The sequence below is a fragment of the Sceloporus occidentalis genome, unplaced genomic scaffold (assembly GCF_023333645.1).
Source record: "Sceloporus occidentalis isolate IW3139 unplaced genomic scaffold, rSceOcc1.0.p SCAF_44, whole genome shotgun sequence".
Lineage (NCBI taxonomy): Eukaryota > Metazoa > Chordata > Lepidosauria > Squamata > Phrynosomatidae > Sceloporus > Sceloporus occidentalis.
Window position 1 is genome coordinate 3,789,532 of NW_028317024.1, and position 72,089 is coordinate 3,861,620.

General features: G+C 39.2%; 1 non-coding gene across 1 annotated transcript; it reads left to right on the forward strand.

Annotated features, from left to right (window-relative positions):
- Positions 1-21,764: 21,764 nt before the first annotated feature.
- LOC149289604 (small nucleolar RNA SNORA35) lies at positions 21,765-21,894 on the forward strand. The gene has a single exon (XR_016277332.1). It is a non-coding gene; the product is annotated as a small nucleolar RNA SNORA35 (small nucleolar RNA).
- Positions 21,895-72,089: the final 50,195 nt, after the last annotated feature.

Sequence of the window (72,089 nt, forward strand, 5' to 3'; positions counted from 1 at the left end):
TAAAGTCGCTCGTACGGCCATTTAACTAATTGAACAGGGAGGGAGACCAGTGGGATGTGCCAGGTAAGTTGCAGCATTGAGGTTTTAAAACCCCAATGCTGCAACTTACCCTGCAGATGCCACTGGTCTTTAACTAATTGAACAGGGAGGGAGACCAGTGGGATGTGCCGGGTAAGTTTCAGCATTGAGGTTTTATTCAATTAGTTAAATGTCCGTACGAGCGACTTTATTGGTCACTTGTACGGACATTTAACCCGGCACAGACTAACTAATTGAACAGGGAGGGAGACCAGTGGGATGTGCCGGGTAAGTTACGGCACCAGGAGTTTAACAGTTTGTACGAGCGACCCTATTGGCCGCCAGCAGGGGGCTCGTCTGCCATCAACCAATGGCAGACGAGCCCCCTGCTGACGACCAATAGAGTTGCTCATACGGACATTTAAACTCCTGGCGCCAGAGCTGTTGCGGTACGCGTTAACCCCGTATTAACCCCTTAACTGGCAAAAACGAAGAAAAACCGAACGCGAAGAATGTCCACGAATATTCGCTCGAAGAGAAGACAGGAACGGGCGAATATTTGCGGAATACGAAGATTTTTTCCCCCCCGAAGTCGAGCACGAAGACGAACATGAAGAGCCCCCTGGTGCCAAAGTCTAATTTATACTTTGCGAAGTGGAAACACAAACCAGCTGCTTTTCATGTTAATTCCTATTAAAGCACAAGAGGAATGCACATAATAAAATCACCAGATCTACTCAGATGGAATATATGTTTCATATTGCATGAACTATTGCTCATGAACAAGTACATATTTGAGGGTTATTGCAGTATTTTGTTTTCATTACCAAGCAGTCATAGAAATTGTTACCATCAAATAAATCAACAGATAAAGTATCAAGAGCTTTGCAAGCTTGGGAGGTCCTCATAACAATTTAAAAGTGACATCAATAATCATGAATAACCAAATAAAAAATAATGCAAACCTTCCAAAATGGTAAGACAGCTTCCTATACAGTCATACACACAAAAACGTACAAAACGTAGACCAAAATCAGATACGGCAAGAAGGTCTGTAAACATTCACTCAAGACCAAAATCAGAGATAACCTGAAAATCAGAGATAATCCTAATCGATCAAGAGAACTTTCAAAATGAAAGACAAACAAACTGTATCATATATTGTTATTTGTTATAACTTTTATTGCTATTGTGCTGGGGGATCATTTTTCCCAAGATGTATTTTGTCGTCCTAGTCATTGAAAGGCATTCTTGCCATATTTGTTTCTGGTTTAAAAAATAATAAAAATATTTCTACATTAATTTTTTTTAATAAAAAATAATATTAATGATAAATATATACCAGTGCACTGCCGCGTTCCAGATTTGCTGTATGTTGCAAGATCTTTGTGATGTCCCATGCATGCTGAGGTCAGACAGATTTGTGGAGAGACAGTGATGCATGTGAGGTTTTAAATTAATCCTGTAAACTTGTCACTAAAAAGAACCAGATCTGACCTTATATGACCATGCTAACAATCTGTACTGGTGTTATTTTAATCATTTGTGCTGAAAACATTCACTTTTGATAAATGGATGGCAGAATTTAAAAGTAATACTCTCTCCAGGCACCTTATTCTACAGTTCCTGGGAGTTGATCTTCAAACTTAGTTAATGGGTTCAGGATACAGTGTAGGATATCCATCTGGAGGAACCTTTTGGTTATTGCTAGTATATATATATATATATATATATATATATATATATATATATATATATATATAGTATATATACAGTATATATATATATATATGATGGCTGTGAGCTCTAATTATTACAGTTACTGTGTTTATAGTACAGAAATACAGTAATGTATGCTATAATTAGGTTCATATCAATTTGGGCCTTGGGAGATACATTATTTTTCTGCATGCAAAACATTTTGACTACATTTCAATATTCATTTAATTTGAAGATTATAGGTTCATACAATCTGTGAATCCTGCTCTGTGAATCCCATCCTTATGTTGTAATTCATACATGTGACCTCTCTGTTGCATTTCTACAACTCAAACCCACTTTGGAATTGATTTTAAAGTGGAGAACACTCATGTACGGGATATATAGAAGGCATTTAAATATTTCTGTAGTTATTTTATTATGTTCTTTACCACCATGTTTGGTTACAAGATCATGGTTTCCTTATAAGTAACTATTACACAAAGTAACTACTCTGCTATTCACCCTTTTCTCCATACATCTCAAATACTATTAATGCATTGTCTGCAATTATATTAATATACTACCTTATTTTGAGAGGTACGTAAAACATTATGGAGTCAACAAGCATACATTTTATTTTTTTAATGTGGAAATGGATAAATGTTTAGTTTTAGAAACTAGCAAATTGTATACAATTAATGAGGAATCTAAAAGTATTAGCCTTTTGGGTGTGTGCATATATATATATATATATATATATATATATATATATATATATATATATATATATATATATATAATGTATTTATACCTGTTACAGAGCAATGCCTGTTGATAATTTGATAATTTGAAGATTATAGGTTCATACCATCTGTTAATCTTAGTTGTGATTAAAGAGCTAATCCTAATGCCCATTATTCCTAATGACAAGACCAAGCAGGCTTAACGCATTAGCTGTCGGAGTCCAAAGAGAAGAAGCTATGAAAGATATCAGCAATCTTAGCCACAATTGAGGAATTGGCCCGTCCTCCACACAACAAAAGTGATACAAAAGAATTACACCCTCACTAAAGTCTATTTCCTCGTATAATCACACAAAATGATTTTTCTTAAATATGATAATAAATCACAGCAAAAAATCAATGTGGCAGGGCCCAACTGCTCTGCCTGATAACGCATCAATCAATATTTAGTATTTAGATTTTAATTAATACATAGGAGAGCAGAGGCCTTTTAAGAGAGAAATATTATCTCAGATAAAAATATCCTGCACCTTTGGCATGCAAAAGTTGTTCCTTATATCTGTCATTGATCAATCTGCTAGCGTTGTGATTAAAAACCCTTGAAAATATCTGAGAAGAGCACAAACAAATTGAGCCAAATAGTGTGTTTCAGACAAGGCTGTCTGATCAGCAACTACTACAAATCTTTTTACATTCTTAATAAAATGTGTTCGAAATCTCTGTGTTTTCCAAATGTGTTTTTCAAATAAAAATTAACCCATTATGCAGTGTGGCGCATCATGGAAAACTATTTAAGTCTTAACGCTTGGAATGCCAGAAGATTATTTGCCATACAGAAGCACAAGTCAGTTAAAAATAGATATCGATGCCATTCTTTCTATATTCCATCTTGCATTAGTACATTTTTTCAAAATGTATTTTATCTTCTCTATGTTGCTTTTGAAAGGAAATATTGTGTTTTCAGTGAATAAAGATTAAAGGGGTACTCCAATGGTTGCATCCAAAGTAATCGCTGCAGCGTTCCAAGCGCCAAGAGACTATCAGGTCATAAGTGAAAAGGCTGGAGATCTGTGCCATCTGGAGAGGATCATGGGTAAGGGAGTATTTGTGTTAACATTCCAGATCAGAGTAATTTAACTTTTAAAATTGGGCACCACCTATTAGAGGAACCTAAATTGTTCTTGTTTTCTATTTAGCTCACTAATTAGGGCCAATGAAGCATGTCTACTACCTACCCCTTTTACAAACCTACCTCTTTGCTGTTGTGTAGGTAACTCTCTCCATCACTTCTCATCCTTAGGTTGTAATTAATACATGTGACCCCTCTGTTGTATTTCTACATTCAATATTGTACTTAAAGCATACAGTCAAAATAATTGAGTAGAATTTCTGTAGTTATTTTTTTATGTTCTTTACTACCATGTTTGGTCACATGATCACAGTTTCGTTATGAGTATTATTCTCATCACCTTTTTCTTCATACATCCCTAATATTTTTGATGCATTGTCTGCAATTATATATATATATATATATTTACTACCTTATTGTGAGAGGCAAGTGAAAGGCTATGAAGTCAACCAGTATAAAAAGTGACATCTCTGTACTGACAGATTATAAAAACACTATTCACTGGAAAATACTAATACATGCAATATTTCTGGATTAAACTACATGGCCCCCCCAATCCTTCTAGCTTCTTTTCTATCTTTATTCAGAGACCAAGTAGGTGCGCTACTATAAGAAAGGTATGTCCTTTTGTCTTCACTCAGTGAACAGCATGCATTCGCCTCTCATGGGACTGACAGGACCTCCGTAAGCTTTAATCCAATTATTGTGGATACTAAGCCCTAAACAAATGCTTTGGGATTTTGATGGCTATCTGCCTCTGTACCCATTACTGTGCAGCGTTTGGTTCTAATACATTAACTCTACACATCCCTACACAGCAACTCCTAAAGAGATAAACAAGAAATACAAGATGGGACGCACACCCTAAAAAGCATTTAAATTTAGATTTTAGTGGGCAGCTCAAATGACCACTATGTTTGTACAACAAAGCAAGGAATCAGTGCATAGCCAACAAATGCTATTTAAAAGCACCTACCTGAGTTATAAATGTTGGTATTCTGTCACAATATATGCCCACTATATGAAAGTACCCCAATCTAATCCTATCCTATCTAATTCTAACATGGCTGTGTTGCTTACCATGGAGCTGAATGAGTGGGAATGCACTCTCTAGACATCATTAATGATGGAACCTGTGTGGCAGTTGGGGTCCTTAGTCTTAGATGTTTGGGAGGTACACACATGTCCCAACATTTGTAAATTATATAAGATTCAAATTATACACTGATACAATGTTTTTTCTTGCAATATGAATTTGGGGGTTTGGAGTAATGTTTCCCAAACGCTCCTAGTGTTCATCTTACTCAGCCAAAAAAATGACACTTTGTGAACATGTATAAAGCCAGCATGCTACATGAAGGAGAGAGAAAGGGATGGTTTACCTTGACACGTGGCAGCTACAACTAGACTGTGGGGACACTGTGGTGGGTGATGATCAGTAGGGGAGGCTTGCTCATGGTTCTTCTCCTAAAATGTTTTTTTTTTCATGGCGAAACAGATGCACAAAAAGTCTTGTGTATCATTTCGAGGAGAATATTGATTTAGACATACCTTCTGCTTAAATATATTTTTTTTAAGTATATAACCTTATTGTGCAATTATAAGGAATTTGTTGATGCTATATAAAATACGATTATAATAATGAAAGTAACAAAGACCGTTGTGGTTAGATTGATGGACTTTGTTTAATCCCAAAGGACATCTTTGCAATTGTTTTTTGGATCACACATGTGCTATATAGATAGATGTTGTCTTAAATTTCAAGGAAGATATCTGAGAGTCCTTATATCAGGGACAGACAAACAGGAGACAGCCTAAGAAGCAGTTGAGAAGTCTGGGAGCTGGTTATTACCGACAGCTGAATGATAAGCATAATAAAAATAGGATACGAATAGGCATCTATTCATTAAAGGTTATGTTGGTGATACACCTCAATGATCACCAGGAGATCCCTATTGGATGTATGTTTGAATCTCAAATATAATATAAGGATCTATGTAATAATGTTGAAATTCCTTTTACAATGATAGCTCATATAATAGTATTATTATTGTCATCATCGTCGTTATTGCACAGTTGTGGAAACCAACAACCAAGAATTCTACTGATTTACTGTACCATTGGGTAAATGCCTTTTCCTGCGGGAAGAAGGAATAGAATCTGACACGTTCCACCAGCTTTCCACTAATACATGCCTCAAATCTAATTTTTGGATTAATTATAGCAACTTTCAGGTTTGATTTCCATCAGGGTCATGCCCAGTTGAACCTGATCCCTTGCAGAGACATCCTGGCGAGGGTTACAGTTGACGTCTATCTGTGACTTTCCTTGCAACCAGCTGTGACTTGACCTGAGCTCCAGGGCATGTATAAGACCTTTAATGCTGGTCATTATTGTGCAAGCAGGGAACCTATGTCTACACAATGCTCAGAGGCAGCTCAAAACTTGGTGACGTGCTACCATTTGTTTAAGGAAATCAGTCTGTGTATTACATGACCCCTTTGACAATTTTATCGAGGAGAAGACACCTTTGCCGAGACAACCACGCCACTAGTTAATACCACCAGCTATAACATTTTTCCTTAAGAAAAAATACAAAACAACAGGTATACAAAACATAAATGACTCAGAACACAGGATTGAATAAGATTGTTACATTGCAGTTGCATTTAGAAAACTGAATTGTTTTTGTCACTGCATTGTTTATGTCACAAACAAACATACACTGTAATCACACATTTGGTCCAAATACATGCCTATATGCCTAAGACGCTAACTAGAAATCACATATATTGGTTCTTAGATAAGGACTGAAAGCTAACGGGATGACAGGCAGTGTGCAGACAGGATTGTTAGTTTATACAGCCTATACCCAGAATTGACTGGAAAATTTTGATCACTCTAATTTACCATATCCAGCATGCCTGCTGTACTGGTCCAGCGCCTTTATCAAGCTTGTGAGGTCGTATTGATTTTTTTATTTTCTATGTAGGATAAGAAGACAGAGAGTTAGGAGCAAGAGTGAATGAAGAACTTTCCTCAGATTACTGCTATTCACAAGCTTATTGCATCCTGTCGTTTGTAGTTTCAGATGATGTCCAGTATGTCAGGGTTGTTTGAAGCAATAAACAGGGTGAATAACAATAGGAAGGCAAGGTGGCAAAAGGGTGGGGGTTTGAAACACAGAAAACCAAAAAAAATGGGACGATAAAAAAAAGTCCACAAAGAAAAGGAGAATGTATAAAAAGCCGAAAAAGGGAAAACTTAAGGAAAAAGGACATATGATATAGGCATTTAGTGTGCATTGCTACAACCGGCTATAAATGGCAGTGACAGAATTCACTTGGTAGCTGCTTTCCCCGAAGCATCGGCAACATTTCTGTCAGTCGGCTAGGAGGTAGAACAAGATGCAACAAAATAAAATATAAGCATCAGCTCTTGTGGAAAATGGCAGTTCTATATAAGATGGGGAAAAAAAAACTTTCCGTAGCAAGTACATTTTCCTTGCATTGTCCGGAAAAGTACATTTGTTTCCTTGCATGTCATCACAGCAAAACAGCAATAAATATACAAATTAGAATTAAAGTAAATAGCAAGATAGGAGAACCTGTTTTGATAACTTTCTTAATATAAAAAATGTACCATCTTGATGGGTATATGGAATATTTTTTTGTGTGTATATATATATTCATTTATATATATATATATATATATATATATATATAACATATATTAGAGATTTGCTAGCTAATTATTCCCATGTGTTTCTAGGCTGATTATTGATGTATTCTAATGTCGGACATTGTCAATATTCACAATAATGGCACATCTGCTCACAATCAATATGCAGATTTGTAGATCTAGCATATTATAATTTAAATATGTATATATAATATTGTATTTAAAAAAAAAAAGCAAACATACACACACACATATATATATATATATATTTAAAACATAATACAAATAATTCTTTATTTTCTTTAGGTATCCATTAAATAACAGTTGAGATATACACATCACACACATGTGCATATTATGGCCTAGCCCAGGATACCCGGTCGAGGTTTGCCTTATGTAGCTGTGAAGTAAACCTAGGGGGCAGAGTTGCATATGTACTATGGAGCCTATGACAAAAACAAGTCACCATGTCATCTGTAATGTATACTTTTCTGAGCATCTGCACAGTTTTACTCATTTACACGTGTTCCTCATCAAACAGCATGTAGCTGATGCATATATCATTCTATTGGTAGACTGTCACCCAGGACTGTTGTAAAGATAGTCTTATTACAAATGAAATTAATGGGTTAATTCAACTTTATAGGGAATTCTTTTGACATATGGCGCTTGAGCAGCTGAATCAATAGCACTGGCTGAAACAAAACATATGAAGATGCGATCAAACAAAATTGAATTTCATACAAAAGTTAGCAAATCTATATCAGATTATCACAGCAAAACTTAATTGTCATTGATCTATCATGTATTATTATTGTTTGGACAAAATTGTCATGGACAGGCATTTAGCAGCTTGTAAGAGCCTTCGGGGTGAATAAAGGAGATTACATTGAAGTTTCTGGGTTATAAAAGTGTGAACGGCCATCAAACCTGATGCTTTTTTTTTTATACATTTGTATTCTTTTATATTGTAATATTCATTAATGTAATTACTGTGAATTACTCTGCCTTCCTTTCATTTCAGTTCAATCGCAATCATCAGTAAATCTAATTTCCAGTTCTTTATTGGCTCTAGCATTTCTGAGAATAATATAAAAGGATAGCTATTCTTTGCATTTTTTGATAGATCTAGAAATCACTGCAAAAACATTACATTTTAATGTACTTTATTAAAAAAGCGGTACTTTAATAATGTTTTAAATAGGCATCTGACTAAAATGAAAGGTTTGAGTGGAATTGGAATGCTTATCACTTTTAACAAACCTGGTGGTTTAATTTATTGCTTCATAAAGGGAAAACATAGTTGTCTTTTCTGACCTACTGTAACCTTGGTGCATGAATTGTATCACTGTAACACAATGCATTCAACTCAGCTGTGTTATTTCCCAGCAAGATATCTTATAAAAACATTATGAGAATCTATTCTTCATCACCATTGAAATTTACTATTTTAAGCTACTTGACAGTGGGAGGGTCACAGGGCCATAATTCAAAGGGCTAACTGTATACTTTTGGACTGAAATCGGTAAATTTAAATATATACAGTCATGTGAGAAAGTACACTCTCTTTGAATTCTATGGTTTTACACATCAGGACATAATAGCAATCATCTGTTCCTTAGCAGGGCCAAAAACAACACATTACATATTACAATGTGTTATGATTTATTCAACAAAAAACAAAGCCAAAATGGAGAAACTATGTGTGAAATCTAAGTACACCTTTATTGCTTCCATAGGAATTAAGATGCTAAGTAGCAGACAGGTGCTGCTAATCAAATGCCCTTGATTAATTGATGATCATCAAGTGAGATCACCCCTATAAAAGCCAAAGTTTTAGCAGTTTGCTGATCTGGAGCAACCTGTTCTCAACCTGTCTCTTTTAGCCATATGTGTAAAGCTAAAAAAGAACCTGGACCATTAGTATTAAAAGGTACAGGACATAAACTGTATAGTCAATTAATGATCATTTCAATGTTTGATATCAAAGAACCATAAATCACCCTACACAATAATAACTGGTTATGATTTTGGCTGGTTATGTGCATACTTTTAGTTTAACCCATATGATTATTTAATAGATATATTACACCATTTCACCATTACACCATTGAAAACAATTTCTAAAATCTAACAGCATTGTGATCGTTTCATACCCAGTGCCCAAAGATGTCTCAACTATGTTGCCATACCTAGAAACTCACTGGATATTTCCCGGAGTCTACGGGAAGAGCACTAAGATCCTAGAACTCTGGCTAATCTCCTCTTTCTGTAAGGAAGAGGAGTGTGGTTTAGCCTTGTCCACTTTCCACCCAATATCCCTCCCACTACCAACCCATGCAATTCTCTATGGAGCTATCACCACCTTTATTGTGGTTAGCCCAGACCCTTGCATGTATAACCATACCCCTAACACAGCTAAATGCTCTTTTGTGTATGTTAACCCTGCCTTTCCATGAAGCAACTTCCCCAGAAAAAAGAGAGCTCTGACTAACCAACCCTGGGAAGTTACCAGGTATGCGGTTAGCGTCGGTAGATTCAGATTGTTTACAAAGGTCTTAGATTCTGATGTAACATTCCTGCTTTTTACATTCCTGTTTTTTTTCTTTTATTTCTCTGAAATTTACTTTCTTTTAATGGGATTGAGCATGGGTATCATACATCACTTCAGAAAAAATATAGCTCCAAAAGAAATCATATGTACATTTATCTAATACATTGAACGTACAGACACATAGACATTTCATAGGCTGTGTAGTACATAATATCGTGAAACCCTCTTCAACATGTGCAAAGAAGAAAAAAAAAAAAAAAGAAACAGGAGAAAAAAACCTTTAATCACTTGAGTATTAAACCACAGCTTTATCCAACAGTGACATTAATATTGGCAACTAGACATACAAAAGAGTCTCTTTATGGGCACAGAACAGCTCTCTCATGCCAGCACTGCTTCTGTAAAGAATACTGTTCTGATATCAATCAACGGAAGAAATTCAGAAAACATAATAATACTGGAGCCCATTTTCTTGCTGTGCATAAATACAAACTGTAGCTTATCTTCTATAATAATATCTCATATGACATCACTTCCTTTAAAGTAGAAAATAATCTTAGCCTATGTATATCCCATGGAAATGTAACAAGAAATTCTTTGTAACTGTTCCCAAAGATATCTTTTTTTAACTGCTGTAAAATAAACCAGACCTGAATTTTAAGGGGAAATAGCATGTTTACTGTCAAAGGAAGTGATGTCAAGATCTGCTTATCCTGTGGAGAGACAGTCAGATGTTCTTGCAATATATCCATAATATGGCTTATTATTTAACATATACCCCCAACAGCTGCCCTGATGGCCAATAACATTATTTACACAGCAAAGAGACACCTGGTATTTCACTATTTTACGTGTTTAGAACTATTTTGTTAAACAGCACACTGTTCTTCTGCAGCTAATATTACAACCAATTTAAATTATTTCCAGAATTTTAAGTGACTTGGTATTCCTATTATATTTTTCACTTTAGTGTGGAATACGTGGAACAGAGGGATGTCATAATGTTTGCTCGGAGGACATTTTTCTAATACATTCCCTGGCTGATCACTAATGTCTTTCCTCAAGATTGTTTACTCTTGCATAGTAAACACTATGGGAAATACTAATAAAGAGATTTATAGAGAGCAATTATGTAGTTAATGCTAAAGAAATACAATGGAACCCAGTAGAGTGTTCCTAACAATGGATATGGCGAGCAAAATCACAATTTTTGTTGTGGTTTTGCTGCATTGATTGTGGGCAACAAATTTAGTTTCCTGGCCATTTGGCTTGGAAGAAATTTGGTGGCCTTTTTTAATTTGGAATGACATTCGGGGGGCATTCCCAAAGATGGAAGGTTCCTTACACCTTCTGGACTCACCTTTCATTATAGAAATAAAAAAAATGTTTCCAAAGAGTTAGGACGGTCAAAGCAGCAGTAGTAGATCACTGGGCCTGGTCAGGCAGACTCTAGCAGATGATAGGCACATGCATCCCTGTGGAGCAGGACTGAATTTCTCCAATATTATCAAACTTTTTTAAAAAAAAAAAAAGGTTTTCCCAGAGTAAGGACAGTCAAAGAGGTGCAGCAGCAGCAGTAGTAGTAGGGCACTGGGCCTGGACAGGCAGACATTGGCAGATAGTAGGAACATGCAGCCCATTGGAGCCCAGGTGATCAAATCAACGGACATACAAATGGGGCTTGTTGTCAAAGTTACAAAAACGGATCTCAAGTTACATCATAGTTAGCGCTATTACTGTATTTTTAATAAATCCTAGTCATTTATAATAGGTTGCTTTCCTTAGTGCCTGAAAAGAAAGGCACACTCCTTTGCTACTGTTGGTGTACTCGAGATCTCAGTAAAATTCTATAACAACAAACACACAATACCAGATTTCACTGTGGGGTGTGTTCTCCAATAGACCTTACACTGTGTGTAAGGGAGTGAGTGAGAAAGCATTAGTAAGTGCAGGGCCGGCCCGACAATGGAGCCGAGTGGGGCAACCGCTCCAGGCGGCACTTTTGAAGGGGCCGCCCCAAGCCCTTTTTTTTTTTTTTTAAAAAAAGCGAAAGAGAGAGAAAGGGGCGCCGAGTGGTTTTCGCTTACCAAGCTGTCAGTACCCGCTCCGCGCCCCTCGCTCTCTCCTCTGCGGCGAGACTTCCTGTTCGGTCTCGGTGCCAGCTTGTAATGCTGAGTGCCGGAAGATTTCCGGCGCTCAGCATTACAAGCCGGCACCGAGACCGAACAGGGAGACTCGCCGCAGGACTGCTGAAAGGTAAGTACAAGGCGGGGGGGGGGTGGCAGGGACGGAGGGAGAGGAAGGGTAGATAATGGGGGGGGCGGCAGGGACGGAGGGAGAGGAAGGGTAGATAAGGGGGGGGGGGGTGGCATTTTAAAATTCGCCCCAGGCGGCATTTTGCCTTGGGCCGGCCCTGAGTAAGTGTGTGAGAATGATGGGAGTTATGCTGTACTACCACCAGTGCTTGGCTCAGTATATAGTGATGGGAGTTATACTCTAAAGTAGATCATAACTCCCATCACTATATACTGAGCCAGACATTACATTATATGAATGTATATAGCGCCAGCACATTCCATAGCTCTGTTAGAATCTGTCAGTAAATCTGTCAGTAAAATAAAAAATCACTTAACAAACCAACACAAAAGGAGAAGAGGGCTTTCAGTCTAGCTGACGGTGGTACGGGAGTCTTCTTTTTCTCCCTAATTTTTAAGAATAAAACCGGGTTAAACAGAGTTAAGTCATGTTGTGACTATACATTAAGCTAGATACAGACAGTGGTACAGCATAACTCCCATCACTATATACTGAGACAGAATTTGGCAGTTGTATGCTTATACTCAGCCAGGCACTGATTGTGGTATACCTTAATTTCCATCACTTTCTACTGAGTCAGTCACTGATGTATTTACAAAATAACTTCCATCACACGCTCACTCACATACTTACTTATGCTTTCTCACACTCTCACAATGTCTTCATTCCTTAACTGCGTCCTGTCCTGCAGCTCCTCTTCTTCCTCCTCCTGCTCTCGTCCTCTTCTTCTTCTGCCTCACCTTCTGCATTCTAGCATCTCAGCATCAGTAGCTGGCCCACATCGCAAGGGACCAGGATACAGAATTTTCACTCCCCTGATTTTGGGCTGGTCAGAGGGAGATCTCCCCAACAGGCTGCCTGACCCTTGCGGGCCCTCGTCCGTGCTCAAGTGCCTGATGGGTCAGTCCGCCCACCCAGTAGTGGGTTTGTTTTGTTTGTTTTTAACCCCTTCGTGACAATTGCCGGTCCGGGCACGTCACTGAAAATCGTGACGATTATGACAATTGACGTGCCAGGACCGGCACGTCTTTAAACGGGTGAAAAAATCGATCCGTGATCGATTTTTTCACTCAAACGGTGTTGCTCTAATGCCTCGACATCGAGGCATTGAGCAACACCAAAAAAAACATTCCCGCCCCCCCCCGATCGCTCCTAGGAGCAAAAAAAAAACATGTTTGAAAGACTGCACGTCTTTCAAACATGGCGGCGCCCGCCGCCGAAAAACGGGTTTAGGAAGCGATCGCGAGTCGCTTCCTTTGCTTAGCTGGTGTTGCTAAGATGCCTCAGTATCGAGGCATCTTTGCAACACCTGTTTAGCAAAGGAAGCGACTCGCGATCGCTTCCTAAATGCTCAACTTACCTTCCCGGTGCCGGTGTCTTCGAAACACACGCGGTGTTTCAAGATGGCGGCGCCCATCAAGCCGGGGGGCGGAGCCTGCTGACATCATCGGGGGGGTGTTGCTGGATGTCATGGACATCCAGTGAATAACACCCCTAGTGGTCAGATCACTCATAAGAGTGATCATGATTTGATAAATCAAAGGCAATGTTTTCTAAACATTGCCTTTGATCAGTATTGGATCTGCCCCCCTCCTTCACTTGCTTCTAGTGAGGGAGAGAGACAGATCGGTGTGTTCTGGTATTTCAGGTATTCCCTAATAAAAATATATATATATTGATCCAAAGGCTCTTATAAGAGCCACCCATATAATATTAACCCCTTCATTGCCATTGATCACTGCATAAACAGTGATCTTGCATAGTGGCAATTGTTTTTGGGTTTTTTTTTTTTTACATGTTTTTTTACTTTTTTTAGTTTTTTTTTACTTTTTTTAGGTTTTTTTTTTATTTTTTATTATAGCCATTAACCCTTTCCTTCCCCACTATTTTTGCTGCAATTCTTACCATGCAGCGGTATACGGCTGAGGAGGCGTATGCCTTTTTGGCCACAGATTCTGAGGCCACTGATACAGCGTCAGATTTTGACGTTGGTCAGTTCACAGATACATCTAGTGATGTATCTGTGGCTGTTAGGACGCCTACCACACGTAGTCGTGGCAGTGCACCAGAGGCATGGGTAGCGCCTAATAGGTACAAGCCAGCTATCCCTCCTTTTTCTGGAATTCCTGGCATCAATATTGATGTCACAGGATTCACTCCACTGCAATTTGTGCAGGTTTTTTTGGGAGACGATGTCTTGGGAGACATTGTCACACAAACAAACATTTATGCCCAGCAGCACCGTGCTGCTAGCCCTAATTCTTTTTGGGCAAAACAGCCATGGACTCCCATTGACGTGCCAGAATTTCTTAAATTCTGGGCACTCACAATGTTAATGGGCATTATAAAAAAGCCCTCCATCCGCTCCTACTGGAGCACCAGCCCCATCTTTAGTACCCCCATTTTTGCCCAAACTATAACTAGGCAAAGGTATGAAATGATTCTTCGTTTCATGCATTTTAGCGACAACAGCCTGTGCCCCCCTAAGGAGGACCCCCAGTTTGATAGGCTGTACAAAATCCGCCCCCTGATTACCCATCTCGCTGCCAGGTTTCCAGAGGTTTATACACCTGGAAAAAATATCTGCGTGGATGAATCCCTAATGAAATATAAAGGAAGGTTGGGATTCAAGCAGTATATTCCTTTCAAGCGCTCCAGGTATGGAGTGAAGGTGTATAAGCTCTGCGAGAGCGAGACTGTCAGGACCCTACCGGTAATCGGCGGGGGTCCTCACCCGGCGGCGACACCGCCGGGCGCCCGCGTCCTTGGCCACGTTCCGGTCGGGTCCCAACCCGTCGGCGGCGGAGGTCCTTACCCGGCGGCGTCCCCGCCGAGCAACCACGTCCTCGGCCTCACGGCACGGCATCTCCGTGCCGCAGGCCGCGTCCCCGGTCTCCGTTGCGGCGGCAGCCGCACGCGGCAGACGCAGGGAATAGCAGTATGGCGGGGGGGCGTGTCCTGCGGTCCCAGACCGCTGCTAGCAGCCAGGGGGGGCGTGTCCTGCGGTCCCAAACCACCACTGGCAGCCAGGGGGGCGTGTCCTGCGGTCCCAAACCTCACTGACAGCCAGGGGAGGGGATAGGGACTAATTGACAGCCACAGAGAGAGGAGGAGTATCAATTAGGCGGGCTATTTAAACCTGCAACCCTGTAACTTCATTACTTGGTTGTTCAAGTTCCCTACCGGATTCCTATACCCTGTAGCTGTTATTTCTCTATTTGGATTATATGGACTTTTGACCCTCGGCTTGATTCCTGGACTTTGTTTTTGGATTACCCCTTGTACTGCGAACCTTCTGATCGATTTACGGACTTTGACCCTCGGCTGGATGTATGGACTTTGTCTTTGGATTACCCTTGTTGTACTGTGCACCTTCTATTTGATTACACGGTCTTTTGACCCTTGGCTAAGATACTGGACTTTGTGTGTTGGATTGCCCTTACTTCACTCCCTTGCACCCGGTGTCTCTCTGCGCTGCGCTCCGAACCCCACTCAGCCTTGACATAACAACCAAGTCATATGGAGCCTGCAGGAGTCACCGATGCCTTCATGGCGCTCACGCAGCAGATTGCAACTTTGGCTCACACCATGCAAGGGCTGCAGGATAATCAACAGACCTTGCAAGCCCAGGTGCAAGCCCTACAAGCAGCTCCCATAGCAGCGGCTCCACCTGCACCTCCTGTCCCTCCTCCTATTGCCGACGCTATGGCCGCACAGGCACCTGACCCTCACGTACCGCTCCCTGACCGGTTCTCCGGGGACCGCTCCAAGTATAAAGCGTTTATTACCACCTGTGAATTGCTGTTTGCCCTTAAACCCAGGGCCTATGCCACGGATTTCGTAAAAGTGAGAACCGTCATTTCTTTGCTCATTGGAGCCCCTATGTCTTGGGCTCACCACCTTCTGCAGGCGGATCACCCGTCCTTGAATAACTGGGAGGACTTCCGACGCTCCTTGGATGCCTTATATGACGACCCTCACAGAACCACCACAGCGGAGACCGGTCTGAGAGTCCTCAAGCAAGGAAGGAGGCATGTGGAGGAATACGTAGCGGAATTCCGTGGGTTGGCTGTGGAAACTCAATGGAATGAACCAGCCCTTGTGCATCAGTTTCGCTTGGGCCTTTCTGAACAATTGAAAGACGAGTTAGCCAGGGTAGGCATACCAGGGACCCTGGAGGATCTGACTCAACTGGTGATACAGATGGACAGGCGCTTTCGGGAACGGCGTTCGGAACGGTCCGCCACTATTGGTCCTCTCCGTCCTATACCGTTTTTTCATACAACTCCTGCCTCTGCTCCAGCAACGACAGAGGAACCTATGATGATAGGTATGGCTCGTGGGCCGTTACCCGAAGCAGAAAAAGAAAGACGAAAGAAAGCCAACCTCTGCCTCTATTGCGGAGGCCCGGGCCACACTTCCTACCAGTGCCCTGCCTTAGCCTCCAGAGGTAAGCGTTCTCCACCTGTGTATCCTGTATTGTTTGGGGGCTTGTCTAGCCACTTATCCATCCCTGTCTCATTACAGTGGGACGGAAAAAGGATCCAGCAGAAGGCCACCATTGACTCCGGAGCCAGCGAATGCTTCATGGACCTTGCGCTGGCACGTGCTTCAGGTCTCCCAACCCAATCCAAGGCACAACCACTCACGATCCATCTGGTGGATGGCACCCCTATGAAATCAGGCCCAGTAACCAACGAAACCATACCGGTCTCCCTCACCGTTGGGACCGGACACCAAGAGACTCTATGTTTCAACCTGGCACCGTCTCCTTTGTTTCCCATAATTCTGGGGTTACCGTGGCTTCGCCGTCACAACCCCTGTATTGACTGGACTGCTGGTGCGCTGACATTCTCCTCTCCTCACTGTAACAGGCACTGTCTTCTCGATGCACGTTCACCTACACCCCACTTTGTTTCATCCACCGTGTCCACCCCGTCAACCAAGATACCCATACCCTACCAGGACTACGCTAAGGTCTTTGATAAAAAGGAAGCGGAACAATTACCACCTCATAGGGCGTATGACTGTCCGATTGATTTGATACCGGGTGCCGCTATCCCCTTCGGGAGGATATTCCCCCTGTCTGAACCGGAACTCAAGGTTTTGAAGGACTATATTGAAAGTAGTGTACGCAAGGGCTTCATTAGGCCTTCAACGTCACCTGCGGGTGCTGGTATTTTTTTTGTGGGTAAGAAGGATGGTGGAGTTAGACCATGTGTGGATTACCGTGCACTAAATAAAATCACCATTAAAAACAAATACCCGCTTCCTCTCATACCTGAGCTGATGGATAGGCTACGTGGGGCGTGCATCTACAGCAAGATCGACCTGTTAGGGGCTTACAATTTAGTACGTATAAGGAGGGGGGATGAATGGAAAACGGCCTTTCGTTCCCGCTATGGTCATTACGAATACAGGGTCATGCCATTCGGCCTTTGTAACGCGCCCGCCACGTTCCAGCATTTCCTCCATGACATATTTCGGGATTTATTGGACACCTGCGTAATAATATACCTAGACGACATCCTTGTGTACTCCTCGTCATTGATGGAACACCGGAAACACGTGCGACAGGTCTTGAACCGTCTACAGGAGAACCAACTGTACGCAAAGATTGAAAAATGCACCTTTGAAACAACAAGGATAGAATACCTCGGCTTCATCATAACCCCAGGTCACATCGAAATGGACCCCAAAAAAGTAGAAGCCATATTACAGTGGCCCACGCCAACATCGGTCAAAGCCGTACAGAGGTTTGTGGGTTTCGCCAACTATTACAGGCGGTTCATCAACAGTTTCTCCCGAATCATCCGTCCTATCACACAGTTGACCACCAAACAGAACCGTTTCCAGTGGACACCACAAGCCCAACATGCCTTTGAACTCTTGAAACAAAAGTTCACAACTGCACCCATACTCGTTTTGCCTGATCCAGAAAAACCTTATTTCTTGGAGGTAGACGCCTCTGAAACCGCAGTAGGCGCGGTGTTGTCACAAAGACACGGAGAGAAGGACTCCTTGCATCCTGTCTCCTTTTATTCCAAGCGCCTCAACCCTGCCGAACGCAATTATGGTGTAGGTGATCGCGAGCTATTGGCCATCAAGATGGCTTTGGAAGAATGGCGCCACCTGTTGGAGGGCGCTCAACATCCTGTCACAGTGTTCACGGATCACAGGAACCTCGAATACCTCCAGACAGCACGCAGACTCTGTCCTAGACAGGCTCGTTGGGCACTGTTTTTCACTAGATTTCCCCTACACATAACATACAGACCAGGCGCCCGCAATGGAAAAGCGGACGCTTTATCCCGGTTATATGATGAACAAGAAAAGACCACAGAGGCCGAAAACACCATCCTCCCTGCTGGCATCTTTCTTGCCTTCCGGACGTCTCTACTTCAGAAACTCCGAACCCACAGCACCCCTCAACCATCTCCGGTGTGTGACGTTCCTCTCCACTCTACTGACGGTCTCCTATACAGAGGCAGCCAGCTTTACGTGCCGGATCAAGTCAAACCCGACATCCTCAACGCCGTGCATGATCATCCTCTAGCTGGACATGGGGGTGTTCGGAAAACCTATGAATTGGCTAAGAGGTCCTTTTGGTGGCCTGAGATGAAACGGGACATCAGAACATATATCAAATCATGCGATACATGTGCCCGAGCCAAACAACAACCAGTCAAGGCTACTGGTCTCTTGCAACCACTACCTATACCTAAACGACCATGGGAAGAAGTGGCGGTGGATTTCATAGTGGACCTACCGGTATCCCAACAACATACTACTATCATGGTAGTGGTCGATAGGCTCACAAAAATGGCACACTTCATTCCTGTTCACCGATTGCCAACCGCCGCACAAACCGCTGACCTGTTTATCCGTCACGTTTTTCGTCTCCACGGCATCCCTAAGACAGTACTATCCGACAGAGGGGTGCAATTCACATCTCGGTTTTGGGCTGCATTCTGTAAAGGGTTACGTCTCAAGAGACTTCTTTCATCTGCATATCACCCCCAGACCAACGGGCAAACTGAAAGAATAAACCAGATTCTGGAACAGTACCTTCGTTGCTATGTGTCACACCTCCAAGACGACTGGTGCCCTCTGTTACCAGTGGCTGAATTTGTATACAACAACCAGGTACAGAGTTCAATTCGGATGACGCCCTTTCGGGCTAATTACGGGTATGACCCGCAGTTCCATGTGGACATACCTCCTACTGCCACCGTTCCACCAGCTGTTGATCGACTACAACTCCTACTACAGGGGTTTCAGACCCTACAGACCCACTTACACAAGGCACAACTGGATCAGAAAAGGCATGCTGATAAACGAAGACAAGCAGCACCCCTTTATCAAGTCGGAGACAAAGTGTGGCTATCCTCTGCCCACATCAAATTACCAGGACCATCAAAGAAACTAAGTCCAAAATACCTAGGACCTTTCACCGTTACCGCCATTTATGGTCCTTCGGCCGTTCGCCTTGATCTCCCTACCACATGGCGCGTACACCCCACGTTTCATGTATCCCTCATCAAGAAATGGTTCCCCGATACGCACCAAAGAAAACCACAAGCTCCTCCACCTCCCCCGGTCTCGGTGTCGGGTGCAGACGAGTACGAAGTGGACAGCATCTTGGATTCCCGTCATCGGTATGGACGCATAGAATACCTGGTTCATTGGAAGGGCTATGGCCAAGAAGAACGTACATGGGAACCTGCCTCCAACTTCCATGCTCCAGTGAAGATTCGTGCTTTCCATCTGGCACATCCTTCCAAGCCTGCACCTGCTCGCCCCCTGAGGTGGCGTCTCCGGGGGGGATCCTGTCAGGACCCTACCGGTAATCGGCGGGGGTCCTCACCCGGCGGCGACACCGCCGGGCGCCCGCGTCCTTGGCCACGTTCCGGTCGGGTCCCAACCCGTCGGCGGCGGAGGTCCTTACCCGGCGGCGTCCCCGCCGAGCAACCACGTCCTCGGCCTCACGGCACGGCATCTCCGTGCCGCAGGCCGCGTCCCCGGTCTCCGTTGCGGCGGCAGCCGCACGCGGCAGACGCAGGGAATAGCAGTATGGCGGGGGGGCGTGTCCTGCGGTCCCAGACCGCTGCTAGCAGCCAGGGGGGGCGTGTCCTGCGGTCCCAAACCACCACTGGCAGCCAGGGGGGCGTGTCCTGCGGTCCCAAACCTCACTGACAGCCAGGGGAGGGGTTAGGGACTAATTGACAGCCACAGAGAGAGGAGGAGTATCAATTAGGCGGGCTATTTAAACCTGCAACCCTGTAACTTCATTACTTGGTTGTTCAAGTTCCCTACCGGATTCCTATACCCTGTAGCTGTTATTTCTCTATTTGGATTATATGGACTTTTGACCCTCGGCTTGATTCCTGGACTTTGTTTTTGGATTACCCCTTGTACTGCGAACCTTCTGATCGATTTACGGACTTTGACCCTCGGCTGGATGTATGGACTTTGTCTTTGGATTACCCTTGTTGTACTGCGCACCTTCTATTTGATTACACGGTCTTTTGACCCTTGGCTAAGATACTGGACTTTGTGTGTTGGATTGCCCTTACTTCACTCCCTTGCACCCGGTGTCTCTCTGCGCTGCGCTCCGAACCCCACTCAGCCTTGACAGAGACAGGATATACTCATGCCTTCCGGGTATACGAGGGTAAGGATAGCTACCTTGACCCTCCAGGTTGCCCAGATCATCTGGGCACCAGTGCCAAGATTGTTTGGGACCTAATATTCCCCCTTATGAACAAAGGCTACCACTTGTATGTAGATAACTTCTATACAAGCGTCCCTTTGTTCAAGCTGCTGTATTGTTTCGATACGGTAGCTTGCGGTTCTATAAAAAAGAACCGCTTGGGTTTCCCACAACGCCTGGTACGAACCCGGCTAGGAAAGGGGGAGACCTCAGCTCTACGCCAAGAGGAGCTTTTGGCATTGAAGTTCAAGGACAGAAAAGAGGTGTGCATGCTGAGCACCATCCACGATGAGAGAACCGTGGAGGTTTCTGTCCGTGGCAGAGCTGGGGTCACTACAAAGCCAGTGTGCATCAGGGCCTATAACAAGCACATGGGTGGAGTTGATCTGTCAGATCAACTCCTACAGCCCTACCTCATTATGAGGAAGACAAAGGCCTGGTACAAGAAGGTTGCAATTTATCTAATGCAAATTGCAACCTATAACGCTTTTTTGCTGCACAAAAAAGCAGACACTGGGCTGAAGCTGTCTTTTTTGCAGTTTCAGCTCGAAGTAATTTCAGGTATCTTGTACCGTGATGCACCTGGTCCCGAAGTAGTGATGGGAACCAACAGAATTGGGGCTACCCATTTTATTTTTAAAATCCCCCCTACAGCAAAGAAGCAGAATCCCCAAAAGAGATGCAGGGTATGCTACAGCAGGGGGCAAAGAAAGGACACCACATTTTACTGTCCAGATTGCCCTGGAAAACCTGCACTCTGTGTCGGTGACTGCTTCAAGCTGTATCACACAGTTTCCCATTTTTAATTTTTTTTTTGTTCCTGCTCCATTTTTGTATTTTTTTTTAATTTTTTGTTACATTTACTGTTTTTTAGCTTTTATTTGCTCCACCATTTTTAAGCGTTTTTATTTGCACTGTCAAGTGACCCCTGTGTCCATTCCGTGGCATGAGGGACCACTTAAGGTGCTAGATCAAATCCCTTCTTGGAGATAGGCCAGGCTTTCTTGTAACCTGTCCCTACTGATAGTTGGGTACAAGCATTTTTCTTTACCCAGATGTAAAATTCCTACTGAATTTGAATTGCTCATGTTCCAAATGTGGCCCTTTTGCCCCCAAACAATCTGACAAACCCATGCATGTGGGGTATCAATGTACTCAGGAGATGTTGCTGGACACATATCTGGGTGTTGTGTGACAGCAACATATACCAGGAGCTGTAATTTCACACCTGAAGTACAAAGTATGTGAAAAAAACACCAAAAACAATTACTATCCCAAACTTTGACAAGGGTTGGTGGTAGGATTAGTGCATGGAAAGGGTTAAACTATCAGCATCTAAAATACCCTGGGGTGTCTAGTTTTCAAAAATATATGGTTTGGTGGGGTAAATTTAATTTGCTGGCTTCAAAGATGCCCCAAATACCACATAGAGACAGAATTACCAGATTCAGAGAAAAATGGTTTTGAATTAGCAAAACGCTACTTGTACTTATTGCCCCATAACGTGTAGAAGAAAGCAAAAAAACATAAAAACATTGGGTATTTCTAAACTCGGGACAAATAGTAGAATCTATTTAGCAGGTTTTTTCAGTAGTTTTTTATGATGAATAAAAGATTTTTCAAATAAAAGTGAGAAAATGTGTTTTTTTTTCAATTTTTCGTCATATTTTATTATTTTTATTATAGGAAATTACATCATATGAAAAAAATTTTGGTGTCTGAAGAAAGCCCTTCTTGTCCTGAAAAAAACAATATATAACTTGTGTGGGTTTAGTAAATGGGTTAAGAGAAAATTACAGCTAAACACAAACACCGCAGAAACGATAAAACAGCCATTGTCACGAAGGGTACAAAAAGTAAAATCAGCCTTTGTCACGAAGGGGTTAAATAATTTTCATGATTGATATGTTGGAAGATAAACAGAACATTGGTTTATATTTAATATTTTTATACTTTTCTATAATGCCTTTACGCTGGCAAAAGGAGTATTTTAAGGTGCCAATTCTTCAGCAATTATTGCTGTCGGACGCCAGAGTTCTCTAAGTATTTTAATGCATCTACTGGCAGAATATCCTTGTTATAAACATTCTCCAACATGTACAATGTTGTGGGTGTAGGCACTTATAATACCTATAGATCCAGTGAAATATACAAATCAATAGCACTGTAGGTGATACATACAATCTCATCTAAGTTTGGTCTTATCTAAGAGCAGTTTCATAGTCTGCTTTATTTATGTTTGATTATGGTCACATTTAATCTGGAACTTAAATCCAAATGCATAATTTTATTATCCTTTAATACTAGTAAAGAGGTTATAATCATTTAGGAGAGTAGTGATTTTACTTGTGATATTGGAATTATTAAATTCCTTACCTGGAAATAGCAAATTTTGGTACTGTGCAAATTCAGATGCAGGTTTCTTCACCTTGCACAAATAATAGGCATACCTAGGAGCTTCATAGGGCATGCTACCCGGAGCTCTCCCTCTTCCAAAGCAGTGGCTTTGTGAAGAGATGTGGTTTGTTATGGGAGGGATAGGTCTCTGTCCCAGAGAAGGAAAACGGTGATTCAGAGACCTAGAAAAGCAGTGCTTCATCCAGAGACTGAGTCAAACCAGAGTATAGTAATAATTTGTCCTGTTTTTCTTACTTTTGTAGGTGGAGGTATTGTATGTAGCTTTTGTTTTTACCAGTTCTAATCTTAGATAAATTGCTATTCTGCCTTTGTGAAAATAAATCAGGTGTACCAGCAAAACAAAACATAAGCATAATGCATGAAGAAAGTCAACACAAAACAGCAGCATTTGTTTAGTGATAACATGGAAACATGGTCTATAAACACCCCAGGCTACTTGATTTTGTGCATTTGTCACTTTACACATAATATAACCAAATCTCGGCTTTTCAAAAGTAAACTCTGCCAAGGACTAAAATGTACAGTGTCTTCACTTAGCAGAAGTACCGTATTTCCCCATGTATATGACGCACCTTAATTTTGGGGCCCGAAAATTACACTTCTATCATGCCCAGGTTCCAGGATGAGTGTGATGTTACCTGTGCTGGGCATGATAGGAGTGTTACTGCTGTTAGCAATCATGTATATTTAATATAGCAATCACACTCCTATCATGCACAAGCAGCCAACACATTGTCAGGACCCAGGTAAGCAGGTCGGGTGGGAGCCCAGTAGCAGGGGACACAAGGGGTTCCGTTTGTACCCCACGATGCATGACGGTAAGTGGGATGGTACGGACAGGCGCAATGAAACACAGCACAAACAGGATACTTGGAAAGGTACTGTATTGATGAAGGTGATAGGACCAGCAAGTAAAGGCAGTAAGTCTCTAGGCAGGATGCCCACTGGCAGGGCTGACGGATACGGAGGCCCACGGGATGGGCTGACGGATACGAAGGCCCACGGGATGGGCTGACGGCAGGAAGCCCACTGGCAGGGCAGACGGGTACGGAGGCCCACTGGCAGGGCTGACTGCAGGAAGCCCACTGGCAGGGCTGACGGATACGGAGGCCCACTGACAGGGCTGACGGCAAGTAGCGCACTGGCAGGGCAGGCGGCAGGAATGCAGGTACAGGCAGGAATGCAGGTACAGGCAGGAATGCAGGTACAGGCAGGAATGCAGGTACAGGCAGGAATGCAGGTACAGGCAGGTAGTCCAGGTACAGGCAGGTAGTCCAGGTACAGGCAGGTAGTCCAGGTACAGGCAGGTAGTCCAGGTACAGGCACTGGTTCAAGGCCAAAACAGAGCAGTCTAAACACTCCAATGCAAAGGCCCCGACTAAAGGGCAGGGCAGGTTAATAAAGGCAGGTTCTACTCAGGTGATCAGATTCAGATGACCTGGTAATCTGATCCTGAGCACTCCAGAGGGAGGGGGAAGGTGGCCATTAGTGGTAGCAGCAGGACTACAGCAAAATAAATCATCCATGGTCCGGGCTAGTAGGGTGGAATCCTGACATATCCCCACCGCTAGGAGCAACCTCCGGGTGCTCATAAAACGATATGGCAGTAGTGTCACCGTCTGCGGCGGGACATCTTAGTTCTGGCACGTAACGCTTCTTCAAACACATGCTGATCTTCACGGCGTATTATAGTTCCGTTGGAAGCCACTACACAGTCTGGTGGCAGCGCCTCAGGTGTGCTGGCCTGGGTGTTCCAGACGTGACTGTCCCGGTAAGTACAGAAATCGGACAAGGCAAGCATTCGCCAGGGGATAGGAATACCCCCTGTACACAGAGTCCCTCTGAGTGGTGTTGGCTAATACTGGGACTGGACTGGGTGGAGGCAAGAACGGAGGAAAGCGTACCAGATCTCTGATCGCGCAGCTGTTGTTCGTACCGGTTAAGGTCCTTCCTGTGCACGATCCTCCCATCGGATGCTAAGACATTACTGGGAGCCCCAAGGGAGTGTCTTGCAGTTTGGGGTTCCTTGTTCTTATTCCTATGAGTGATGGGAGTGGTAGTCCCAACCGCACAAACAGCTGTGGTGTTTTTGCTCTCGGGTGCGTAAGCCATCTCATCCTCTAAGGGAGCATAGTCCATGTCAGACCAGTCAGGCTCGTCTGACATGATCTGGAGATCTTCTGACATGGCTTCAGATGGCGTAGGTTTTCCTGGTGCCGTGACATGAAAAGCCTCTGGTTCACCGGGCTGAGGAGGAGACGGGGTGTGCTCCAGCTGTGACAGGTTGCTGGTGTCATATACAGGTTCCTGGGCATGGGGTTGGTCAGTGTGGTTTACAGACGGTTTAGCTGGTTTCAACAGACAATAAGTTATTCTATGGCCAGTCTCTCCACAATAATAACACAGGTTGTCCTCTCGTCTTTTCTGTCTCTCTTCCTTGGTGAGTGGCTCACGCTTGAAGCTCTTCTTTGGAGCTCTTACCTGTGGTCTCAGTCTTTGGCTTCGATTTGGTGCTATCACATTCTAACACAGTCCGTACAGATTTACAGAGCTGAAGCAGACACTCTACTAGTACTTCTAAAACTGCGGTTATCCCCGCAGACTCCTTGGTATGGCCTTTGCATTCTGTCAGGACCCAGGTAAGCAGGTCGGGTAGGAGCCCAGTAGCAGGGGATACAAGGGGTTCCGTTTGTACCCCACGATGCATGACGGTAAGTGGGATAGTACGGACAGGCGCAATGAAACACAGCACAAACAGAATACTTGGAAAGGTACTGTATTGATGAAGGTGATAGGACCAGCAAGTAAAGGCAGTAAGTCTCTAGGCAGGATGCCCACTGGCAGGGCTGACGGATACGGAGGCCCACTGGCAGGGCTGACAGCAGGAAGCCCACTGGCAGGGGTGACGGGTACGGAGGCCCACTGACAGGGCTGACGGCAAGTAGCGCACTGGCAGGGCAGGCGGCAGGAATGCAGGTACAGGCAGGTAGTCCAGGTACAGGCAGGTAGGTAGGTAGTCCAGGCACAGGCACAGGCACAGGCACAGGCACAGGCACAGGCACAGGCACAGGCACAGGTTCAAGGCTAAAACAGAGCAGTCTAAACACTCCAATGCAAAGGCCCCGACAAAAGGGCAGGGCAGGTTAATAAAGGCAGGTTCTACTCAGGTGATCAGACTCAGCTGACCTGGTAATCTGATCCTGAGCACTCCAGAGGGAGGGGGAAGGTGGCCACTAGTGGTAGCAGCAGGACTACAGCAAAATAAATCATCCATGGTCCGGGCTAGTAGGGTGGAATCCTGACACACATGCACATCACTTTCAGCCTCCCTGTGCCCTGCCCCCCCACCCTACTTACACCCATGCTATCACACACATATTCATTCATTACCTCATTCACGCAGACTCAAACACCCTCCGCCACCCTTACTTGAACTGCAGATCTTCCGGTGCCGCTCGCAGACTTTGTTTCCCTCTGCGTTGGTAGAACTCTGAGTGAACTTCTCTTGTCCCGGCCAGAGGAGCAGGAGCAGGAATGGGGCGGAATCATGTGATGTGATGTACATTCACATGACTCCACTGGATTCCTGTGTCTCCTCGACGGAACAAGAGACGCTGCTGAGCAACACAGAGGTAAGCGGAAAAAAAATAATCCACTGTATAAGACGCACTCTGTTTTTACATCCCAAATTCTTTACAAAAAGGTGCGTCTTATACATGGGGAAATACGGTATGTAATTTCTCTTTTCTTAAATCATATAGGAATTTTGTGTTAGTTTAATATACAGCAACATCTAACAGACTTCTGAGCATTCAATTTAATTTCAAAGAAAAATGAAGTGAGTCAGATAAGCATCTAGCCATTACATCTGCAGCAAAAGTAGAATTCTCTATTTATTTTGCTTTTATCTTTAGTGCATAGTCAAAAAAAATTTTTTTTTCAACAAACTGGAAAAGTAGAAACAATTGCGCTTAGAGTGTAGACCATAATAGGTTGTGTTCCTTTTAATTAATTCACTTTTGCAAGATTTTCTGGTAGATTTCAGGAAGAACTATGCCAGTTGAATGTAATGTATTTTCTAGGCTGATAAGCATGCAATCAGCAACATTTGGAGAGAGTAGAAACCCAGATAACAATAACCACACCTAAGAACTTTCTGGGTTTGAAAAGAAGTTTCTTGGTGAAGCCGTGCTTCCCAGGTCTGACTTTGAGTTTTTGTTTCTCTAGATTGCTTCCACATCTGTCTTACCAAAACGATGTTTTTATTCACCAAAGAACATGGTTATATTTTATTTTGCTGTACACACATTTAACTGACACCTTCTAAGTATTTTCATTTAATAACTGTGCCCATTTCACAAACGTTCACTATAATTTGTTTAAAAAACACATTTTGTCATTAATTGTAAATCAGGTCACCATTAATGTTCTGTTTCCCATATTTTGTCCATTTCATTTGCAAGCATTAAATATTGACAGTGCAAATAAAAGATAAAAGATGGATGCCTCTTACACAAATAAAATATATTATCAGGATGGTGCCTTTGTGTCCTTGGTAAGGAAAGTAAAGTCAAGTTTCCCCACACTTACACACCCTTACATACATTAATTCACATATCTGTCAACTAACGTTGCATAGATCCTGTCTTCCACCCAGGCTAGCGTGCCCATGTATTATTATATATTTCCACAAAAAAAGAATTCTATATCAAAAACATATTTTGAAAAAGAATATATATATATATATAATATATTGATCATGAACCTCACCAGCAAGTCATTATTATACAGCACATTTAAAGATACTGTATAATGCTAAAAAAACATTATTTCACATTATTTTACATGTTATTTAATTATACACCAAATAACAATGAAATAAACGTGATACTATTATTTAGTGGATTATACTTTATACGGAAAACATGTTGCCTCATGGAGCATTGAATTGTGTTTTATTTTAATCGTAGGGGTTTTAGAGTTGTTCCAAAGTTCATACTCAAAATAATTAGCATGGTCTGTACTAATAATCACACTACTTCCCACAAAAGAGTTCTTGTGTTCACACACCAGGTCCATTACCTGCTTCAGTGAACCATCCTGTTGTTAATTTGCAGATCTTTCACCCCTAGGTGATGGAAACATCTACCCTCTTTTCAGTCTTCCATTAAGTATCATTTTCATTACTATGTATAATTCATGAGAAATTTAGTTTTTCCCGTTAACTCCAGACAGACCTTTGTTTTTTACATTGCAGATCAACTGGAAATGGTCACACTGCTTTTATCTAAAATTAACAATTTCTTGATTTTCATCTATTCAATTAAATGTCTAGATTAGATCAAAATAACCCACAAAAAAACTTTCATCCGTAATTCACCCAATTTTACATAATTTTTTTTTTTTTAATAGGCTAGGATGATGCTTTCTCTAGGGTTTGGATGGAAATAGCAAATGCAATGCAATGTTTGAATAGGTTGGTGCTGCTTCTCTTACAGTAAACATTATACTACTTCTTTAATCAAAGTAATTCTTTACAGGCTACAGGATGCTCAGCAGCTTGATCTACATTTGAATGAGACTGGTCTATGGTTAAGTGGCATCCAATAAACTGGCAGTCAAAGGTTTATGATTTGGTGAGAAATACTCTTTGGGAACTTTACCCTTAGCTAAGCAAGTGGAACTCAAATAAAACACTGCTGTGGGAGAATAATGCATTCTTTTCTCACCACCTTCGAGGCATCTGTCATGTGTCTGCTTCTAACCTCCCTGATCTGCAGGTGTCAGTAGCACTGACTCGGTTAAAGTGGTTACAATTAAAACCACCACCTGCGCTGGGAATGAGTACGCAGTTTTCCTGGTACTGTAATTCTCATTAGTCTTTGCTATCCTATATTGTCCTATATTGATTACTAATCTTACTTTATAGTTTAAACTGATGCAGCTACTGCTAGCATTTACAGATGTTAAAGACCTATTACAAAACTTGTGCGTGTAGATCAATAAAAAAATTATATATATTTTTGAGGGAGTTTTAAACAAAAATAAAAGAAATGAAAATCGGTCCTACTATAAAAGATTTCTTTCAGTCTACCACTATCTAAGGTAATTAAATATTAAAACACATTTGCCTTCAGTACTTTATATACCGTATTGGCTCGAATATAGGCCGCACTCCCCCCCCCCACTTTAAGTCTTTAAAGTGGGGGTGCGGCCTATATTCGGGGTCTAGCGCCCGACGCCCGGGACATGCAGTTCCGGGCGCCGGGCAGGCAGCAGGGTTAGGATACAGATCCCCCGCAGCGGTGCAGGGGACCTGCATCCTACTCTCTGATATGATCAGACAGCCTCCCCTGCCAGCACTTCCCACGGGGGGAGTGCCGGCATGGGAGGTTGTCTAAGCACATCGTGCAGACGTTCATTGGCAGCAGCGATGCGCGTAAACAGCCTCCGCTGCCAGCACGTCTGCACGATGTGCTTTAACAATCTCCCTTGCCGGGAATTCCCACGGAGGGAGTCCCGGCAAGGGAGATTGTTAAAGCACATCGTGCAGACGTGCCGGCAGCGGAGGTTGTTTACGCGCATCGCTGCTGCCGGTGAACGTCTGCACCATGCGTTTTACCTCTGCCCCCAAGACTTACCAGAGCAGACTCCCGGGTGTCTTGCGGGGCCGGCGGGGACACCTACGCAATATGCGTATACAACTTCCGGTGCCGCCACATCCGCTGAGTCCCGGCACCGGAAGTTGTATACGCGTATTGCGTAGATGTCCCCCGCCGCCCCGCAAGACACCCGGGAGTCTGCTCTGGTAAGTCAGGGGGGGGGCAGAGTGGCAGCATATCTCGGGGGGAGGAGGAGGAGGACAGTGGCAGCATATCTCAGGGGGGACAGAGTGGCAGCATATCTCAGGGGAGACAGAGTGGCAGCATATCTCGGGGGGGAGACAGAGTGGCAGCATATCTCTGGGGGGGGAGACAGAGTGGCAGCATGTCTATTAAAAAAACGTTTTCTTTAAAAAAGCACCAAACTTTTAGGGTGCGGCCTATATACGGGGGCGGCCTATATCTGAGCCAATACGGTATTTGTTTTTATCAAACCAACCTCAGTATGGTTCAGAAATTGTATTAGTTCTGCCGGGCTAGTATATTCGTTTCTGGTTGCCTGTGGCCTGGATATTATTGATGTATCTTACTGAATTGTTGGGTTCATCCTCCTTTAACCTTGGCGTGCAGGGCAGGACTGGCCCACTGGGATACCGGGAAATTTCCAGGTGGGCCAGGCGGCTGGCAGACCAACACTCAAAACAGTCGCCAAGCGGCTGCGAGCGGGATTGAAAGCACCTGCTGGACCGCCCTCTTCAGCCGCCGGCGCCTAATGAAGTTAAAGGGGCTGGCGGGCACGCACCGCGCTGCCCAATGTGGCAAGCCTGGGGGCAGATGTGCATAACTGGGGTGGCAGGTTGGCAAATAAAAGGAATTAAAAACAATTTTTTTTTTCTCAATAATCGCTTTTATTAAATATGAAAATTTTTTTACATGAATTAATAAAGAAATAAAAGTTTCTTACAAGAATATCATAAGGAATAATGTGATCACTGTTTTTTCCACTGAATAAAATGGAACTTTTTAATCTAAAAATGTTTGCAGAAATGATTCCATTATGTCTAATGTATTTCATTTATTAGTGCCTTTTAACACTTTTGCTTTCTGGCATTTTAATACAAATAACGTGATAAAAAAGAATGTTTTATAGTTATTTGTATGGCAAATAGTGTGACTTGGGTACAAGAGCTTGACTGCGAGATAAGCTATATGGGGCTGGTCTCCAAATGTTTCCAGGGCTGCTTTTCACTCCCAGTCCGGCCCCGTTGGTGTGTATTGTTTTGATTATAGAAAGTTATCATGTGGCTACTTTGCTCTGAACATTAGCCTGCTCTGTTCATTGATCATAATATCTGCATTGCTTGTCCTTTACCCTACATCTGGCCAAAGTCCTCCTTGATCAAAGTGCCTCAAAAACCCAACTGCACCTAACTAGAAGCCAAAATGCATACCTGGAGTACCTTCTTGCATATATATATATGTGAAACTTGCCTCACATTTTGGTTTTGGACTGCGTTTAGGACTGGGATTAGTCTGATACTCTGATTTAGAATTGTTTCTCTGTGATAGCATTTGAGCTAAATTTGAGGCTGTGTGCTCTCTGCTGAGATAGGCTTTCCCTCTTACCCCAGAATACATGTTTCTCCTGGGTTTTGCTGGGTTGTGTACGTTATATTTAGTCATCACTATAATATCATGTATAGCACATGTACTTTAAACAGTGTTTTGCAAACATATATTTTATTTAAAGCTACAGTACTTATATAACACTTGATATATAGACTATTATATAGTTCATCAAAGAACTATACATATTATTCAGTAAATGAGTTCACGCTAGAAGAATGTTCACTTAGCATTGGGTATTTCAAAGCCTTACTTGGTCCAAAGCATCATTCCTATGTACACTCTTATGAGAATTAAACAAGTCCTTTTGTTTCAGAACCATCAGGATAACATGCTGACACCACAGTATGCATATGCCTATAGTTGCTGTCCACATTTTATTTTTCCTCTCTGTCATTTGAAAAAGTTATATGATTTTTGGTGAAGACTCTTTAAAATGGTTCTTCAGGCAAGGTTTGTATGGTGATTACCCTGGTGTGTACAATGGGCACCAATCTAAAGAACAGAATACTGCAGATCTCTGTCATTATTACCTTTAAGTAACACCCCAGATCAGTGTATTGTCTTCTTGGTTGTTATCAAAAGTGATCATACCTTAGTATTGTCTAAGGCAGTTTGGTTTAATTCTAGGGCTTGAGGGCTGAGCCCACAGATTTTCAGGATGATGCACAACACATTGCTCATTGATAAGGAATATTCTTAGTTTGATCATGTAGTAGTAGATAAATGGTAAAATACTGACCTATGATGTATCTATTAATAGCAATGTATTTCTTACTGTGCTAAAAAAACCAGGGCATTATTTCACCTTCTACTTAACTTGAAAGATCTCTGACATTCTTGGCATCTGTGTGGCCACCATCATGTAAGCTTTAAAACAATTAGAATACCGTATTGGCTCGAGTATAGGCCGCACCCGAGTATAGGCCGCACCCTAAAAGTAAGGTGCTTTTTTAAAGAAAAAATTTAATTTAAAGTGTAATAGATATGCTGCCACTCTGCCCGCCCCCCCGAGACATGCTGCCACTCTGTGTCCCAACGAGACATGCTGCCACTCTGTGTCCCCCCCCGAGATACGCTGCCACTCTGTGTCTCCCCCCCCCGAGATATTCTGCCACTCTGTGTCCCCCCCGAGATGTGCCCCCCTCCCCTAGACTTACGAGTGCAGACTCCCGGAAGTTGTATACCGGCACCGGAAGTTTTTTTTTTATACTCAAATTCCGTTTATTGATGGTACAATAAATGCATGACAGTATCCACAGACATGGAAAGTAAACAATAGAGATACAAATTCCGACAGGATACAGAAGTATAAGCAGTGCTTACATATGGTGAAATATACAGCAAGTAGGCATAGCAAGACCTGCGCAGATAAGAGGTACAATGTGTATGTATCCTAAATTAAAAGAGTGGTGCAACAAAAAGGGCACCTAATTCGAAAGGAGTAACAGACGTCCCCCGTCGAAGCCTACACATCACCTGTGGAGTATTGCAGACTAAGGGAATAACAAAAGGTATCATCCTGAGAAAAAATGATCATAGAGTCCATAACAGAAAACAAAAAAAACATAAACATAAACATAAACATAAAGACGTATACCGCCGACCCACCAGTTATTGAGTCATAATCAGAACTTCAGAAAGCGAAAAACCAGTGTGTTGTGTAAGTGTAGGATTAATTCCTATGGAGAGAGGCCCAAAATTCTAGGGAACTCAGGAGAAGAAGTGAAATTCTTCCACCAAAACCACCGACGCTCATATTGGGGGGCTTTCCGGCACCGGAAGTTGTATACTGTTCTGCGTAGAATGGATGTCACCCGCCGGCCCCGCAAGACACCCCGGGACTCCGGGAGTCTCTACTGGTAAGGATGATTGTTAAAGCTTACCGCGCAGACGTTCACCAGCAAGCATAAACAACGTCCGCTGCCGGCACGTCTGCACGATGTGCTTTAACAATCTCCCTTGCCGGGACTTCCCCCGTGGGAAGTGTATCGGAGAGTAGGATGCAGGTCCCCTGCACCGCTGCGGGGGATCTGTATCCTAACCCCGCTGCCTGCCCGGCGCCCGGAACTGCATGTCCCGGGCGTCGGGCGCTAGACCCCGAATATAGGCCGCACCCCCACTTTAAAGACTTAAAGTGGGGGAAAAAAGTGCGGCCTATATTCGAGCCAATACGGTACTTTGTATAATCTTCATCGTATTCAATTCAATTTTTCTTTACTAACCTGGGACATTTTAAACCAGATTTGTCCAAATTTTACTGTTCAGTCAGAACGTTGGAAACAAACACTATTAATTGAATTATATAACACAACAAAATTAGGAAGGAATTTCAGGAAGGATGGGGGCCCAAAGAAAACCCCATGTGGACCAGGATTGCCGTATCCAAGCTTCTGCTGGGGTGCTGTGCACTTGGTTAATGTGATGTAAGAAAGTGACAAATAAGATTCATTTTAAAAAAAATATCTTAAAAACTCCAGTTAATAAATGTAGAGATCTCTTAGCTGGCAGTTCCTATATATAGTAAAGAATGTGAGGTAATGCAAATCACTTTCCAAATCCAAGCAAAGTTTTTTTTGGCTTTTCATATGCTGATATAGAAAGTTGCTTATTAACCGAACGTGTGACTATGTGCTAATCATAATGCTCTCTTTGTTTAGTTATATTGTTAGCCAAGGGCCATTTTCATTCCTTTGTATGTTAGCTATTGTCTAGATCAAGATATTACAGGTCAAAACCTTAATATTCACTGATCGCACAGAGAGCTAAAACTATGCCTGGGAAATATGCACTTGACTTCATTTAACCCTTTAGACAGGATTCTTATTAGGCAGCCGCTGTGAACATGTAATAAGGATTAAGGCTACCAGTTTAAATCATACTTAAGGTCTGAGAGTGTGGGGTAAATAACCATTTCATCCCACGTGGTTTTGTTAATTCTCAATCGGCGTTCTGTAATGTACCACATATTTAAATAAGGGCTTATGATTAATAAGACCCTCTGTGATTGATTTGGAAAGGGCGCTGTTTTATCATTTGATCTTGCAATCCGAATAACTGAGGACTTCTTGATCTTTTTCTCAATATATCATCCTTTGACAGACTATTAACAATCTGTTGACCTAGTGAAAAAAAATGGTGTTTCAATAAATGGAAAAATAGGATCTAATGTCTGCTTATCGATAAAATGTTCTTGCTGCACAGTTTCCCTTGTTTAACAAATTCAAGAGCCTGCTTATTGTCAATATCTGACCCAAAACCAATGATTCATGTTCCAAAGAAAATGCCACTTTTATATGTTTTTTTCCAATGGCTCTGTGTCTCAGCGTAAACCCAAGTTATTCCCCCCTCTAGTGCTGCTCTACATCTGGGTGACATGAAAGATAATTGCAGGATGCTTAAAGCCCTGATAAACTATGAGTTTCCTTGCTCTGAATCCCTTTGAAGTCACAGACAGTTTCATGATAATTGATAATCTAATCTCTGCCCAGCTAGTGTTTTTGAGTCTGGCTTGGAACACCAAGGATGGGAAATATTACTGAATATGTATTGATTACTTCATACAGAGGTCACTGCTTAGTGATTACGGTCCCTGCACAAGGTTCTTGTTAAAAATGAAATGTCTGCAAAATCGCAGTAATAAGTCCTTAAAGGTAGTAAAATCTGGGGAGTGTGAGGGGGGGGGGAGGAAAACATTTTTTTTAATTCTTGCTCCTGTTCCTTTAGGCGATACATGGCAATTACAATTGCGGACGCAATAAAAAAGTTGTTAATTACAAGCTTTATACCCTTGAAGCCCAATGTGGGAATGGAAGTCTAAAGGTTACAAACCGATCCTTTCATAACAATATAGATGTTGTGGGTGCTAACTTGAAGGAGTCCAACTCAATTATTACAGCTAAGGTAGGGTGACCAGAATTTCCCCTTTAACCAGGACACAAATGGAAAATGTATTCTGCAGGGCTACATTAAAATCCCTGTCGCCCTGTATAATGCATTTTATAAGTGTCACTGGTTTAAGAAGCCACCTGGTTACTTCAAGCTATGCCCTATTAATGATTAAAACACAAACACAGTGGTGTGTATGGATTTCCATCTACACCTGTATACCTAGTTTTTTTTGTTGTGAAAAAGATCGGTATCATCATTTTTACTGCATTTAGTAAGAATAAAAAATATTCCTCCGAAATCGATACAAGCCATAATAACATTTGCACAATTGCTTCAAGGAGACATTGCTGACAATGTGTATATATATATATATATATAAAATATCATATAATATAATTTTCATTAAGGTGGCTTTCAATCACTCTCCAAAACACTTACATGACCAGACAGGGTGTAATGGCATTCAGTCCCCCTTTAGGTATCACACAAGTGTTAAAAAGTTTGACAATTACAATTATTTCAGATGTTGGGTCTAGTTCATTGTTTGTTTTTTGTTTTTTTTGCAAGTAATTTATTCCTTTACAAAGAATTCAGAACAAGCAAATGTTTTAAAGTTATCGATTTCAGTGTTTAATAAACAAAATAAAAACCCAAAGAAGCATCTAACCAAAGATACACATTGTGTGCTTACAAATTTTTGCTTACAAATCTCCCTGTGGAAAAAAGAAAGACATTGGACACTACTTTGACACTACAATGGTTAACAACTGAGCTTTCATTTATAAATACGATATTACATAAAAAAGCAACCTTTGATCTGAGACAATTCAACTAGTTCCTCAAAAACTATTAGGAAGATAAAATGATGTCATGAAAGCCATTGACACATAATAACCCTACTTGAAGATACACTTCCTTGCTCCAAAATATATACTCATAACAAAAGTTGTCTATTCTGTTCAATGCCACAGGGACATTAAGGTTACAGCACACAATAATTCAATCTTCATGAATTTGCATCTTTCAAGACCTGAGCAGTACATTTTTCATGCTAACACAAAGTGGTATTCTACTACACCTTTGATTTGTTAAAATTACTTTAAAAAAAATATATATATTTAAGGCTACAAGGTGGGTGGCAATGAACCTTAAATAATCATTTAAATTGACTGTCCTTAACATTATTATTGATGATGATGTGAAACCTCTGGGGTACTTATAGGAACTTGAATATTGTGAGTCAGATAACAAGGCACATTCAGTATTCATAGAACATCTCTCAGCTTGTTGTTACAGACTGAAGACTTCAGTGGGCTTCCCCTCAATGAGGCCCTAGAAGATCTGGCCCACCCAAGGCCAGAAGAAGAAGACTGGGACTCTGCTCCACTGTGACCCTACACAGTTTTGGAGCACCGATCACCAAGGGTAGTAGAAGATGAAGAGCGTGGACCTAGGGTTCTCAAACAGAAAAAGAACATCTCTCAGCTTCCTTGAGCTGTCCACATTATAACAGGATCTCAATTGAACAAGGTAAGGGTGCATACAATATTGCCTTACTATTAAGGTCCATCTTGGGAGGTTTAACCGATTTGAGAGAATACAATCCCAAGTTTTCATATTCATTTTTTTCTCTAGCCTGCAGTAGACTTTTGACTAAGCTCCAAAAGTAATTTATTTAAATGATATGCTGCTTCCATTTCTAAAGATGAAGATCTTATTTTAATTAAAAAGCAACACACTCTCTGTAAAAACTATGAATGTTGATATAGCTTTTCATAAGCATCATCACACACACACACACACTCTAATAATTTATTTATTTTTAAATACATTTGGCCATATTTACAAATAGAAATTAACAAAAATTAGTGGAACAACCAGCAAGAAGATTTTATTAGTTGCTATGGTGATTGCTCCACATTTAAACCTGTTTAGCTTAAGAATCCTACTTTTTATACATATGTTGTTTAGCTTGGCTAAGTCTCAATACCTTCCATTTGTGGTTACGTAAAAAAGGGTCCACTTTCAAGATATAAATACACATGAGTATAAAAGGATGGCTATTAACGTACATTATTATGGTAATGCAAGTAAGTTTGTCATGGAAGTTTAAAAAGTATGAGACAGTATTATTGTCATACAGCTGGTGTGCATTTTTTTCTAGTGGTTTTATTAGTTTCTTTGTTATTCTTTCATCTCACTCAGTGATTTCAGATCTGCATCACTCTCCAGGAGCAGTATTTACTCCAGAATGGGAAAAGAAAAGAAGCTTATCATACCTTAACACTACAGATTAAGTGCCTCTTCAAAGATGTCAACCCAGATGTGACATGTAGCACTGAGACTCTTGCCTGGCAACAGTCGTAGTCACATATTGTGTTATGTTGCTGAACAACATGAGAAGAAAAACTGTTCGTCTTGTTTACTTTTCTGATTAGACTACCACGTTTTTTTTAAAAGATGCAACACACTGATATATTTCTTTGTATTGAATGACACAGTTAATAAAAATTACTTAAAAAAATACAAGAGAAAAATAGCCATGTTTGCACTGAATTTGACAATGAACTCCTGCGGACAGAGCCAAGTGAAAGTGAACTTCTTCTAGTGGGAGTATGGGAACACCTGACTTTTCTACTTTCTTCGTGAAACCTTCTTTGGGAATGCAGTCAGCTGTGTATAAACACCTGCGTAAAAACTTTGTATATCATCAGGTAAACATCCTAATGCATGTGACATACAGTACGAGGCTGTAGATTCTGTTGATGAAAATACAGCTTCTCCCACAAGTGGAAAGTGACATTTTCCACCATTTTTACTTCATAGGTGTTCTAAACCACATCTGAGTGATGATAAGATATATTCAAGGGGTGCATCATATAGCTTTAACTCCATGTGTTAATACAAGTTCTGTACATTTAACCAAAGTGTTAAATTTACACCAAGAAGTACGTTTGTTAACTTTTCATTGTAGCTTCTGAGAGAAGGAATATTTGCCAGCCAACTATTCATACAGCCTTACTTCACCCTGTATTTATGAGAAAGGCTCATAAAACAAAGTATTATGAATAGTGTTTTGCCTCTGCAAATATTGCATAAAAGGGAGTAGTCAAAAGACATAAAACCTGTCCCCTGCTGCAATTTACTGTATTTTGTGTTAACTTTAATAACTAATATAGTTTATGATTGAGACGTTTACCGACGTTTCAAGTAGCTTATCTTCAAAAGAGAAGAAATGTGCCCTTTATTTTATTCTGCATGCGGAATAATGCTACAGGACTGTGTTCTGACAGTGGTAGTCAGTCCTATACAAAGAGATTTTTTTAGGTCTGACAGCACGGTGGTTGTTTTCTTAATCAGTTATGTGAAAAGAAGCCCTAGTTATGTAAATACTTTAACCCTGTGTGGTCTGATTTCAATGGGAATTGTTTCCTGGCACTAATCAGTGACACAAAACACCATAACATGTAAGGGGTGGGACTCCGCAGCTTCTTCCTAAGGTAACATTTGATGTATGAAAGTAAACAAAATATATTTGGAAAAAGTTTCAATACTTATTGAAGTGTGTGTAAAATATATGGCTTGTAATATTTAATCAGCTTTGACTCCCTCCAAAATGTGTGGGTCAATTCTCAGATAAGGGTGGGTATAGCCCTAGCTAAAACGCAAAAGGGGTGGACAGTAGGCAAGGTAGAAATCAGCAGGGCCTGGGCAGGAGTGAGCATACCCCCCCAAGAGATTAAAGACACTTTGGGGCTAGAGCCAGCCCTTACATGGGTCCAGGTGGGTCCATGGGACTTTGACAGACGGTACCGACTAGACTTGTGTACATGAACCTAAACTGGTTCGGACAAATTTTTTATTTTGTTTTTGGTCCATTTGTTTTTCAGACCTTTTCATTTCCTGTCCTTTCAGTTCAGACAAAATTCAGAGGGTTTTTAGGATTTGCCTTCTCCGATAACCACTTTTGTGTCTCCGCCCTTCTTCTCTCCTTGTTCTTATATTAGTTCTTCTCCCAGGTCTCTGTTGCTCCTGTTTCCTCTCTACATTCTCCTGGCCAATTCCGTGTACTTCTGCAATAGGGCAGTGGGGAGTCCCCACTGGGACAAGCGGACCACCAGAGAAGACAAAAGAAGCAGAGAACCAGAAGCTGGAGAAGAGAACCAGGAGAATTGGAGACAAGGAGAAAGTAGGGAGACATTGACAGCGTTATAGAGTGTGCGAGAGAAAAAAACAACGAAATACAAATGAAAATTCTGAGCTTTCTGCTTTGTTTTTTTGGGACTCCCTCCTTGTTTTTTAACATTTGTATGAATTGACGGCTTTAACAAAATTAGTTACCATTAAAATTTGTATGAATCCGAATGTACTAGTACCGACTTTGTTTTTTTTGCAAGTGCAGATGCAAGTTGGCTTTAGTGAATTTGAAAGTGTTACATTACAGTTTTTTAAACTGTATGTTTTTTTTTTTCTTCAGTATAAATTTATGGAACTTTCAAATAAATATTTGTAACATTACGCACCATACCGCTTTCATATCATATCTCTTTCATACATTTCAAGTTAGAGGGTTATGAAGCCAGGGATTGTATATTTGCCTTAAACAAAATACTATTAGTGGAACACATTATCACAGAGTGGCTGCCAAACCAGACACAAATGCCTTCTTTTTACTCAGTGCAAGTGTCATTGACATCCTAATGAGCAAAAGAGCTGTGAAAGCAGGATGTGCATGGTATTTGCATATAGTTACATCTGCAATCTCTTACAATTAGAGTTACTTAATCGTTAGTCTGTGAGAAAAAAAAATGCTTTTACGAAAATTTCTTACTCATTCATAGAAAAGGACGGGGATTTGACATTGAATTTATTTACACAATCTAGAGCCAGGTACATTTCTAGATAGTAATTCTATGCCCCTCGTGCGAGTGTTGTGATCCAGCACCTTCAGTATTATTATTAGCATTATTATTATTATTTTAAACATGAGCTTACACTGGGTTTGTGCAAAGAATGATGTCATAAATGGTAATAAACTTACAGTTTGTGAAAAAAACACTGCCTAGTAACACTCAATACTTGCACTAATCACCAGCCCATAAACAAAATAAACAAAATAGTTGGTAAGCGATGATCTTTTGATTAGACCAGTGTCGCTGGTTGGGATGGATATCCCCAATTCCAGGTTACAGTGAAGTAGATCTAATGCTCCATCTTTTTCCAGTGTCTTCTTGGCTAGAACTTGAATGTGAAAGAGGCATTGTGAGCAGTATATGTCACTAAAATACAGGGGCCTTGGAGTGGCAGAAAACTGGTCTGACCATGGCTTGGCTTACTGAGTATGCTTTTACAATGGTAAACAGGGTGGTAAATATTGAATGTAACTCACGCCCTAACAGTCATGTAATACAGATACATTAAAAAATGGCATATTATACAGGAACATTATACACTGCACATAACAAAGAGGTACATAATAAACTACCACATAATACAGGTACGGTAATACAAAGCCATGCAATATGGGTAGATAGATTAATACAAAGCTACATAATACAGGTACATTAATCCAAAATCATATTAAATAGGTATATTAACAAACTGCAATATAATACATGTGCCTTAGTACATTGCCATATAGTAGGGGTAAAGTGTTTACCTCACTGGCATAGTAGGGGTAAAGTATTTACCTCACTGGCATTTTTCCTATTTTGTTGCCATATAACTTGGAATTTCATGTAATGGACATACACAACATAATCCATATTGGTGAAGTGAAATTAATAAAATGTATTCTAAAATAATTCTAAAAAATAAAAAAAATGGAAAAGTAGTGTGTGCATATGTATTCACCCATTGAAGCCCCTAAATAAGATCTGGTGCAACCAATTACCTTCAGAAGTCACATAATTAGTTAAATAAAGTCCACCCATGTGCAATCTAATTATCACATGATCTCAGTATCTATACAGCTGTTCTGAAAGGTCCCAGAGTCTGCAACGCCACTGAGCAAGGGGCACCACCAAGGACGTGGCACCATGAAGACCAAGGAGCTGTGCAAACAGGTTTGCTATTTGTAAAAAGGCATGTGGGAGACTCCCCAAACATATGGAAGAACGTACTCTAGTCATATGAGACTACAATTGAGATTTTTGGCCATCAAGGAAAACACTATGTCTGGAGCAAACTCAACACCTCTCATTGCCATGGTGGTGGCAGCATAATGCTGTGGGATGTATTTCATTGGCAGGGACTGGAAAATTGGTCAGGATTGAAGGATTGATGGATGGTGCTAAAAATAGGGAAGTTCTTGAGATTTGAGACTGGGATAGAGGTTCAATTTCCAGCATGGCCCTCAGCATACTGCTAAAGCAACACTAGAGTGTTTTAAGTCAAAGCCCAGACCTAAATCCAATTGAGAATCTGTATTATGACTTGCTGTACACCAATGGAACCCATCCAACTTGAAGGAGCTGTAGCAGTTTTTCCTTGAAGAATAGGGAAAAATCCCAGTGAACCAAGCTTATAGAGACATACCCCAAGAGACTTGCAGCTGTAATTGCTGCAAAGGGTGGCTCTACAAAGTATTGGCTTTGGGGGTGTGAATAGTTATGCACGCTCAAGTTTTTTAGTTTTATTTCTGGTTTGTTTTACAATAAAAATGTTTTGAATTTTCAAGGTGTTAGGCATGTTGTGTAAATCAAATGATACAAATCCAAAAAAGCAATTTTTTCACCCCAGGTTGTAATGCAACAAAATAGGAAAAATGTGAACGGGTGAATACTTTTGCAAGGCACTGTACATTAATAAACAGCTGTATAATACAAAGCCATATCATACAGGTACATTCATAAACGGCCATATATTACAGGTACATGAATATAAAGTAAAACATGAAGCAGCAGAATTTGGGAAATAGTAGGATGTTTAGCTTCACTGAGAAGTCATATTGGATTGAACAAATGAAAATAGTGCGTATTATGTTATTCACTAGCTATCAAGAAACTGTAAATATTATACTTGGAACAGTATTTTATCTATCTACCTATTTATCTATCTATCTATCTATCTATCTATCTATCTGTCTATCTATCTATCTATCTATCATCTATCTATTTATCCTATCTGTACAATAGTTTTATTTTATCTTGATGAACACTTTAAACAGCTTTATATGTTTCCATCATAATTACTTATAGCATCTACACTTGTAACAATTATTCCCCTGTCATGTGCTGATATATACTGTTTTCCTGACTGCTTTGCTTTTCTATTAGTTGGCTTTTTAGAAGTTCACTTGCTGACTGTTTGCAAAATCACCCCATAAATCTTATCTTTTTGGACTGATTTTTAATACATAGATACGTAGCTGTTGAGTTCAACCTTTCAAGATATTTCTTAATTGTATTGCTCCATATGAAGGCAAAAAAACCTTTTGAAGCATATGCCAAATTTTCTTGAAGGTAGAAAATATTCCTTCGTGACTCCACAGATAATTCCAACATCAACAACCTTTAACTTTTTATATGTACCCCTGAATATCCTTTCTTGCCAAAAAGTGCCTTATTCATTTTCTAGCTCTTCTTTATACTTTCTGCAATTTGTTCTCCATGAAGAAGATGGGACAGGCCACTTCACTATGTTAAATCTGGATGTAAGGGCATCTGGGGATGTTGTCCTGAGCAGTTAAAGTTTCTGTCATCATACAACAGAGGTTTTTGTAGAACTACATAGAAAGTTCAAGTAATTATTTCACTTATCTCACCTTAACATGCATTTACTTTCAATGTTGCACCCTGCTGTAGAACACAAACAGTTGGGATAATGGATTTTAACATCTTGCCCTATTTTGTAAAAATAATAGGCTATCCCAGTTTAATACAGAGGGTAATCATATACATATCACCAGATACTATTATATCTCCAATGATTAACTGCCACAATTTCCCATACACATAAGAAACGCTCCAATTTTAGCTTGGCAAGGTCAGAATATATGTTAATGATCTCTCAGGCACAGTAACTTTATATCTCTGTGTTGGTGCATGAGAAACCAAGAGGAACTGATGGCACTTAGTTCTAGTTGTGTCACAGAAAGTTCACACTTCTCCCAAGCTGAGGTTGACTGCCAGAATGTCTCGCTTGTACCAGACTTCTTGTTATTTACAATTCTTCTGTTCTTCTTTTCATCGTTTGGAGTTTACCGTTGAATAACCTAAATGTTGGGAGGGATGCCATCATTGTGTCCATGCTATTATATCTGGAAAAAAGCAATTTTATCATTAAACCTAAATGAAACTGGATACATATACAAATATTTCAGGTGAGATTCTAATGCGTAATAAAGTGTATAGCTTATTAATAGTTCTTCTGATGTTTAATTATATAATTGATAACCATTTACTAAGTAATTGGTAGTTGGTGAGATACTTCCTCCTTAATATAATGTCTTACCTCTTTCTGTAATTGTGTGTATTGAAGTGCTTGCCAGTTTTTGTGGAAGTACGCTACAAGAATGATCAAAGCAGCTACTGAAAATTACCTATATTTTGTTTAGTATAGCTTATTCATGTTACAAACAGAGGGGGAGCCTTACAGGACTATTAGAAAATGCCAGAAGAGTTTAAGGAAAAAAGGAGGTTAAGAAAACTAATACTAGCTCCATAAAATGAATGCTAAGGTTTCCTAAGTTGCAACTCAAGCGCCCTTCAATAGGGCAAGTATTCAGAAATATATAAGGAGCCTATGTGTAATAGGTGTAACAGAATGTCCATGGCAGTCTGTCCTATTTCAACGTTGTTGAAAATAAGATAAGATACTCCCTGTCCTTAAAGGAGGTGCTAGGGTATGATGTCATGTCCCAGCCCTCCACATCTCTCAAGCCTACAGATACCCTCATGAAGAGCTGAGATCAGATCAGTGCCAGATTGTTGGTTGCTGAAAAAGTTCAACTTATAGCATGCTTAATGGAATTATTTATGGACCACTGGCCTTAAATTGTCAGGAACAAGTCTCAGTCCTGGAGAATTTTAATGTAAACCACTATCACGGGAAATGGCCTTGTTTGATGATTTACTCCAGCACAAAGCGTACAAAGTGGGAAAACAAAATGTTACTATGTTTCAGAAGCCACCTACTTGAGAGTGGCAGGAATTAAATCTTAAAATTCAAAACTAGACCATTCTATAGATTCAGGCAAAGCAGATAATTTCGCTTTCATATTCATATAAATGTACTCTAATTTCCTACTGGCCATTTTGCAGTAAGTTAAATGTTTATTTTATTCATTTGCCCTCCACCCTCCATATATTGTTTTTCTTCCTCTGCACACATCCGCTTGAACTAAATATAAACTATTGCTATTCTGTTTGCTGGTTGACTTCACTACCTCTCTTTTTCATGATTACTTCCCAAATACAGTATGTCTTTGGCACCATCACAGCTGCCACTGTGCCTGTTCTACCTCAAAACATATGCACCAGTCTATAATTTATGTGAAATCATCTAAAAAAAAAAGATTCTTTTTCACATTCTTTTGTTATGTCCCAAATACCACGGGGTGCAGCAGGTGCGGCTTGTAACACACTTGAGAAAACAAATTTCAAGCAAATTAATAGAGGGGCTGAACTGAGCTCAAGAACAAATCTCCAAAACGGAAGCATTGGGAATAACACCAGAACATATTTACTTATATGATTTTTTGTAAATTCCCATGAGCTTTATTTTTTCCAGCTTCTAAAGGATAATTCTAAAAGTTTTAAAAAATGCCCAGGATATGTGGTTATTGATTAATCACATTCTGTTGGGAAGGGATACAAATAAATGTAGTTAGTGGTAATGTACACTGTTGCCAAAAATAATAAGTCGTCTTTTAAACAAGCAATATAAGACCTGAAATCACATGCAATTTTAGTGGTTAATGGGTTATGCTGAAGGGGGGCATTAGTAGTAAATATACCACATTTTTTTCATATTGTCAGTTATTTACATACATTATATATTGATAATCAGAGTACACTATATTTTTTACATCCTTATTCTACGATAAAAAATAGGATATTCATTTGTTCATTTGTGTTGTTATAAAGTTGTTCAATAGAAAATATTCACACAATATCAACAAACTTAACTATCTAGAAATTGTTTGGCACTATGCACTTTTAAGGAACATGGGCCAATAACATCATCATTTTGTAGTTTTGATTCCATATATAGCCACAGAGGGCAGAATACAAATAACATTTCCAGATCCATCTTATCCTGTTGGTCTGATCATTACCTTGGGTCCATTGGTTATGATGTCATAACCCAATGCTATTTGGCTTTGCTTTATATCATAAAAAGTAGAGTTTCCCCAGTATCTACCTAGGGGTTCTTATGTAATTTTGGCCTTTAAATATTTTTTACACAATTATAATGTTTACTACACCCAAAAAATATGCTCTAATGTTATCGAAATGTGAAATAAGAAGTCTAGGATGATGTAAAAGAACAGAGCAATTGTATGGCTTGTGATGAGTTGATCCTATGGATAGGGAGTCACTCAGCCGGAAATACATCATTGATATTAACAGCCCGGTGGAAGCACCCTGCAGAATGAAAAAATTGCCAGTAATCCAGAGGCAAGTAATCGAGGAGACAGCTAGGCCTGACATTACCTCAGCAGTCCATAAGGAACTGTCACGGATCAAATTGAATATGAGCTTTTCCTTTTCAAATGCAGTTGTTTTGCCTTTTAACCCTCTGATGAGCCCCATTTCCCGCACATCTATGTTTCACATGCATTTTTTGTTATATTTCCTCAAAGCCTTTCCGATATCTTTACATGCACTTTAAGTCCAGAGGCTAAAACAAGAGTCTGGATGTTTGTGGCTTTATTTTTCCATTTCACTTGCAGTCTCAAGACAATACACCTACCAAAACGGCAAGAGTGAGCGCTACCCCGTGACAGGGTCACTTTATTCTGCTTATGTCCCACCGCTTGGACACAAATATTTTTTGTCTGCTTGGTTAGTATTAAAAATGTCTTTGTTACTCTATGCACACTCCCTGTCCACACTCCAAAGCCACACCCCTTGAAAAGTATAGTGGGCGGGGACACATGTACATGATGCGCTATTTCCAATCTTTAAACAATAAATGGTAGGAATAAGCCAGCCTTCCATCCAATAAGACTATTTTGTATGTGGGAGAGAGAGCTGTGGAGAGTGAGGAGAAGCCCGGCGGTTCTGTTTTATTGAAACCAACCTTTAAAGTTTGCTGCAGAGCCCAACTGAGTGGCCCTCCCAGAAAAGGATAGAAAACAGAAGAAGCAGACACTGTCCTGTTTGAGACAGCAATCCAGTATCATCTGTGCTGAAGGAATACACCACTAGCTGAGCAGACAGGAGCCAGTCCCAGCCTAAGCAAAGTGGCAAGAGGCTGCCTTCCAGCAAAGCAGAACTTCACGGCTATGTAACGTTGAGATCCAGAGCCAGCTGCACCCTGAAAGATCACAGATAGTAAGCATCAGCAGCAAGTTAAACACACAAAAGGGGTAGCACTACTTCCATCACTCTGGACACCACCCTTTTCCCTAGGGGACCTTTGGGTATGTCTGCCCAGGTTGTGGATTCCTGGGGCAGGGAAACACATTTGGTTTTGGTAATTGCGGTTGGAGTTTATGTTGTGTTGTAATTCTTACTTATTATGGCATTACATTTGATATATTTTTCCATTTATTGTACGTTTGTGTGTGTTGTCATCATTCAGTTCATAGCAAAATGTCTATAGGGAGACATAAAAAGTCCTCACTAGGTACACTGTCTTAAATCCCCATTAGCGGAGACACATGATTTACCTAAGAGGTAACAGTGTTTTGTGTCAGCAAAGCACAGATCTCTGGTCCCTCGCAAATGGCACCCGCACACATCCTCCTACCATTATTACATGACATTTATAGAGCACCGGCAACGTTACAATTGATAATATGCAATTTTAGAGCAACATTAATGCTTATAAGACGGAGAAGAGGGCCCTTCTTTTATGGGCTTACTATCTATTAGGAGATTAAAAGGGAAGAGAGAAAGCTTGAGTGAGGATGATTTGATTGTAGCAATGGTGATGTGGAGGAGTCAGTCGTCTAGAGATCTGGAGGTTGAGGATGACAAAGGTATCTTCAGGATGCAGGTTGTGAGTAGTAGGAGGGGAGATTGCATGCTTCTCGGAATAGGTGAGCTTTTAAAATTATAGGAAGTAGGTAAGAGTCTGACAGAACAAGGAAGAGAATTCTAGAAAAAAGGCACAGTACCTAGATACCTGTATACATCCCATGTTATCTCTTAGTCTTTCACAAACAGTATATGTGACACATTCAGTATTTTGATTTTATAAAAAAGTAAATACACCAATAAATAATAATAATATTATTATTATTTTCCAGGCTGTATCATGGTCAACAAATTCCTTTGACACTTCATCCCTTGTGAAACAAAACTATGAAAATAAATGTATGCATCAAATCTAAAAGCAATCTATGCCTGTTAAATAAAAACATATTATTGTAAACTTTCTTTGTTGTTACTGTTAGTCAAATATATTATTTTTAACATTATACATTCTTGAACGTTATAGAGTGTGAAGGTTGATTTAACCATTCAATGCTAAACAGAGGTTCATACCTCTGGTAGTGTTTTAATGTTTACATTTTTGGGAATTATGCTTTGTGAAATTGTAAAGGAAATTGGAGTGATGCAAGATTTTAAAATTAGGATAATTGCATTATATGTTGTCCCAATAGGATATTTCTATTGATTGCAGAAAATGTTTCTAGAGTTGTCAAGTTGTATGACCATAAGTGTGTTGGCACTGGTCAACGGACTTACCAATTATGCCTATTTACTTTTGCCTCAGTTGTCCCTTTAAGTCACCCTTATACAGACGTGTTTTTCTTTTTCTGACATGAATGTGAAAATATGGAATATGTTTAAATATTTATAACCGTACCATACTCAGGTGATGATCAACAGTATAATCAGAGTCAATGTCTGAAATTCCTACGGAATCTGTCTAATCAGTGCTGCCTAATAATAAATAACATTTCCTGTGAACCCGTTTAGACGTGAGTGCTCCTTTAAAATACTGCATGTTACAGAAACACAGGGTCATTCACATATCCAGACACATATTTCACAAGACGACAATCTCATATGATGAGTGTTGCAATTTTGTAGACAAAAATATTCTGATAGACCGGAAAACATATAACACAACACTTATTTTAATGGTGCAAATCAAAATATATGTTAAGTATGTCGAGAACAAAAGTGTATATCATTCTGTGAAACTGTTTTCTCAGATAATAAAATTCTTGATCTTTAAATTGGACGACCAGAAGGTGAGTACTTTAAGTTACTTGCTATTCATTTTGGAATTTATGGAGAAATAATGTGGCCCAAATGTGCGTTTTGTATTTTTACAAAACATATCTTGTGATAGGATACACGGTTTAACTTAAACTAGTAACCTATGAATATCTTAACTTGTCCTGGAAAAACACAATATATAGGTTTCCCTGGTGAAAGTGCAAGCTGTTCATAGGGTGATCACCCAAATGTAACAATAACAAATCTCAGAAAATTAGGCAGACCCGGTGGGAAAAAATGACTAAAAGGCAGGGCTTTACCAAGACTTTATGTGCTATTACTAAAATGGTCAATAATGCATTTTTTGCATGAAATTTAATTTACAAACACATTTTCTGCTGTTTATATACATAGTAAGGTAAATGTAGGGCATACCAAGCATTCTGAGTTCATACAAAAATGGGGCATCAGGGAGAAGAGACAGGCAGAAGGATTTAGAGTCCCAAAGGCCAACTGGCACTTCAGAGAGGTATCTGGCAACTATGATATAGAACAATAATATATGGGTTAAAATGTATAGGGCATGCACTCTGCTGCTAATAACAGCTGCTGTTACCAAACATTTGGGATCTTTTTAGAGAGATCTCACTTGTAACTAGTTCATATACACAATGGAAGAATCTTATTTGGCATTGTGTGTCCTTAAAATGCAGCACACCGAAATATGGTGTCATAAAATGGCAATTATTATAGAGAACCGTGGCCACAGAGTTAAGCAATGGGGTGATTAGATAGCAGATAGATAGGTATACAGACCGACATTACATTTGCTTAAAACACATTCACAATCATATAAGGTTTATTATTTAGAATTTGTTTAAAACTTGGGGTTGATTTCATAGTGGCTTGAGAACAGAAACAAACAAAGGATATGATCAGCCAGCATTTCATGTTTTTGGGATGTGTCCAGGAGTCCATTGTGCAGCCTTGTAAACTTGCATTTCAAAGACCTGCAAAGAATAGCTGGGTGGTAGAATTTCTTTGTAAATAATACATGCTACTCTTATGTAGTTCAACCACCGAAGTGTACCTGGACCTGCCACCTGTAACTATTCAAGAATAAATCCCAGTCTGGCAATTGTTACTATGCTAGGAAAAATGCAGACAAAGTAGCAAATAACATTGGGAGGTAAGAGGAACGGAAAATCAATGATGGTATTCTTCTCTAAACTGACAGGGTGATATTGTAAATGAAAGAGTATAGTTTGATCCTATGCATTAATCTAAAGAGTTCTTCTTTATTCCTATATGAAGAGGGTATAATTACACACTTATCACTTATCTAAAATAACAATTTTCAATCATAATATACAAAACATACAGTAAAACAACTTATTGTGTTCCAAATTAAATTAATAATTTCAATATAATACTTGGCTGTGGGTCCTGATTTTTTTTTACCAACAAGTGGAATCAGTTCCTAGTAGAGGTGAGCAAGCAGGGGAGGGGTGCAGCATGGCAGGAAAAAATATTGAGCAGGAGACCCTGGTAAGCAGAGGTTTACTTGGAGACTCCAAGTCAAACTTGTAGAGTTCCCAGGTATGGTAAACATGTGTGATTTCCAGTTTGGTTTTCTGTGCTTTAACCTCTTATTTGTTAAAAAACATCTCTAATGCACTATATTCCTACCTCTTATTTCTCACTATGCAAACACTTTCCTAACTTATGCGAAATTTATCATGTGGACTGTTATGGGCATAGTTACAGTGAAGTGAAGGCAAACCAAATGTTCAGAGCTTGAATAAACAGTAGCAATACCTACCTCCACTATTATATTAATCAGTTAAGCTTGCATCTACCTCAATTTATGAATGTGATTTTCAATATAAAAAAAGTTGATTTTATTGGAACAAAAGTTAAATCCCAGAGAAAAAGTAATGGTTAAATATTTTTTTTTTTTAAAAACCCCATTGTGATCAGAGTATTTTATTTCTGAGTTCAGCTTCCATCATAATTGTATAGACCACAAGTGGATTATCTCACATTATTTATGGTGTACTCAAGTTCCTTTGTTTTCCATTACATTTCCTTTGAAGTTTTTGAAACGATCCTTCACAATAAAACAACTTTTAGTTAAACATATAAATTGCATTAAAAATATACAAATAAGCTTATGTTATAATTAAAGACATATAGATGATAGATAATTGATACAGAGCAATAACCACGGCTCTTGGTGCATAGGTCAGGGTTGGCAGTACCAGCCCTTGTTGATGTTACATCGGCCTTGACAAGTGCAAAGCAGTCTCCATCACCTTGCAGATCCTGGGGCAGCTGCCCCTCCTGCCCCATGAACCAAGTTGAATTCTTTATTACTAAAAACTATAGGGCTATACATACTGAGCAAAGCTATAAAACTGGATATTTTGTTGATTTCAATGGTTGGTGTGGGGATAAGACCACCTTTAAAACTTGAATTGCACTCTTTAAATCTTTCATTGTCTTCTCAATAGGGGGTACTACAAGCAATGTCCCCTGTAATAAGACTTACAGAGCAGAATGGTACTGTCATACCTAATAGCATAATTTCATAAACGTTGAATTGTTTACATACAGGTTTTACAAAATACTCCTTCTTCCTAGGAATAATAATAATAATAAATAGAAAAAAAGAAATAAGAGTTAGATAATGTATTTTAGTTTTAAATTGTAGGTTGCTTTTGTAGTATCTTCCAAACATTTAATTTAGTGGTTTCTTCAGTTATGAGAGTATTAAATGTTTAAGCTAAATCTATTTTAAAGAGTTTTGATAAATAAAATCTTAAAATTGTATTAAGAAGTTTAAGAATAACAGACCTAACAGTGTTTCACATTTTATCTTTAAATTAAATGCTTCCTGACTCCAAGTGATAATATGCAATTTAAGAAATCAGTATTTCAGTGACCAGGGGCAATATTTAACACCTAGGGTCCCTATAGCTGTACAGATTTTTTTAAAGCAGTTATTCAAATAAATTAGTTTAAAAAATATATTACTTATGTACTTAAATGGAAGTTAAACTAAATAATCAGAGCAAATTCTAAATGCGTCTACTTCAAACAGTCTCAAGTTAATGTCACTTATACACAAAAAAAGCACACAAAACCTAAAATATTTTAATGAGAAAGTTAACTCAGGGTGGTCAACATCTGTCCAAACTGTCTGAAGCTGTGACTTCCTCTTTGTTTTATTCTCAGTCATAGAGGAAACCAAGTTTTATAGATAGTCAAAGAAGTTTCAATTAGTTTTCAAACAATTGACAATTTATGACCTAAGCACGTTTTTACAGTGACAAGGCTTCCTAGCATAAACAAATACTTTATCGTAGAACAGGCAACCATTCATATCTTTGTCATTATATAAAGAAGCAAACATTAGTTAGCCTCCAAGTATGCATACATACACAGGTCATAGGGGAAATACGCCTAACAAGAACGTCTGTGGTTTTCTCTGAAATAAGATTTCTACTTTCATTTCTGTAGAAGAGAAGGATGTCTTGTAAAGAAGAATTCTATGTACTTGCTAAAGCCTTGAACTATTTTTGGGGAGTGGTAATATACAATGTTTGATGGCACATTAATAAGACATAAAGTGTGTAAATTATTCAGGGTGACTGGAGCCGACAGCTAAACATAAAGGTGAAAAATAAGCCTTGCCCGGTTCTAAGGCCTTTTATCGAAGGCTTTACTATGTCCGCTGGTGTGTAAATTATTTAACGTTGATAAAGGGATTTTTTTTTTACTTATTACAGGGTAGATTTACTTGGTGGTGAAAAGTTAGACTGCATTTTTTTTAAAGGAAACTTTAAAAAAAGCTTAAAACAACACTTACGACACCCCTACTTATAGAAGAACATATTAAATAAATAAAGCACTTGACAGTTAATGGAGATGATATCGAATGACAGAAGAACAAGAAGAGGCAAGAGAAGAAGGGGAGCTGTGGAAAAAGAAAATGGGGACATGATAACCGGTCTGCAGAGCAGGTAGGAAGGTATTGAGAGAGAGTTTGAATGAGAGTATGAGTTAGAGAGTGAATAAGGGCAAGTGACAACGAATTTAATTTCCAAATGGAAAAATGCCATTAAATTCAAACCGAAAGGCCAGTTAATTCAATTTGGTGTCTGAAAACAAATAGATCAAAAACAAAATGAAAAATGTGTATGAATCGTTTATGGTCCATATGCACAAGTCTACCAGGAATGATATTTTTAATCCTACATTTAGTTACAGAAAGTGTTAAACCAAGCAAAGTATTTGCCCCTTTCCCAGTTTCTTCTATGTTTCCATATTTCTCACAGTTAAATTATTCAGATCATCAAACTAATTTTAACATTAGACAAAGATAACTCTATTTAACAGAAAATGCAGGTTTTAAATGATGATTTCATGTATAGAATGCCCTATGTGAAAACGTAATTGCCCCCTTAGATACTAAAACAACCAATTAGCTGAATGTAATTGATAATTGGGTTCAGTTTCACTACACTGCCAGCCCTGTTGAATCTAAACATCAATTAAATAGAACCTGTCTTGCAAAATGAAGTAGTCTAAAAGGTCTCAATAAACTGCACGTACAATCTAAAGAAATTCAACAATGGATAGAAAAGTCAATTCACATCTTTCAGTCACGAAAGGGTTACAAAGCCATTTCTAAGGCCATGATGAGAGCCATTATCTACAAACTTGGAACAGTGGTGAACTTTCACAGTAATGGCTGGCCTACTAAAATGACTAATCCTGGATAAGCGTATTGAGGACTCATCCAGGAGGCCACAAACTAATAGAACCATGAATTCTGTTCTCTACCAGAAAATTCCAAAGGAGAATATCCAGTTATTAGTTTGTAGACTAAAGCTCAAGTGCAGTTATGCAGCATGACAATGATCTGAAGCACACAAAGTCAATTCTGAATGTCTCAAAGGACACAAAATAAAGGTTTTTGAATGGTCAAAGTCCTGACTTAAATCCAAGGCTGTGGCATGACCTTAAAAAAGCAGTTCAGACTCAAAACCCTCCGATGTGGCTAAATTAAGTCTGCCAAGAAGAGTGGGCCAAAATTCTTCCATGTAAAACACTCATTGCCATTTATCGCAAACTCGATTGTACTTATTGTCACCAAGGGTGGCACAACCAGTTAGGTTGAGGGGGGGGGCATTTCACATGGGTGGTATACGTTTTCATTAACTCTTTACCTTCAATAAATGACATGAGCATTTAAAAGCTGCATTTTGTGATAAGTCATGTTGTCTTTGTCTTAGAAGTTGTATGATCTGAAACATTTAAATGTGAAAAATAAGCAAAAATAGAAGAAATCAGGAAGGCGCAATTAGCTTTTCTCAGCATTGTAAGTGAAACGGCACCTTTAAATATTTGTCTTGTACATATTTGTCTGTGCATTTTGATACAATCATGAAAATATAGCTTTCACACCCCAATTAATTACACATTCCATGAGGTTGGCTGCAGACCCACTTCTTTTAGAATCCAGGCTGACACGACTGGCGAAGGGGGGAAATTGTCATCTGAGCTGCTCTGATGTAAAAATTGTCAATAAGTGCCTGAAACGTCTTCCAGCATTTTCTGTCCAATTCCACATATAACCACCCGATCATCTAATGAAGACAGTTCATTAGGAACCATTTACATAGATTCTAAACCCTTTATGTACTTGAGTCCCTTGTTTCCACATCTGATGTATTAGCCGCAAATCATCTCAACAACGTGTTGTTGACCTGTGGATAACCTAAATTGATCTGTATGTAGTATATAATATATAGTATATAATCTCTGGTTAGCCTGTTTCAGGCATTTCATGTATTGAGCTCATGCAAATATTTCACAATGTTACTGTTTAAAAATAACTCAACTAGAATATTTTTGCCTCAGTTCCTCAAGTTTTATAATGAAAATATAAAACTGTTGGTGGAACAGAAATAATTCTGTATTCAAAAACATGATAATGATCAAACTCTAATTATGAACATAATAAGTTCCTGTTTAATTTAGTGATTTATTTATGGGGGTTAGTAACATACCTAATCAGTGCGGTTCTTGGTGGGCCACCACAGCAGTAAGCTGCGGGCCCGCATTAGGTGGCCATCGGGCCACATAGACATCTGTGCAGTCCCAGTGCTACTCAACTGACCTCCGGACCAGTGAAAACTGCAGGAGAGGTAAAGGGGTGTGGAAGGCTAAATTGGTGAATTAATGTGTGAGTGAATGTTTAGGGGCAGAAATGGGACAGGCAGTCTCTTTAGGGGGGCAGAGGTGACACAGACAGCAAAGGCTGTTTAGGGGGAAGAGGTGGCACAGGCAGGCTGCGAAAGGGGCAGAGGTGGCACAGGCAGATTGTTTCAGAGGTGACACAGGCAGGCTGTTTTAGGGGCAGAGGCCTACCACATCAATGTCTGACTTAGTATATAGTGATGGGGTATGCTGCAATACCTTCAATGTCTGGCTTGGTGTATAGTGAGTGTATATTTGAGTTATGGTGTACCGTATCTGTTCAGTTTATTTCAACTTATTTAATTTATAAATAATTTATGTATAATATAAGTTAATAATGTATTTTTTCAGATTTCTAGTTTCTTCCAGTTGAAAAATTTGTGAAATAAATATTATTTGGCCCACATTCACTAACACTCTCTCACACTCTCACATAGTTTACATAGTAACATAGTAACATAGTTCATAAGGTTGAAAAAAGACCAAAGTCCATCAAGTTCACCCTATATACATATTGTGTCCCTACTGTGTTGATCCAGAGGAAGGCAAAAAACCCTTATGAAGCAGATGCCAATTGCCCCATACCAGGGGGAAAATTCCTTCTCGACTCCAAATATGGCAATCAGAATAAATCCCTGGATCAACGTTCTGTCCCTATTAATCTAATATCTATAACTTGTAATATTATTGCTTTCAAGAAACACGTCCAGGCTCCTTTTGAACTCTTTTATTGAGTTTACCATTACCACTTCCTCTGGCAGAGAGTTCCATAATCTCACCGCTCTTACTGTAAAGAACCCCCGTCTGTGCTGGTGTAGAAAACTTCTTTCCTCCAGCCGTAGAGGATGTCCCCTTGTTATAGATACAGTCCTGGGTATAAATAGGTCCTGGGAGTGATCTCTGTACTGCTCCCTTATATATTTATACATAGTTATTAAGTCCCCCCTAAGCCGTCTTTTTTCCAAACTAAATAACCCTAATTCTGATAATCTTTCTGGGTACTGTAGTCCTCCCATTCCCCTTATTACTCTGGTTGCCCGTCTTTGAACCCTCTCCAGCTCCACTATATCTTTCTTGTACACTGGTGCCCAGTACTGTACACAGTATTCCATGTGTGGTCTGACTAGTGACTTGTACAGTGGTAGAATTATTTCCTTGTCGTCGGCATCTATGCCCCTTTTGATGCACCCCATACCTGATACTGGTCGCTACAGGTAAATTTACAGTTAACTTAAACTCCTAAGTCCTTTTCCATGTCAGTCGTCCCCAGTGTTTTCCCATTTAATACATATTCCCAGCCTGGATTTTTCTTCCCCATGTGCATTACCTTACATTTATCTGTTTTGAACCTCATCTGCCACATCCCAGCCCAAACCTCCAACCTATGCAGATCCATTTGTAATCGTGCACTGTCCTCTATTGTGTTAACCACGTTACAGAGCTTAGTATCGTCTGCAAAGATTGATACTTTACTATACAATCCCTCTACAAGGTCATTAATAAATATATTAAAAAGAATAGGACCCAAAACTGACCCCTGTGGTATCCCACTTTTTCACCACTTCCGAATCTTCTTTTGCTTCTTCTTCATTTACTGTCTTCTATCTTGATTGTGGGTGAGGGCAAAATGGCGCTTTAGGGGACATCCACTCCCCGATTGGAGGATGGTGGAGAGGATGTCACCACAAGAGCCACCTTTTGGTGGAAGTTCATGCCAGGTTATGTCTGCGGAAATGTGGAAGGTAGTAGATTGAAGACTGAAGATAGAGAGATAAGAGAAGATAAAATACAGAAGATGATGAAGAAGAAGATGCAGAAGTGAAAGTTTTCAACAGAGAAGGTAGGGGAACATTTAGAGAGCATGAGAGAGAGTGAAGAAAAATGAGTGAGAAAAAGTGACAGTGAATGTGGGCACCAGGCGATAAACTGACTACCAAACTGTAAAAAGTCTTATTACATCCCTTCAATATAAAAACACATTATATAATCCTAATTTTGAGTTTCCTTTTCAGAACAAGTTGTTTATGTAACATCACTGGGGAATGTGAATTGCATGGAGATTTTTTTTGAGGGGGGGTTGGAATACATTGTAAAACAGATAAATTTCATGCTAAAAGAATAGCAAGGCATTTTTAATAGAATTTTTAATATTTTGTCTTTTTTTATTTCAACATTTAAGTCTTAATGAGCTAAAATCATGTGTTATCTTTTAACATATCTCTTGTTCATGTCTTATTATAGCCACACTGATTGCATTGCATGTCAATATATCAATCCCTCCTGCTGTCGCAATTCATTTTCAGCAAGATGTTATTGAGAATGTAAATAAATGCCACAGTTTCACTGGGCAGACAAGACGGAGCCTGTCACATCTGAAAGTCGACAGCAAAGTTATAATTACAACAAAGTACTGTTAGGTGAGTATTATGGATTGATTATCAAATAAGTGCCTAATGCAAGCAGTGGACAGAAATTGGATGATTTAATGCTTTTATTATAAATATTTGAATTTGAAGGCAAATCTCCTGGTAGCCCTTAATCCCACCAAGAAATAGACTGATACAAGAATGAATAGAGTTGAATTAGCCATATTGATTCTTGAGACAAATAAATTCTTTATAAATAGTTCTATATTTTAATCCACAAGCAGAACACTCTGAAAGATCTAAGGGTATTATTAACTACAGAAAATTGGAATTATAGATTTATCAAAGAAAACTAATTATACATATTTCAGTGCTATACCTGGCATAAATAAACCTGGTGGCAAAAATTGCTGTCATTAGGTATGTACAGACATTTTATATGAGGGACATCATATACGACATTAATGTTTGAAAATATATATTTGATGGGAAAGTAAAGCTATAGTTTTAACACATTAATTTAACTATGCCAAACCTGTGAAGGTTGCTGTAGCCATTTAAAAATATATATTTTTAATGTTAATGCATTTCAGTACCTGGGAACTTTATAAACTTGATAGACTGGAGTCAATCTTTGAGAACATATACATAGCTTTCTTATCAGAGAAAATTCTTCTTTCCTCTCCCTGTACAAACACCAAACAGCAATCATCATATTAAGTAGATATTGAAAAACAAAACAGAGCACTGTTTTGTAAGGTGGCATGTGACATCAGAAACAACATTGGCTTTTTTTATATGAACTTTCAAATTGTATTGTAGTGTCTGTGATGTGTTATGTTGTAATTTTAAAGACATGCTATAGTATATACATATTCAATATAATATACAAAACCTACATACCTTAAAATAATTTTAAATGACAATAACATTCCAGGGACACTTATTTGATGCTTTGCTTTGGAGCTGTGCGGTCCCTTTATATTTTACCTAAGCTAAATGCCATGCAGGAGTGTTGGAGGACCCTGGAGGAGGAGGGCTGCTGCTACTGTAGGAGTGTGGCTCCTGTGTCAGGAAGTGTTTTTTTCTTTTTTAATTTTAGAAGAACATATATTAAAGCACTTGCAGAATACTTTAACCCCTTCAGTCCCCTATAGAGTACCAGTACGTCAAAAAAATGCATCTCAAGAATCCCCTATGGACGTACCGGTAAGTCCTGCCATTCTTGCAGCGGCGTGGATACATCCCTGCCGCTACAGGGGAGATCAGGCTGTTGTTTTATTTGTAATACTGATGCTTGTCAAGATATAAAAATTTAATTACTATGATGAATAAAAAAATTGTGTAAAACCACAGTGACTACAGCACAGATGCATAATGTCACTTCATAAAGATGTGCCCAGTGTGGGATTTGGTATACAAGCGGAATATGTTTGGGAAGTGCCAAAATCAGGTTGAAAGATGAATTGCCTGTTTTAAGATTTATGGGTCTGGAATGAACCAAATTGAAGCACATATATATATAATTATATGTACTTACACTTTAATTATGTATTTTTTTTAAATATAAACTATTGTAAAAAAAAAGTAGATTAGAAATTCAAAAGTACATAGCTATTAAAATAATTTGCATACAAGGTGTTATTAAACGTTCTTTAAAGACTTCTGCTAGAAGTACATATATCAGACCCACTCATACATCTCTGCGATGACAATATTCAAAAATATAATGGATTCTGATATTATGTATAATAATTAGAGAAATACAGATAATGTTTAGCATAATAGGAGTAATGGCAATGATTATATTGAAGGCTTCACATCACATATGATGGAGATATATCTCAGTTAAGTGAATTACCCTTAAAAAGGCATTACATTTACTAAATAGGAAAATTAGGTTTCAACATCTCTAAATAATTTGCAGAATATTATGGTGAAATAAATGATGATTTTGCACAAAGTACACTCTGTATTGTTTGATCACTCTTTACCAGACGTAGCCAACAAATAGCAGGTGACGAGTGAATAGCATGGACCTCTAAAAGTCTTAAACTGGCAAAGAATTCTGTTTTTTATAATTAAATATTATGTTACCATATGTCTACAGGTACTTTGTGCATGGGGAAATACATCCATATAGCCTGTAGTAATCATTCCAGCAGACAAATTTTGGTCTAACCTGTCAGTGTACATGATGGCCTCCCCCAATAGCTCAGTGCAGCATTGGTTGCTTATATGCTGGCACTAGCCCAACTTAACTTATTTCCGCCTAAAGGAATGTGTTTTGTTTTGTTGTATTTATAAACTAGTACAAAAAAGTGCAAGCCTAGCTCAGCAGGACAGACTCTACTTAAATTCTATTGCTATTGCAAAAGATCACATCAGATTCATCCACAAAGATATTCATAGCCGAAATTCAACTCAAACGTGTTCTGCTATGGAGCCAACAACAACACATGTCCCTGCCCTTCAGTCACCCAACTGTATGTTCAATACTTCAACTGCACCTTAAAGAACAGAGTCTTTTCTAGCATCTGTACATTTAATATACCCATAAACTCACATTAATCAAACCAAAAAAATATAGATTATAGTGCTGCATCTGCTGATCCCAGATTATATCAATTATGGCTTGTCCATTTATTAGAAAATAGTTATCCATAATTGTATACATTGTATGTGGCTGCGGGTAGACATGGGTCTCCTTACAACCCCCATGACAACTACATATTCCTATGAGTTATGCATCTCTATTATGACTAAATGTTTCAAAAATGTTTATTTGTAGGTTTCACAGCAGTGAAAGGCAAGTTTGTTTGCTAAGGTTGTTATTCAGTTAGACAACTGCAAGACAATGAGTATTTGGAATAAGTATTCTTGTTTTGAACATAAAAATTGCATCTGTTATATATATATCCATAGCTACTAACTGTATGAGTCATTGTTAAAAGAACTTCTGGAATCATTTGACCTCCATTTCACAGTTTGGATGTTTTATTCAATATCTGGACATATATTAATCTATTGTGGAAAACAAGTAGAAAACAAGACAAGTGCTTTTTATTTTGAGAAGAGTCAACCCTTTTTCACACTCCTTTAATAATTGTAAATAGTCTGTGTTTTATCAAAAAGGAAGGCATCAAAATTTGGTGAATTTTCATGTCAAGAAGGAATCATCTACAGGAAGACTGACAACGGTAGTTTCATAGGAGACAATCTGATTTCCTATACAACACTCAAAGGAATATTTGCAGTAATATGGTTTAAGTCTTGACAACAAATAATTTGACCATCATACAAAGACCCTTATTGAAAATGGCATAAAGTATCAGGAGACAAAATTTCTATCAGAAGGTAACAATATTGAAACATTTTGATATATTAACTAGGTCACCTGCTCAAAGGCTGAGGGCTTTTGATGAAAAGCAAGTCCAGGAGATAGAAGTATTTGTTACAGACAAGGAAGAGTAAAAAGTGGAACTGTTTTTTTTTCTTTTGTTGATTATATAAAAATAGAATTCCAGGTGGAATCCATCACTTATGGTCTTTATGTCAAGTTGTGTGAAAGCAGTCTTATTTTGTCTTCTGTGTAATGACTATTACAAAAGGCAAATTGTATGTGTCTGAGTCTGAGCAAACACTTGCCTTTCTGACTTAAAGTAAGTATAGTTTCCCTACTAAGGCCACATAAGCAGGGCATATAAGGGTATATAAGGTGGGAATAATATGGCTTTCCATTTTGACAAATGGTTACAATAAGATAACAAATCAAACATTCACCACACTAAACGATGAATCCCAATTTTTTTTTTAATCTGCTCTTCTATTTAAATGTTGTAAGCAAAGACTTGAATGTTCAGTTTTATGAACCAACTTCTTGTTGGTATTTTCTTTATGAATATTAAACATAAATATTTCATACAAATTTGTCAGCTGATCTACATAAAGACAACATGTAATTTGTGTCTAATTCACTTCTATAGCTGTGATTTATAGTCTCTGATACTGGATAATTTCTTTATTATTATCATTACAAGTAAAACTATTGATGTAATGCTATTGAACAAAACTGGATAATGGGTGAAAATAACTTAAGTTAATTTTACTAAATAGCTAAATACACATGAACGAAAGGTCAGTTTTAACATTTAACCAGTATATGTCTGGGTTCCCACTGCAGTTGCATAACTGATCCTAAGGAGTCTCTTTGAACCTCATTCTAAGAGCCAAAAGGTGTTAAGTATGGTATTTACATGGTTTCTAATGGTATGAAGGGTAGATAGGTTAAAGCTTCAAACCACTTGTGACATTTTTTCAAAATATATAAATATATTTATAACATATAATTTAAAAAATAAAATAAATATTTTAACATAGGTTAATTATATGATGGTGGTATTCACTACAAATCAAATAAAAAAAGTGAAAAAATGGATTTTAAATGGTAAGTGTAGCCTTTCTTGGAGACTGTATTGGTCCCCATTGTCCGATGAGGGATGATAGCACTTTGAGAGGAGCAGCCAATTGCCTACAGTCCGTGATAAACTGACGATCTTTGTTAATTTTTGGTAAGTCTCTGCCATTTGTTCCTTTATAATGTTGAACAATAAATGGACCAGGATATGATGTCATATCGAGTAATTTGCACTGTGTGGGTGCTAGGGGGTGTAAGATTTCTGCACAAATCCGTTTCTCCACTGGAACACCACAATGGAAATCTGAATAATGAGTCATGAAGTTCCTGAATTTGTCCTTCTACTGGAGCACAGTCCTTCTGGAGTTTCTGCACAGATGGAGACAGGAGGGCCAGCTGCTGCCTAAAGGTGCATACGGCATTAGCCATTGATTGCATCAGTGGCAACGTGTTTTGTCAGAATTCTACACAGAGACATAGTTTAGTTGTGTAGTCCAATTGCAGGAAAACATACACCCCTGTCAAACACACTAGCAGGGGTAAACTTAATAGCTGCAAATCACATAAGCACTGTTAGAAGGCACAAAGGCAGTATGATAAACCAGAAGCCCAGTCAAACAGACCAGATTCAGGTCTGATAAAACAAAACAAACCCAGCAGACCAAATCACTAGCTCAACAGGCAAAGTATCACCGAGAAAGCATTACCGCCCATAAACAGTTTGAACATTCTACTTAATTTAGGTGATAGGTGCGGAGAGTGGCTGCTGGTGGAAGTGCTCACCTAGTAACTGCAGCAAGACAGATTAGAAGCATAGCTTGATTTGTTGTCAAAGGGAACCTACCTTGAGATATGATGTTCCAAATTGAAGCCATATGTCAGGCATGATCCTGATGGACAGGTCTACAAGCCTGGGGGGTACTGGACTTGATCTGTAAATAAGGTTTGATATTATTATATTACTGTGCTTTGGGTTGGATCGACAATTAAATGAAATTGTGATTTTTAAAACATCCCACCTTTTATATTTATATATTTGTATGTCACAACATAACTGAATTTTACTTGGACTATTTGATTAGCCTTTTCTGCACTGGATATGGATAACAATATAAACCTGATTTTTTTATGTGGAAGACTCATTTGCCCAAAATTGGACTTAATGAAAAGTCTTCTGGTGGTCCACGCCCTTAGTCATACCAAGCTCTATAGGTTTAGCACATTGGAGCTCATAGTTTTGAGCTTTAACATGAGGTTTTAATGACTGAATAGGTGTGATACCATCTAAACAGCAGGTAATTCCTCAGAGATTGGTGCCTAGAGTTAAGTTAAGAAAGGCATTATCTTTTATTTACTTACTCCACCATTAACCAGTTACAATTTAAAATATAATGATCATAAAAACAAACAAAAATAAAATAAGACACTTTTGTGCATTTCTGCCGACAGCAAGAATGTCATATTTGCAAATATGTACTATTTATACAAATGAACATGTAGTAGCTTTCTTGTATTTAATCATGTTATAGTGAACATAAATCATGGGAAACCTGCTACTGCGAAGCTTACACATTTTTCATAAAAAAGATGCCTATCACATTAAATGTGTTTTTAAGGATTTACGGAAAAAACAGATTTTATATATCATATCATCTGACTAATCTTTGATTCTGAAAACACAGAGTTTAGTAAAGTACTAAATCCACATTGGCAAGCAATCCTTAATGCAACCAAGAACAAAATCCAGCGTTATTAGACAATGTTAGGCAGTGTAAGGAAGTCATTAGATTAACCCCGCTTGACAGGGCAGGCTCAGCAAATATTCTTAAAAATAACTCCTCTAGTAATTTATGACCTTTTGGGAGCATAATCAATAGAGTTTAGAAAAAAAGGCAGCCAGACAGCTCTTCACAGTAGAAGAAAGTTTCTTGTCTTGGCTATTGTTTGCATTCTGTCTGCTTATATGCAGTAAGGCTGACTGTTAGTGATATCATACCCTTCTAGTCTCATCAGTTTAGGAGACATACATTTTTGTTGTCAATTCCACCGTCTAGCCTGTTATATGGTACTGTATCTGATTTCGACACAAACAGGATTTCCTGAGTTTGCAGTGATCACTTACTATGGTTCTTGTATCACAACTGGGATAAACTGATACATATAGTAAGACAAAACCGTCCACAGAATTGTATAATAATATATTCTCTTTGCCTTGGATGTTTAAAAAAAATCTAGAACCCTGGGCTGAACTTTAATTGAAAAGGATATATATATATATATATATATATATATATATATATATATATATATATATATATATTAACATTAGTCCAATCAAATAAAATAAAAAATTCCAAAGCTGTTCCAATTCTTGAAATATGTCTTATACTTGAAGGAAGGTAATGCTAGAAGTGGTTTATTTATTACAGTTTAGTAACTGAACTTTTTGTGTCTATTACAATTTGCAAATCGTAAATGGTGTTTCCAATGGTAAAACCAGAATCAATATATTGATAGCGTGTGAGCTTTCAACAGCAAATAAATAAAACTAAATTAAAAAATATGCTTTTAGAAAGCAACTGTCTAATAAAGAGGGTCAACAGCAAAAAAAAAATCACTACATTCAAACACTTGGGGATTCTGCAACTAGGGACAGACAGATTAACTGTTTAAAGGATTGCCTTTTCTAAACATTGTGGCAATAATTAGATTGTAAAAAGGTTGATTAAAAATAATATTATAAATTGAAGAATCATTAAAAGGAATCATATAAAAAGTGCATAAAGACTTTTAGGACCTAGTCGGGAGACATTTATACTCATCTGGCACCACTGATTATGAAAAGCATATTGTATTGGGCTGTATAGATTGTTTTCTGAGTCACCCATGTATTTATATTTAGTTTTATTTTTATTTAATATGACTGTTGCTGCAATACTATTTTGTATACATTCATAGCCTTGAGCCTTTCATACCATCACCAACAGTTATAAATTACCTTGCATGCCAATTGTAATTTTCTTGGTGCCATTTAATGGTATAGATTAGCACACCGTTGCTGTGTGCAACAAATGCCCCAGACCCCCTCTCTGTCCTTAAATAATAAATACATTAATATGTATGGAGCCAAGCTATACACCTTCACCACCGTGCAACAAACTGTAGACATGAGGGGCACCCATAACTCTCCTATTTGCCTGGTTGGGCTCAATGTTCCAAAACACCCTTCGTATCTGTGCAATAGAAGGCTTAACAATAATGAACAACAACAAAAATTAAGAAAATGAATACCCACTCCAGATGAATGGTTTACACTTACCTTAGATAACATGAAGTGATGATCATCGATCCTCATGTTTCGAACAAGGGAGTATGTTAATGTACTCATGCACCATGTGCCTCAATTGGTAGGATGATGCATTTCATACATAGAAACATAGAACTTGATGGCAGAATTTTTTTTCTGATTTATGAGTCTTAATCAGTTCTTGATATTGTCTTAGATTCCAGATAGCCTTATGCCTATCCCATGCATGTTTAAATTCCCTTACTGCATTAGCCTCTACCACATCTCATGGAAGGCTGTTTGATTTATCTACCACCCTCTCAGTAAAGTAAACCTTTCTTATATTACATTTAAACCCTCTAGACCCATCTTTAAACATTTCGCCTCATTTGACATAAACGTTCATTCTGCAAATCCTTAAAGTATTCAAATTTTTCAATCACATCTCCTCTTTCTCTTCTTTCCTCCAAGCCATACATATTAAGTTTCTTTAGGCTTTCCAGTTAATTTTTATCCTGCAAACCGTTCACCATTTCGGAAGCTCTCTTCTGAACTCTCTCCAAAATGTCCATATCCTTCTGGAGATGGGGTCTCCATAACTGTAGACAATGCTTTAGGTGAGGCCTGAACAGAGATCTATTGTCTTGTTACCTTAAAGTCCTCAAAAAGAATTACTCCCAAGTCCTTGTCTTCTGTTGTCACATTAAAATGTTAATACAGATGCTTGCTACCACTACTCCACTAGTACCACTTATTTGACTCGAATGAACATAATATTTCTTTGACTTGTAAGGATGTAATATTGGGTGTATATGTGTTTCAGAACCCTCAAAATGTAAAGATGCATGTACATGCAAGGAACTCACATATGGGAAAATATGCAAGCTGCTTTAAGAGTGTGGGTATGGCCAGTTGAGATAACCCTTAGCTTGGCGGATCTCTTAACATTTATGTGAATAAACTCTAAACATATAAGTCTGGTTGGATCCAGATGGTATGTAAGACAGGGCAAGTACCACTTTCTTCAAAAAGTGAAATGAAAAGTTGTTTTTGGCCTTGTAGTTAGCAAGGATACCTTGAACCTCTGGGGCAAACCTGGAGAATGTCCTGGTACTCTGATAATAGGCTTCTGTTCCCCAATTACACACTGATGGGAGTCTGCACATATTATTCTTTCATAGTAACCAATGTTTGAGTCACCCTCCACCAATAACACAGGGCAGACCTTCTTGGTGCTTCTTCATAAGCTCAGCTCCTTAGATGGTCACTTGCGCTTCCTAGATATGAAAAGTCTTGGTATGTCATTATACTTCAGTACTTGACACAGTACAGCTACCAGAGTAAGCAAGTCATGGAGATGCATATGTTAATACAAATACAAATGTACAGTATGCTCTAAATATATTTTTTTACCATGATGTATATCCATTCATGATATAAAAAGCAGAAATGACAAAAAAGTATATAAAATCTTCTCTTTCTGGGCATGGTTTTAGTGTGCATAAAAGTGTTGGGTTTTTTTTATAAATAACATTTGCCTTTTTAAGGACAGGGTGTGATGTCGTTCTTTGCACTGGTATAATTGTGAATAGCTAAATTTCCATCTTCAGATCTCACCCTTCTTGGTTATCATGCATTAAGTCAAAATAAGAACATTTATTATTTAATTAAAGCCATTAAGCATATATTAAGATTATTTTCAAAATTAGCCATGATTTCTAAAAAGTTAAAAGAATAATTTCACCACCAAATGAGTATGTATACTAATTAATATTATTGTATTTTTTAGCTTGAGAAGACTTTTTTTGAAACTGCAAAATGCTAAATTATGATCAGTTTAATATAGTAGGAAATAACCCAATGTGAAAATAAATGTCTTTAGTTTTTGAATGACCTATAGTACAAATGAAAAATAAAAAAGTGCTATTCCCTCAAATTGCTTAGAAGTATAAAAATTGACCTTGGTTTCCATCTCTTTGGCCTCTGGAATACATTTAATTTATTACCACCAAAACAGGTATAATGCTATGTAATGTGAAAATTATAGTTAGCTATTATGTTAAGTCACATCACATCACGAGTCTACAATTGAAACATTAAAAGTTAATTTTATGTTGATGGAATTGTGCCATGGAGTAAGTGTTTCCTTTGTTAGCTTGGTGTTATTGTCAGAGTTATTTATGAATAAAAATGCAAAACAAGATAATTTCATCAAAAATATCATTGTAACAATATAAAAAACATGTTGCGATTACTTTATACTTATAAACCTATAGTTCTATAATTTAATATTTCTAGTATTCTTGGCCCACATAACCATCTTGCACAATCCAAGACCAGTCGAAAGATATGACACTTATTGATAGAGGATGCCTTAACTTATCCACAGCCATGCTCATCCTCATTTTTCCTATGTCTAGTTCTTAGGTTTGGCTAATATTTTGTCTCCTGCTGAAAATCATCTATAGATGCCCATGCGGCAAGGCTTTCAAAAAGTGGGATGACGAGTTAAGAAAATTAACAACCTTTGGGGGGCATCGACATCCTCATCCCCTTTATTGTATTTAAATGGTTAATTAAACATGCTGTTTATTTTAATGTATCTATTTAAAATGTATGTATCTATTTACAATTTGTTAGTTCCACAGGAGGACATACGAGTTCCGTAAAGCCCACAAAATTAAACTTGTGGTTTGCTTCAATTTAGTTATAAAATATTCAGTTTAAAAACACAGAAACTGAGGCCAGGTGCATTAAAATAAAGCATGTCCACCATTTCTTCATATGTTGCTCCATTAGCCATTAGCTAGGTATAGTACATATAGTGGGATAAGACAGAGAGAACATGGAACACGTTTTATACAGTGTTTTAATTTATTCTGTAGTTCATTTGATTTTACATTTAAAAGTACCCATAAAGACATAAAATGTAGGACATTAATAGCTTATTTTACTATTGGACAATGTTATCTGATGTTTTACAAAATTGTGAGTGTTATTCTCCTACAAAACATCTTATTCATCCTGTCATCTTTATTCTTAATGGCAGCACATAATAGCACAGCCAGACCTACCCTGCTGTGCTTCAGACATTCCCTTTACGCAGAACTTATTTGACAGTGAACTTCAAACACTTAATAACATGCATAATTACATGATTATGGACGCCTTAAAGGTATATACACAAAGATGTCTTAACGTGTGTTAATCATATTGTTTTCTAAGCATGCATGAATCCAGTGGATAACAAGGCAATGGCCCCCAACCCCGAGTAAAATGGAGGTGTGCTAGGGAAGTAGGGCTAAAGATGTACATCCAGACATACCTCTTTATCTTCTTAATTTCATGACACCGCAGCAATAACGCAGGAGCCTGTCTAACCCAGGAAGAAGTACAGTGCCGCCTAAAAAAAATCAAAATAGACAAATCACCAGGTCCAGATGGCATTCACCCCCGTGTTCTAAGGGAGTTAAGTAATGTAATAGACAGACCCCTATTTCTAATATTCAAGGACTCTATAGTGACAGGGCCTGTTCCCCAGGACTGGCGCATAGCAAATGTTGTGCCAATATTCAAAAAGGGGACAAAAAGTGACCCGGGGAATTATAGGCCTGTTAGTTTAACTTCTGTTGTGTGTAAACTGTTTGAGGGTTTCCTAAGAGATGCTATTTTGGAGTATCTCACTGAAAATAAATGTATGACTCCATATCAGCATGGGTTTACAAGGGACCGGTCCTGTCAAACTAACCTGATCAGCTTTTATGAGGAGGTGAGCTCAAGACTGGATCGGGGTGAATCGCTGGATGTCGTATATCTGGATTTTTCCAAAGCATTTGATACGGTGCCACATAAAAGGCTGGTACATAAAATGAGAATGCTTGGGCTGGGGGAGAATGTGTGTATGTGGGTATCTAACTGGCTCAGTGATAGGAAACAGAGGGTGGTTATTAATGGTACATACTCTGAGTGGGTGACTGTTGCTAATGGGGTACCACAGGGGTCAGTTTTGGGTCCTATTCTTTTTAATATATTTATTAATGACCTTGTAGAGGGATTGTATAGTAAAGTATCAATCTTTGCAGACGATACTAAGCTCTGTAACGTGGTTAACACAAATGGACAGTGCACGATTACAAATGGATCTGCATAGGTTGGAGGCTTGGGCTGGGATGTGGCAGATGAGGTTCAACACAGATAAATGTAAGGTTATGCACATGGGGAAGAAAAATCCAGGCTGGGAATATGTATTAAATGGGAAAACACTGAGGACGACTGACATGGAAAAGGAATTAGGAGTTTTAGTTAACAGTAAATTTACCTGTAGCGACCAGTGTCAGGCAGCTGCTGCTAAGGCAAATAAAATCATGGGGTGCATCAAAAGGGGCATAGATGCCCACGACAAGGAAATAATTCTACCACTGTACAAGTCACTAGTCAGACCACACATGGAATACTGTGTACAGTACTGGGCACCAGTGTACAAGAAAGATATAGTGGAGCTGGAGAGGGTTCAAAGACGGGCAACCAGAGTAATAAGGGGAATGGGAGGACTACAGTACCCAGAAAGATTATCAGAATTGGGGTTATTTAGTTTGGAAAAAAGACGGCTTAGGGGGGACTTAATAACTATGTATAAATATATAAGGGGGCAGTACAGAGATCACTCCCAGGACCTATTTATACCCAGGACTGTATCTATAACAAGGGGACATCCTCTACGGCTGGAGGAAAGAAGTTTTCTACACCAGCACAGACGGGGGTTCTTTACAGTAAGAGCGGTGAGATTATGGAACTCTCTGCTAGAGGAAGTGGTAATGGTAAGCTCAATAAAAGAGTTCAAAAGGAGCCTGGACGTGTTTCTTGAAAGCAATAATATTACAAGTTATGGATATTAGATTAATAGGGACAGAACGTTGATCCAGGGATTTATTCTGATTGCCATATTTGGAGTCGGGAAGGAATTTTCCCCCTGGTATGGGGCAATTGGCATCTGCTTCATAAGGGTTTTTTGCCTTCCTCTTGTAAGTGTGTTAGTTTGAGTGTCTGGTTGTGTTAGTCTGAGTATCCAAGCATGTTCAGCAGTATGCATGGGTATGTTGGAGTGAGTGTTTGGGTATGTTAGTGTGAGGGTCTGTGTGTGTGTGTGTGTGTGTGTGTGTGTTAGTGTGCCCCTCTGAAAATATGGCTCTGGATCCACCCCAGTAACTAGATTGTATTTTCATTAAAATGTCTTCTTCAGACATACATTCTGAGAGCAACATATTAAGAGATGTGATTTTAAGCAATATAAAAAGGACATTAATGATGTACTGTCATTTGAACATGGAGGTCCCAAGTTGTATTAATTCAAACAGAAACAGACAATAGCATGACCTACTTGTTATATACACTTCCATTTTGACATGCCCTTTCTGACAATCAAATGACTAACACCTTATTTACTACAGGGTGGGTTTCTCTGGATGAGTTCTTAGTTTGCCACAATGTTTACATGAGTCATTTGATCACCTACGGAAATGTCTTATGATTTCAGCATTATTGTGCTTGATCCTGGTGGTGCCATATGCAAGCCCACAATAAACACCAGCTGTCTGCTCTCACAGATGTATCTCACAGTTGTATTTTAACTATTGAAACTTAAGCACTGGCATATTCCACACTGCGCTTTGTAATAAATGGAGTGGACACTTACAATTCTCATATAATTTAATGATTGCAAAAAAATGTTGAGAAAAACAAGCATTCTTATACCTACAGTACCATTCATTAGGGGTGAGCTTTTCATATACACTTACTAATAATATAATGGAACAGGGAAAAAAAGACTCATAAGTGAAATAATAATATAGCACAACTAATTGTAAGCAAATAATGTTCACATTGCCAATGCTTTCACTGTAGTGATGCAATCTTTCTTCTACCATACACCTTCATTTGGGCTCATATGGTTAGAAGTACAACAACAGTTTTCTATGTAAGTTTGCTATATTAAAGTTTTGTGGATGCCACTTTAATGTATTCATTATCAAGGCTCTTCATCATTTGTATACTTAGCATTGGATAGTAGTTTAGGGGTTTATTCACTAAAGTTGGTGTTGGCATTAGAATTTGCAACTCACCTACCCATTTGTTGTTTCAATTACCCATATTCACTATGAATATTACCGTATTTGCTCGATTATAAGCCAAGGTTTTTTTCAGAGCAAATGCTAGCAGTGTCACATAATTCTGCCTCCCCCCTCCTTCCTCTGGGGGCGGGGCCAGAGAAGTTGCTCGCACAGCCGGGCCCCTGCAGAAGTCTTCGAGTGGGAGATCTGCAGTGCAGGTAAGGGGGTGGGGGTGGGGGAGGGTTTTTGTGATTAATGTGTGAATGAGTATTTAAATGTTTGTGAATGAGTGTGTGTGTGTGATAGCATGGATGTGTAAGGGGGGTGGTGGTGGTAGCATGGCATAGGGAGGCTGTACTCACACTCCTATCATCCTCAGGTTCCAGCATGTACTGGCTGCCTTGGCTTGATAGGAGTGTGATTGCTGTTAGCATTTATATATATATATATATATATATATATATACCTCCAGAAATGCCTTTTAACCCCCTATATGCCACTCTGCCCCATGATATGCCTTTTAACCCCCTATATGCCACTCATACAGGGGGTTAAAAGGCATATCATGGGGCAGAGTGGCATATAGGAGGGTATAAGACATTTCTGGAGGCAGTGGCATATAGAGGGTTAAAAGGCACATCATGGGGCAGAGTGGCATTAAGGGGGTTAAAAGGCATTTCACAGAGCACTCTGCCTCCAGAAATGCCTTATGCCCTGGGGGCAGATGTGCATAACTGGGGGGGCAGGTTGGCAAATAAAAGGAAATAAAAAATTATATATTTTCCTCAATCATAGCTTTTATTAAATATGAAAAAATTGTTTACATGAATTAATATTTACTAGTAAAACTTTTTTTCCTATAGGGTAGTCTTATATTCAGGCTTTTTGTTTTTTCCTAAATTAATATTTAG